The following is a 60,948-nucleotide window of genomic DNA, read 5'->3' as shown; positions in this document are numbered from 1 at the left end:
CAGGGCTCGAACCCGTGTCCCCTGCATTGGCAGGCAGACTCTCAACCGCTGCGCCACCAAGGAAGCCCAGATGTATTTTTTTTTTAATAAATTTATTTATTTATTTATTTTTGGCTGTGTTGGGTCTTCGTTGCTGTGCGAGGGCTTTCTTTAGTTGCAGCGAACGGGGGCTACTCTTCATTGCGGTGTGCGGGCTTCTCATTGTCGTGGCTTCTCTTGTTGTGGAGCACGGGCTCTAGGCAGGCTTCAGTAGTTGTGGCACGTGGGCTCAGTAGTTGTGGCTTGCAGGCTCTAGAGCTCAGGCTCAGTAGTTGTGGCTCACGGGGTTAGTTGCTCCGCAGCGTGTGGGATCTTCCCAGGCCAGGGCTCGAACCCGTGTCCCCTGCATTGGCAGGCAGATTCTTAACCACTGCGCCACCAGGGAAGCCCGTGTAGGTGTATTTTTGATGCGTTTATGGTGGGAGGCGACCTCCATGTCCTCCTACTCCACCATCTTGAGCGATCCCTGTACCGTATTTTAAAGTGTTGCTAAATATTTGGGGGAGTGAGAGGAGTTGTGAAAAATAAAATAAAATTGTGAGTGAGGCTTAAACTGGGTGGAGACCACATGTGGAGAGAGAGATTGAGTGAAGCTGGCTGAATACTGCTGAGTTGGTAGAACTGAGTAAACAGCTACCCATTTTTAGAGTGAAGTCACGGTACTGAGGCGTGGAGAAGAGGTGGGCTTGAGGAGAGGAACAACATTTCTACATGATAAATTGTAGAGAACAGTTTGGAGAGAGAAAGGCTTTGTTTGTTTTCATTACGAAATGAAGGGAGAAAGGCAGTAACAGCCAGTTTTAGGGAAATGCTGCTGTCTGAGACCTCTTCAGCCTGTGGGAATGAGGAGTCACTGGCGATATGGCCACGCTTGCCTGGCTTGCACCCCTTCCTGCCTAGGCACACCTCAGCTCTCTGCCCATCCCCACTTCCGAAGTATTTCTGGGAGTCCGCAGAATTTTCACATTGTTCTCTAGCACAGCAGGCCTCTGCTGAGCCTCTGCCGCGTGTGTGGGGCACCCGGTTTCCTTCTACATCTTAGCCTTCTTGGGCTTTGCAGCTGCTTCTCTGGGAGAAGGCCGCGTGACCCCAGGTGCTATCTCCCAGCTCTCCTCAAGCTCCGAGCCCTGGGGGTGTTCAGACAGCCTTGCATTTTCTTCGGTCCTCCTTACAGAGCAGGAACCTCGTTATAGTCCGGGCACAAATGCGGAGAATACACCTTTCTCCCAGGGGATCCAACCCATCACAGAGGCCAGGCTGGGAACTGGACCTCACTTCCTGGTCTTTCAGCTCAGGCTTCACGTACCTGAACTCACAGCTTGCTCCAGATCTTTCCCCTGATTCAAATCACTCCTGCACATAGATGCCTAGGGACTCCCTGCACGCCCCCCCCAATCACCCAAATTCAGGATAGGTTTGGCCAGCTCCATGGGAGAAGGGGACAATTGTGACTGATTGATTTTTAGTGGGATGTGACAAACGCAAAACACGCTCTGGGAAAAAGAGCTTCCTGAAATGTTGTGTGGGCCTGGTGTGAATCAATGATATGTATGTATCTAAGATACATTTATGGATTTTGGAAAGGTAATTCTTTTCTCTTTTTTTGGTTTCTGGCTTAAGTATTATTTTTTTAAAGTTTTAATTTTTATACAATTTTTAAAGGTCATTTTCCATTTACGGTTATTACAAAATTGTTGGCTATATTCTTCATGTTGCACAATACATCCTTGATCCTATCTTACACCCAATAGTTTGTACCTCTCACTCCTTCACCCCTATATTGCACACCCCCCTCCCCCCACTGGCAGCCACTAGTTCTCTATACCTGTGTTTGCTTTTTTTGGTTATATTTACTAGTTTTGTTATATTTTTTAGATTCCACATATAAGTGATATCATACAGTATTTATCTTTCACTGACTTATTTCACTTAGCGTAATACCCTCCAAGTCCAACCATGTTGCTGCAAATGGCAAAATATTGTTCTTTTTTATGGTTGAATAGTATATATATGTACCACATCTTCTTTATCCATTCATCTGTTGATGGACACTTCGGTTGTTTCCATGTCTTGGCAATTGCAAATAATGCTGCTGTGAACATTGGGGTGCATGTATCTTTTCGATTTAGTGTTTTGGGGGTTTTTTTTGGATATATACCCAGGAGTGGAATTGCTGGGTCATATGGTAGTTCTATTTTTAGTTTTTTGAGAAACCTCTATACTGTTTTCCACAGTGGCTGCACCAATTTACATTCCTACCAACAGTGTACAAGGGTGGAAAGATAATTCTTGAACCCATGTATTTCATGATGAATTATTAACCTTAGAGTTTAGAATTGGAAGACACCCTAGAGGTCTAATAATAACTTGTATTCTTCTGAGGAAGGAAGAGACTAAATATAGGATGCACTTTGGTTTTTCTCATACAGTTTAAATTATATTTTTGGGGTGAAGTCTTTGTACTTAAACCCAGCATTTGTTACTTGTACCTGAAAAAAAAACATGTGTACACTGGCATTTCAATAAAGCCCACTTTATCCCATTTTCTATTACCCCAAATAAAAAATATGTAAAATCTTAATTTTATGTAATTGAATAGCACAGGATTTGGTCACAAAGTAGTAGTGTAATACCTTTTTTTGAGCAAATGAATGAATTAATGAATACGTTTTTAGATATTCCAGAATGAAACTACCGTAAGGGCTTTAAATAGGATCATATTAATAATAGGCATATGACTTCTGTGGTAGGATATAACATTTCTACTTGGACACCCTGTAAATCATCATCAAAGAAATTTTATCAGTCTGCTTTGCAGTATTTTGTCAGATCTCCTACTTAACAACCAATAACAAACCAAATGAATAAAAAAATACCAAAAAAGGCTTATGTTCCTAGTAACATTTTATTGAGGAAAGGGTAACATTAACAGGAAATTTTCTAACTTTAAGAGAGTTGCAGTCATTTCCGGTCCTCTGGCCCTTCACCTTTGCCAGTGAGTGGTAGCGGCATGTAGGAAGAAACAGTGGCAGGGAGATCCATGCAGTTATCGTTCGTGATAAACTAAGAACAAATCTGAAACACAGTCTTTAAAATCAGCAATCATCGTGGAGAGTAGAGACCAGCTTCTTCAGAAGTTTCTGCAGGTAGTTTTTCCCCATGAGATTGCATGATCCTCCTTTTTCTTTTAATACCTAGTGGTATTAGGTGGTGTGAGCTTGGTGGCCATCATTTCTGGGAGGAACTGAGGACCACCCTGTGGTCAAGGGACTATTTGCATACACAATTGGAATAGCCAGGACAGACTGGAAAGAATGAATAAAGCAAACAATATTGTTGCTATAATCCTGTTCAGGAACCCCCCTGGTCCCATCGGAGAAGAGGACAAATAGCACGCTGGTAAGTCCACAGTGGGACTTAGCTGACACTGAAGTCTGTATTTCTTCAGCACATACTCAGATTATCTTCCAGGGAAGAGGCCCAACTCACCCCATTGGTGTTGGTGATTGCTTGGCTGGCAAAATGGGCTGTGACACAAGTTATGCAAAACTCCTAAAGAGAGAAGATGATCAGCATGGCTGAAATTCCTTTCCCAGCAAGCTGAAATCAGGAATAAACACACTGGAATGTTGACTAAATCAGGAGGGCTTCACCCAGGCTTCAAAGAGTTCTGATTCATCAAATGTACTATTGCTTGTACTCACCTAGCTCTGGGACCATTTCTCTGTCATCACGTGCTTATTTCAGGGGAATGTAAATTAACTTCGGAATTTCTTTAAAATGCCAGAAGACTTCCCTTTTTGCCAGTAGACTGTTTTATTTAGAAACATTAGAAAGGAAGTAGAGTTCTTTTCTTTGCAATGGCTTTCTTTTTTTTTCTAATAAAAATTTACTTACTCATTAAAATAAAAATATAAATCAAGCAACATAGGACACAGCCAATCATCCCAAATGCCACTGCCCAGAAATGAGCTAAATTAACACCTGAGACCTGTTATTCTAGAACTCTATGTATGGGCAAAAGGCAAATAGAAAAGTGGGTGCAGGGACTTCCCTGGCGGTCCAGTGGTTGGGACTCTGCGCTTCCACTGCAGGGGGCACAGGTTCAATTCCTGGCCGGGGAACTAAGATCTGGCATGCTGCGTAGGGCAGACAAAAAAATAGAAAAAAAAGAAAAGTGGATGCATGGAGAGACAGCAAGAGAGAGAAAAAAAGAGAGGAAGCAAGAGAGGGAATGAGAGAGCAATAGAGGGAAACACCATTTTTTAATAATGGAATCATTTTTACTTCCTATTTTGAAATAAAAGTCTTACCTGATTTTAAAAGAACAAAAAGAAGTCAAGTTTACGAAATCCATGAAGAGGTTGACATCATTTTAAACCTACAAGTTTCAGTTTGAGGCAGTATTAGATGATTGTTTATTATGAAAAATGAGAGATTAGCATACTTGTTTTACCTCTCATCTTCTCTCTTCAACTTCCAGTTTTTGTGCTTTTCACGAATCTCCTTACACAGCTTCTCTTTGCGTTTCTACATTCTTGATTTAATCTACCTCGTGTATGGTTGAATATTACTATCCTTTTTTTTTTTTTTTAGCAGCAGTGCCCATGTGTGTTATTGTTGTTTTACTGAGAGTATCTTCTTGTTGCTTTTATACTTTCACAAGGATTTTATTGGACTTGTTATTCTTTTTTTAATTTTTTAAAATTAAAAAAAATTTTATTTATTTATTTTTGGCTGCGTTGGGTCTTTGTTGCTGCGTGCGGTCTTTCTCTAGTTGTGGTGAGTGGGGGGCTACTCTTTGTTGCGGTGCATGGGCTTCTCATTGCGGTGGCTTCTCTTGTTGTGGAGCAGGGACTCTAGGCATGCAGGCTTCAGTAGTTGTGGCTCGTGGGCTCAGTAGTTGTGGATAGCAGGCTCTAGAGTGCAGGCTCAGTAGCTGTGGCGCACGGGGCTTAGTTGCTCCGTGGCTTGTGGGATCTTCCCGGACCAGGTCTCGAACCCATGTCCCCTGCATTGGCAGGCGGATTCTTAACCACTGTGCCACCAGGGAAGTCCCTGGACTTATTATTCTTGAGTCACATTTTCTTTTCATCAAAACTCTGTAGATATTGCTCCATGATTTTCCCTCACTGAATGTTTTTGTAGTAGAGACTGAGTCAAGCTGATTTTTTTTCCTGCTTGTAAGTAATTTGATTTTTCTTCCTAAAACCTCAAAGAATCCTTTTCTATATCTTATGCCTTAACAAGGATACATGTATTTCAATATGTATCAATATCAATACTTATATCTATGTATCTATATCTGTATCTCACTTATTTTGCATCTCTTTCTCCTAGTATAGGTTATTCTCATTCAGTGTGCAAGTTCAGTTACTCTTTTATTTCCGGGAGCTTTTTTTCCCAGTATTTCTGTATACCCTTTAGGAGTCTTCCCTATGTGACTACCTGTGAGATGGACCACTAAGGGGTGCCCTTTCTGCCGTAGTCCATCTACAGAGGTGACTCTCCCACTTTATTCTCTAGTCCTAGAGATCACATGACCAGGAGTAGGGCTGGAATAGAAAAGGGGATTTACTACTAGAGCTGCTGTACAGTAATAAGAAATAAAAAATAGATCCACTCTAAGTGAGTGGAAAGAGAGGAAGCACATGGTAGGTGATGGGATACTTACCACTGCCCAGTAGTCTTGATTAGGCAGCCCATTAATGCTCACATCCACCAGCAACAGAATCACCCCAATGAAGGCAAAGACAGAATTAACAATGTTCATTCCTAGGTTGCCTTTTATCTGATGGAGATGGCAGGAAAAATAAATCATATGTAAGATGAGTGAAATTAAATGAAATAAGAAGCAATTAAATCTAATGGTTCTTAATCTTTGAAATCTTGAAAAAAATTTTGAAGTTGAAATGATTTTTTTCCTCTGCCCTTCTGGATAGTTACCATGAAAACTATTCTATATGCCTCCTAAATGTAGGGTATTTCTAAAATCTGTAGAAAAATGTAGATAATACAATGCAGAAGCTCATTATTATATTTGTCTAAGCCTCATGCACAATAACAATTATATTCCCTTTTTAAAGCAATAAAATGACAAACTTATAATGAGCATTTTTTCTGTGACAGTCACTGTATTAAATCATGTAAATGCATTATTTCGTAGAACTCTTACAACCACTATATGAGGTAGTACTATATAGCATCCAATTTTATAGATGGAAAAGTATATACACAAAAAAATCTGTGCTGATAAATTTAGGAATTAATGAAACCCTTGTCTTTCTAAGGACTAGATAGATTTAGAATGAGGAACTTGGTCGGCTTTTGAGGGTAGGGGTAAATGGGCAGAGTATAAAATGTTCCCCAGTTTCTACAAGAAGACTTTGAAATTCAGCAGAATAATTGTGAAACCAAGTCCTCAGCTGACTTGTTAGGAGTTCTTTGGAATGTGCTACTGCTTCAGCATGCCTTAGATAGTCTTCTGAAGGCCTCTAAAGGGCTCCTAGAAAAATCGATTTAGGTATAATTTTAGCTCTCTTCTCCAAATGGACAGATTCTATGCTTGGACAAGCATAGTTAGAGGGAAGGATCTCTAAATCATGCAGTGAAAGGATGTTTTATTTTGTTTTTGTATTACAAGAGTCGTTAGTCAAGATTAGACTGATTTATTTTATTTTATTTTTAGTCTAGTGTAGTCTAGTCTGGGAAAGTATGAGCAACATGACTCTGTGTTCCTATTTTCCCGTTCTTCCCTCTTGTGCTGGATTAAATATAATCTTGAAACCACTTCTGTTCTAGTTGTCTCTAGTTCTTGGCAAACCATTTTCTTTCTCCTGTTTCAAAAGTGGACCAGGAGATTGCAAAAGGTGGAGTGCTGTGACAGAGAGAATTGAAAGGCCTGTCTCAGTGAGTTATGGACTCTTCTTAGGTACTGAGCTAGGTGTTTTTCATGATGATCTAAAGAACTATAAAACAAAAGTCAAATCTGAATAAGACTAAGAGATATGCACAAAGAAAAAATAACAATACAAGGCAAGGCAGAACTGAGAAATAGCAAATGCAGAGTAGAGTGTTTGATACCGAAGTGGCAAGAGGGTGTTCCCTGGCTTCTTTGTTTCCGCTTGGAGTTTCCCCGGTGCAGTGTGACCCCACTGAACCAGGGAGCCTTGGAAGTAAACAACCCCATCTTTACCAATTTCCACTCTTGTGAATTAAAGAGTCGGGATGTTGAGCTCTGCCATTTCTGAGTGGCAAATTGTGTAGACCATGTGAGGGCATACATACCACGGAGGCAACCCACAGATACTTTTGGGAAAAAAATGCTCCCCTTCTCATTTTCTGAATCTGCCTTCTCAATTTTCTTACCCAAATAAATTAATCTTTAAAGGGGTTTAAAAAGTAGAAACATTCTAACTTACCAGACAAGGGGAAAACTGCTTGGATGCCGAAATAGAGAGTGCTCCAGTAATAGTGAACTGTAGAAATAAACAAATTTATTTGTGAAATGATGGGTCCTTTGATTGTTCCTGGGAAATACTTCTCTTTATATGATGAAAGGTTGACCTATTTATATTTCCCTCTCAAAAATTCCTCTCGTACTTCTCAATTTTTTGGAGTAACTCTCGAAGTTACTACGTCATTTTGACATCCTTTTCTTTTTTCTCCTTAGCTTCTCGCATAAAAAGACCTCATTCCCTTGTAAGTTTTCCTTGTTCTGATGACTTCTGACCTCACTGCTCAGTCTCTTCTCATGATCAACTGCATATTTTTAATCATGTTCCCCATCACCTCTTTTTGCCACTGTCCACCCAGCACATACATTTCCATCTAAAATGTAATAGGGAAATAAAACTTTGGTTTGCTGGTTACTTGATCAGTGTAAACTTTAGGGTGTGAGTTTAGGCTGCAAGTTAAAATGGAGAACAAAAGCTCTTCTTTATTTAATTCTCTATCTAATTAATATCTAATATTAATATCTAGTATCTAAATTCTCCAGCTGGTCAGATGCAGGGCTTATTAAAAGATGAGTTGTACATAGACTGGGGACAGCTATACTTAATAAACTGCGAAGGACAGCTGTTGCAGCAGGCTACTCACAGAGAGGTCGCCCCAGAATGGATATCCGCCAGTAAAAGACAAGGAAGCAAAACCCAAAACTTGGTTATAAATGGAGGCCATTAAACCCAAAATAATTTCGAAGTCAGTGTGCATCAATCCAATCATGATCTGGATTGCCTGAAAAAAGGAAACAGACATTTAAAAATTGCTTCCTCTTCTTCAGGCACCACTGAAACATCACTATCATTGCTGCTGCTCCTTATTTATTGTCAACTCTGTCAAGATCCATGGGTGTCATTTAGCTATACCTATACAGGAGGTGGGCCATTAAGATTTTGACATACGCTAGGACCAGGGCCTCAGTATAAAGCCTTGTTTTTTTTTCCTTTTTTTTCTTCCCATCTTTATTGGAGTATAATTGCTTTACAGTGGTGTGTTAGTTTCTGCTTTATAACAAAGTGAATCAGCTATACATATACATATATCCCCATATCGCCTCCCTCTTGCATCTCCCTCCCACCCTCCCTATCCCACCCCTCTAGGTGGTCACAAAGCACTGAGCTGATCTCCCTGTGCTATGCGGCTGCTTCCCACTAGCTATCTATTTTACATTTGGTAGTGTATATATGTCTATGCCACTCTCTCTCACTTCGTCCCAGCTTACCCTTCCCCCTCCCCGTGTCCTCAAGTCCATTCTCTACGTATGTGTCTTTATTCCTGTCCTGCCCCTTGGTTCTTCAAAACCATTTTTTTTTTTTAGATTCCATATATATGTGTTAGCATACGGTATTTGTTTTTCTCTTTCTGACTAATTTCCCTCTGTATGACAGACTCTAGGTCCATCCACCTCACTACAAATAACTCAATTTCGTTTCTTTTTATGGCTGGTTAATATTCCATTGTATATATGTGCCACATATCTTTATCCATACATCTGTCGATGGACATTTAGGTTGCTTCCATCTCCAGGCTATTGTAAATAGAACTGCAACGAACGTTGTGGTACATGACTCTTTTTGAATTCTGGTTTTCTCAGGGTATATGCCCAGTAGTGGGATTGCTGGGTCGTATGGTAGTTCTATTTTTAGTTTTTTAAGGAACCTCCATAGTGTTCTCCATAGTGGCTGTATCAATTTACATTCCCACCTCTCCAGCATTTATTGTTTGTAGATTTTTTGATGATGGCCATTCTGACAAGTGTGAGGTGATACCTCATTGTAGTTTTGATTTGCATTTCTCTAATGATTAGTGATGTTGAGCATCCTTTCATGTGTTTGTTGGCCACTGTATGTCTTCTTTGGAGAAATGTGTATTTAGGTCTTCTGCCCATTTTTGGATTGGGTTGTTCGTTTTTTTGATATTGAGCTGCATGAGCTGCTTATAAATTTTGGAGATTAATCCTTTGTCAGTTGCTTCATTTGCAAAATATTTTCTCCCATTCTGAGGGTTGTCTTTTCAACTTGTTTATGTTTTCCTTTGCTGTGCAAAAGCTTTTAAGTTTCATTAGGTCTCATTTGTTTATTTTTGTTTTTATTTCCATTACTCTAGGAGGTGGGTCAAAAGATCTTGCTGTGATTTATGTCAAAGAGTGTTCTGTCTATGTTTTCCTCTAAGAGTTTTATAGTGTCTGGCCTTACATTTAGGTCTTTAATCCATTTTGAGTTTATTTTTGTGTATGGTGTTAGGGAGTGTTCTAATTTCATTCTTTTACATGTAGCTGTCCAGTTTTCCCAGCACCACTTATTGAAGAGGCTGTCTTTTCTCTATTGTATATTCTTGCCTCCTTTATCAAAAATAAGGTGACCATATGTGTGTGGGTTTATCTCTGGGCTTTCTATCCTGTTCCATTGATCTATATTTCTGTTTTTGTGCCAGTACCAAATTGTCTTGATTACTGTAGCTTTGTAGCATAGTCTGAAGTCAGGGAGTCTGATTCCTCCAGCTCCGTTTTTTTCCCTCAAGACTGCTTTGGCTATTCGGGGTCTTTTGTGCCTCCATACAAATTTTAAGATTTTTTTGTCCTAGTTCTGTAAAAAATGCCATTGGTAATTTGATAGGGATTGCATTGAATCTGTAGATTGCTTTGGATAGTATAGTCATTTTCACAATATTGATTCTTCCAATCCAAGAACATGGTATATCTCTCCATCTGTTGGTATCATCTTTAATTTCTTTCATCAGTGTCTTATAATTTTCTGCATACAGGTCTTTTGTCTCCCTAGGTAGGTTTTTCCTAGGTATTTTATTCTTTTTGTTGCAGTGGTAAATGGGAGTGTTTCCTTAATTTCTCTTTCAGATTCTTCATCATTAGTGTATAGGAATGCAAGAGATTTCTGTGCATTAATTTTGTAACCTGCTACTTTACCAAATTCATTGATTAGCTCTAGTAGTTTTCTGGTAGCATCTTTAGGATTCTCTATGTATAGTATCGTGTCACCTGCAGACAGTGACAGCTTCACTTCTTCTTTTCTGATTTGGATTCCTTTTATTTCTTTTTCTTCTCTGATTGCTGTGGCAAAACTATGTTGAATGATAGTGGTGAGAGTGGACAACCTTGTCTTGTTCCTGATCTTAGAGGAAATGGTTTCAGTTTTTCACCATTGAGAACGATGTTGGCTGTGGGTTTGTCATATATGGCCTTTATTATGTCGAGCTAAGTTCCCTCTATGCCTTCTTTCTGGAGGGTTTTTATCATAAATGGGTGCTGAATTTTGTCGCAAGCTTTTTCTGCATCTATTGAGATGATCATATGGTTTTTCTCCTTCAATTTGTTAATATGGTTTATCACATTGATTGATTTGCGTATATTGAAGAATCCTTGCATTCCTGGGATAAACCCCACTTGATCATGGTGTATGATCCTTTTGATGTGCTGTTGGATTCTGTTTGCTAGTATTTTGTTGGGGATTTTTGCATCTATGTTATTCAGTGATATTGGCCTGTAGTTTTCTTTCTTTGTGACATTTTTGTCTGGTTTTGGTATCAGGGTGATGGTGGCTTCATAGAATGAGTTTGGGAGTGTTCCTTCCTCTGCTATATTTTGGAAGAGTTTGAGAAGGACAGGTGTTAGCTTTTCTCTAAAAGTTTGATAGAATTCGCCTGTAAAGCCATCTGGTCCTGGGCTTTTGTTTGTTGGAAGATTTTTAATCACAGTCTCAATTTCAGTGCTTGTGATTGGTCTGTTTATATTTTCTATTTCTTCCTGGTTCAGTCTTGGGAGGTTGTGCTTCTCTAAGAATTTGTCCATTTTTTCCAGGTTGTCCATTTTATTGGCATAGACTCGCTTGTAGTAATCTCTCATGATCCTTTGTGTTTCTGTAGTGTCAGTTGTTACTTCTCCTTTTTCATTTCTAATTCTATTGATTCGAGTGTTCTCCTTTTTTTCTTGATGAGTCTGGCTAATGGTTTATCAATTTTGTTTATCTTCTCAAAGAACCAGCTTTTAGTTTTATTGATCTTTGCTATTGTTTCCTTCATTTCTTTTTCATTTACTTCTGATCTGATATTTATGATTTCTTTCCTTCTGCTAATTTTGGGGTTTTTTTGTTCTTCTTTCTCTATTGCTTTAGGTATAAGGTTAGGTTGTTTATTTGAGATGTTTGTTGTTTCTTGAGGTAGGATTATATTGCTATAAACTTCCCTCTTAGAACTGCTTTTGCTGCATCCATAGGTTTTGGGTTGTCATGTTTTCTTTGTCATTTGTTTCTGGGTATTTTTTTATTTCCTCTTTGATTTCTTCAGTGATCTCTTGGTTACTTAGTAGTGTATTGTTTAGCCTCCATGTGCTTGTATTTTTTATAGATTTTTTCCTGTAATTGATATCTAGTCTCATAGCGTGGTGATTGGAAAGATACTTGATACGATTTCAATTTTTGAAAATTTACCAAGGCTTGATTTGTGACCCAAGATATGATCTATCCTGGAGAATGTTCCATGAGCACTTGAGAAGAAAGTGTATTCTGTTATTTTTGGATGGAATGTCCTATAAATGTCAATTAAGTCCATCTTTTTTAATGTATCATTTAAAGCTTTTGTTTTCTTATTTATTTTCATTTTGGATGATCTGTCCATTGGTGAAAGTGGGGTGTTAAAGTCCCCTACTATGATTGTGTTACTGTCTATTTCCCCTTATATGGCTGTTAGCATTCGCCTTATGTATTGAGCTGCTTCTATGTTGGGTGCATAAATATTTACAATTGTTACATCTTTTTCTTGGATTAATCTCTTGATCATTATGTAGTGTCCTTCTTTGTTTCTTGTAATAGTATTTATTTGAAAGTCTACTTTGTCTGTTATGAGTATTGCTAACTCCAGCTTTCTTTTGGTTTCCATTTGCATGGAATATCTTTTTCCATCCCCTCACTTTCAGTCTGTATGTGTCCCTAGGTCCGAAGTGGGTCTCTTGTAGACAACATATATACGGGTCTTGTTTTTGTATCCATTCAGCCAGTCTATGTCTTTTGGTTGGAGCATTTAGTGCATTTACATTTAAGGCAATTATCGATATGTATGTTCCTATGACCATTTTCTTAATTGTTTTGGGTTTGTTATTGTAGGTCTTTTACTTCTGTTGTGTTTCCTGCATAGAGAAGTTCCTTTAGCATTTGTTGTAACGCTGGTTTGGTGGTGCTGAATTCTCTTAATTTTTGCTTCTCTGTAAAGGTTTTAATTTCTCCGTTGAATCTGAATGAGATCCTTGCTGGGTAATCTTGGTTGTAGTTTTTTCCCTTTCATCACTTTAAATATGTCCTGCCACACCCTTCTGGCTTGCAGAATTTCTGCTGAAAGATCAGCTGTTAACCTTACGGGGAATCCCTTGTATGTTATTTGTTGTTTTTCCCTTTCTGCTTTTAATATTTTTTCTTTGTATTTGATTTTTGATACTTTGATTAGTATGTGTCTTGCTTGGTATGTTTCTCCTTAGATTTATCCTGTCTGGGACTGTCTGCGCTTCCTGGCCTTGATTGACTATTTCCCTCCCATATTAGGGAAGTTTTCAGTAAAGCCTTGTTTGAGGTATTTGGGGAGACTTGTTCAGGTGTCCCAAGGATTCTTCAAAAAGTACTACTGCATAGGCTTGCATGAGCATCCCCTGAGAGCCTCCAAGACTCTTAGAGAAAAATGCTGTAACTGGGACTTCAATGACTGTGTTTTGCAAATGGACCAGTTCTCTGCTTGGGTAATCCGAGTTCTGGGGAAAGTATCAGTGAAGAAAAAACAAATATTAGGCATTAACAATATGCTTGATAATTTCTAAGCACTTTACACTTATTGTACATGTAATCCTCCCAAACAATGGGATGGAGACACAGAGATCTAAAGAAATTAGGTATCTGTCTTAGTCTGTTCAGGCTGCTGTAACAAAATACCACAGACTGAGTGGTTTATAAACAACAGAATTTTATTGTGCACAGTTCTGGAGGCTGGGAAGTCCAAGTTCAAGATTCCAGCACAGTCACCTTGTGGTGAGGGCCCTCTTCCTGTTCATAGCCCGTGCCTCTGTGTCCTCACATGGTGCAAAGGGCGAGGGATCTCTCAGGAGTCTCTTTTATGAGGCAATAATCTCATTCACGAGCACTCCACTCTCATGCCCTAATAAGCACCTCCCAAAGGCCTACCTCCTAATATTGTCATCTTTGAGAGTTAGGATTTCAACATATGAATTTTGGAGGGGGACAGAAACATTCAGACCATAGCAGTGCCCAAGGTCACACAGTTACTGAGGGGCAGACCTGGGAATTTAATGCAGCAAATTGACTCCAGAGCCCATGTCTTAACTATCCCGTCAGGCTCAGCTTCACTTCTTCCATGAACTCTTCTTGATTATACCAGTGAATTTAAGCTATCTTGTTTTTCTTTTTTAAATTCGGTTGTATCTTATGATATAAATGACACACCTTATTTCTTAGTTTTGTACTCATTTATATTGTTCTTTTTCAAATTGCAGGTATGCAAACATTTCCTTATTGGCCCATCATGTATTCTCAGACAGTGGATACATCTTAGTACCTCTTAGTATACCTTCCTTCATCCTTGATAAACAGATTTGTGAGAGATAACTGTTGCTAGATTGGACCGGAAGTTAATTGTTTCTTCCAAAGTTTACATCTTATCTGTCCAGGAATACTGCAAATACAGTGATTGCTGTGTTTATTTCTTCAACACATAGCTACCGAATACAATTAAATTGAATCAGGATTAGAAGAAAACCCCACAGCTTCCTAAACAATGCTAAGAGATTAATATTTTTTGAATAATGAAGTTGAGACTGATAAAAGCTGTGAGTCTTCTCCCCTAAAAAACTGTTCTTCCATATCCATCCATACACACACCACACATTTGCATACAACTTCAGAGGTGTCATGGGCTTCTTTTAGCCAGTTTTGGGTCTCAGTTGAAGAACTCCTGCATTAGACATTATTATTTGATTTTTAACTACCTCTTCTCCAGAGCAGCAATTCAAGCATCTGGCTATAAGCTTCCCACCCTCATCCTTGCCATCATTTTGATGAGGAGCAGTTAGATCTGGGTTAATACTGGCCTTCCTTTCTCCTGGTAGAACCCTGGATGTACCATTTACTGATCACAATTGCATATTGGCCAGACTTAGTAATTTGGTCATTTAGTTCATTCTGGATTTTTGGCCGCAGAACTATTTTAAGCTCTGAGTCAGTTGGAACAGGTGGTCCACTCACATCCTACGCCCCTGCCCCCACTGCCTCCGAGGCCCCTGCACCGTTGTGGTGACTGGAGGCTACTAACAGCACAGAAGGTCAGTCTTCAGGGAGAGGAAGTAGCTTCTGCCAACTGGAGCTTTTAAAAAACCCAAGGGTACTTTAAAGCATTTCTCTTGAGCACGTCTTTGGTACCGGTCAGACGGCTCCAGCGGCCGCCCACTCCACTCAGACTAAAAGCCAGAGTTTCCAGTCCTCCCAGCCTCAAAGGATCTGGCTCTACCGCCCCTCTGCCCTTTTTCCCACTACTCCCTCCGTCTGCCATTCTATTCTACTTTGTTTGCCTCCTCCCTGTTCTTCAAACATGCCACATTTTCCTCGAAAGACCTTCTGACTTTACCGGGAACCTCTTGCCTGACATCCACAAGGCTCACTCCTCACTTCATGTCTTTGCTCAAATGTCGTCTTCTAAGGAAAGCCTGCTCTGACCAGCTTGAAACTGCTACCCCCTCACTGCCTGGAACTGCTTATCCCTTTCACACTTCTTTATTCTTTCCATATCTTTTATCAACTTCCAACACACTGTGTACCTTAATTCTTTATTATGTGTGTAGTCTGATTCTGCCACTAGGTTCTGAGCTCCATGAGGGCAGAGATTATGCCTGGTTTGTTCTCTGCCATATTCCCAGCACCTGTATGGGGCCAGCTGTGTGGTGTGCTAGTTTGTGCCAGTGGCCCAATGGGAGCAGGGAACTTCCTCTGTCTGGCAGGAGGAAGATCTGAGAGGCCACCTCCCAGCTTACATCTGCCTGCTGCAGGGGGACCAATGCTCAGTTTTACTTTCCTGTGATGGCTAGAAGAGTTCTGGCATATAATGGGCACTCAATATAATTTATGGAAGCCTCTAGCAGAGAAGTTAGAGCTGCACACAGGGAGGGACAGTACCATTTGGAGGAGCTGTGTTAGTGGCGTGAAAGAGGTTCTTCAAAAGCACAGCAAAGGAACTAATAATGCCACCTATGCCAGTGGAGTCTTCTTGTACATGTAGGGCATATTTTATTGACAATGCCTCCATAAACTAGATTAGGAATGGTCAAAGTGCCCCTTATGGAATTGACATGCAGTTAAGTCATAACATCTCCATGGGCACTGGGTGAGGGGACAGCAGATGGAATGGCCCCTAGTTCTTTCACACCCAGTTTCCCCAGACAGCCCATTTGCAGTTCCTTCTGTTTTTAAGGCAACCCTCAATATGAGTTTGCCTCTATACAAATACCAGGCTTGAAACTAATCCAGAGACAGGATTGAGGGTACCCAAAATATCCTTTGCAAAAGTGAGATCAAGCTAGAAGTGGTGGCATTTCCAGAATGTCAGTGTTACTGAATCATCCTGCTACGAAGAATCCTTTGTCACCCATTAGATTTTTGCTTGAATCCAAAGTAACATGAATTTGGGGGTAAAATCTATATGCAGACTAATTATTTCTACCTAAAAGGGATACTGTTTCCAGGGTAGCATTCCAACCTTTCTAATGATTGGGCATATGTCATGAGATCATAAACTTCTCTCCACCTATAGCTTATAAGCACAATAAAACCTTACAAATGCAAAATAAAAATTCTAGTAGTAAGTAGACTTACCATTAGTGTCTTTGCTTCTCTTTAAAGTTGGTAGCTGCTTCTCCTCTAGCTGAATTTACCATTTGTATATTTCCTGGACCCTGCCGACTGTTGGTGAAGGTTCCTGGAGAAGTGATGAAGGCAGGCTGACCACTCTGCGCTTGGTTTCCTAGGCTGATGAAACTCAGAGGTTGTTGAGACCCAGGAGCCATAGAGTAGCTTGGTGGGTAAGGATTAGGTTTGGTTTCACATATTCTGAGGTAGGCTGTTGGCTTGGATGACATCATTATGTCCTAAGTATTACAAAACATAGCAAAATGATAAATTTACCCAGAAAGGAAACTAAAGAAAATCTTGTCAAATGTCCATTATCTATGCAAATGAAGGAAAGCAGTGAGCAGTTAATGGGCAATGACAACCAATATGAATGATACTTATTTGACTTTGGAATCCTATACATCCTACAGTTTGAAAGAAGAGAAGGAGGGGAAGATGAGGATACATTTACTTTCCAATTCCCATTTGATTTTGTAAAGTGTTTATATATATTGATCTTCTGTGAGTTCATTGCATCTGAAGGACAACAGAACAAGGGAAGAGATGGTGGTAGGCAGAATAATGCACCCTTCTCCTTTCCCCAAAGATGTCCACGTTCTAATCTAGGAAATTGTGAATATGTTAGGTTACGTGGCAGAGGTATTTAAGGTTGCAGATGGCATTGAGATTGATAATCAGCTGACTTTAAAACAGGGAGATTTTCCTGGATTATTTGGGTGGGCCCAGTGCCATCACAAGGGTCCTTAAAAGTGGAAGAGGGAGGTAGAAGAGAGTCAGAGAAAGAGATGTGATGATGGAAGTAGAGCTAGAGAGATGCTGTGCTGCTGGCTTTAAAGAGGAGGAAGTGAGCCATGAGCCAAGGGATATGGTGACCTCTAGAAGCTAGAGAAAACAAGGAAAACATTCTTTCCTAGAGATTTCAGAAAGGAATGCAGCTCTGCTGACACCTTGATCTTAGCTCAATGAAACTGGTGTTGGATTTGTGACCTACAGAACTGTCAGATGATGAAGGTGTGTTGTTTTAAGCCACTAAGTTTCTGATAATTTGTTATATCAATAAATAGAAAATGAATATAGGGGTCAAGAATATGATTGGATGGTAAGAAAGACAGTCCAAGATTTAAAATTATTTGTTAATACTTTTCCAGTAGATAATTCACATATGACCAATTAAGTTGATTCTCTCATTCTTTAAGAAAAGTACCCTTGAGATTCCCTATTCATTTTTGTCCTTCTGGAAGCATAGAGTATCTTTTGTTTTGTTTTGTTTTGTTTTTTATTTTTTCACACACACACACTGTATTTTATTTTTACAAGAGATAAATAGACTGACACCAAGCATTATACATGGATGACCACAACAAAAGCAACAATGATTGCAATTACCAAACATGAAACACACTCATACTATGTCATAATATTGACATTCAGTCCAGTAATCCTCCACTGTAACAGCTCCTTTACTTTGCAGTGAAAATTGATTTGTATATTCTTTGCCTCTGAGTCCTTGTGGGATTTTTTTTTTTTAATTCAGACAGAAAGTCACAAAAATTATACTCATCCTCATCAGTTTACTCAGTCCCATGTAATTAATTTTTTTTTTATCTTGATCTTTTGTTAGCACTTCTATGAGTTCATCAGTTTTTCATTAGAGTTCTGAAAATGCTTATTCATTCAGTTCAGCAGTACAGTCAGTTACCAGAAACCTGTACTTGTCAGAGTCTTTTCCATGAATTTGTTGAAGATGAAACCCTTTTACAGGAACATATTTGCAAAATCATCAGAGTACACCCAGAACTGTCTGTAAATGACAAAAGACTTAAAAATGACCACAGTTAAAGATTTGATGAAAGTTCATAATAATGCAGTTGACAAGAAAATTAGTTATTTCTGAGATATACATTTTAAAGTAATAACTAGGATTATTACTTATAACATTATACCAGAACATATAAGATTTTTAGAAATTTCATGTAATGTCTGAAACATTTATATTAACTTATTTCCATACATATTTCCATACAAATACAAATATAAGATTTTTAGAAATTTCATGTAATGTCTGAAACATTTATATTAACATATTTCCATACAAATAACCCAATGAAAGTTTAGTATTTGTTGTTTTGTTTGTTTGTTTTTTTTATACTGCAGGTTCTTATTAGGCATCAGTTTTATACACATCAGTTTATACATGTCAATCCCAATCGCCCAATTCAGCACACCACCATCCCCACCCCACCGCAGTTTTCCCCCCTTGGTGTCCATATGTCCATTCTCTACATCTGTGTCTCAACTTCTGCCCTGCAAACCGGCTCATCTGTACCATTTTTCTAGGTTCCACATACATGCATTAATACACGATATTTGTTTTTCTCTTTCTGACTTACTTCACTCTGTATGACAGTCTCTAGATCCATCCACTTCTCAACAAATGACTCAATTTCGTTCCTTTTTATGGCTGAGTAATATTCCATTGTATATATGTACCACATCTTCTTTATACATTCGTCTGTTGATGGGCATTTAGGTTGCTTCCATGACCTGGCTATTGTAAATATTGCTGCAATGAACATTCGGGTGCATGTGTCTTTTTGAATTACGGTTTTCTCTGGGTATATGCCCAGTAGTGGGATTGCTGGGTCATATGGTAATTCTATTTTTAGTTTTTTAAGGAACCTCCATATTGTTCTCCATAGTGGCTGTATCAATTTACATTCCCACCAACAGTGCGAGAGGGTTCCCTTTTCTCCACACCCTCTCCAGCATTTGTTATTTGTAGATTTTCTGATGATGCCCATTCTAACAGGAGTGAGGTGATACCTCATTGTAGTTTTGATTTGCATTTCTCTAATAATTAATGATGTTGAGCAGCTTTTCATGTGCTTCGTGGCCATCTGTACGTCTTCTTTGGAGAAATGTCTATTTAGGTCTTCTGCCCATTTTTGGATTGGGGTGTTTGTTTCTTTAATATTGAGCTGAATGAGCTGTTTATATATTTTGGAGATTAATCCTTTGTCCGTTGATTCGTTTGCAAATATTTTCTCCCATTCTGAGGGTTGTCTTTTCGTCTTGTTTATGGTTTCCTTTGCTGTGCAAAAGCTTTGAAGTTTCATTAGGTCCCATTTGTTTATTTTTGTTTTTATTTCCATTACTCTAGGAGGTGGATCAAAAAAGATCTTGCTGTGATTTATGTCAAAGAGTGTTCTTTCTATGTTTTCCTCTAAGAGTTTTATAGTGTCCAGTCTTATATTTAGGTCTCTAATCCATTTTGAGTTTATTTTTGTGTATGGTGTTAGGGAGTATTCTAATTTCATTCTTTTACATGTAGCTGTCCAGTTTTCCCAGCACCACTTATTGAAGAGACTTCTTTTCTCCATTGTATATCTTTGCCTCCTTTGTCATAGATTAGTTGACCATAGGTGCATGGGTTAATCTCTGGGCTTTCTATCTTGGTCCATTGATCTATGTTTCTGTTTTTGTGCCAGTACCATATTGTCTTGATTACTGTAGCTTTGTAGTATAGTCTGAAGTCAGGAAGTCTGATTCCTCCAGCTCCATTGTTTTCCCTCAAGACTGCTTTGGCTATTCGGGGTCTTTTGTGTCTCCATACAAATTTTAAGATGATTTGTTCTAGCTCCGTAAAAAAAAGCATAGAGTATCTTAAGTCCTTGGTGGGAATTTTGTTGGAAATAAATCAGCACAATTAGATATGGACAGAAATCATTATTAATCCTTGAAAAAAAAATCATGACACACAAAAAAATTGTCTTCTTTGTCCTTAGATTCCTTTTTTGAGACCTCCTCCCCAAACAATTTTCTTGTACATCATGAATCTCAGGAAGGTAGGTGTTCTGGATGCCCTCATCCCTGTTATGAAGTGTGATTAGCCTACTGGAGCTTTGCACCACTGGTGTTTTAACAGGGACACTTATTCAGACCTTGTCCTCATAGAATCCTGAAATTTCAGGGTAGGAAAGAACCTTTCCAATTACCCTGTCCCATTCCCCTTGGTTTACAGAGGAGACATTGAAGCCACGACAGGTGAAATGCATGGGTCAGGGTTACACAGGACATGTGTGGCAGAGTCAGGACTACAATATGGGCTCTTGAGTGCTGGTGGGGAGCCCCCTCCAGCCACTCTGCTCACCCAGGAGGCTTACAGAGCTTGTCTTCCAGGCCACCTAGTGACAGGGGATTGATGCTGCACCTGTAACTACCCAGCAAACAAAACTACTGGTTTCTGATGCTGTGGAGAGGACTTTATAAACCAGACTGACTTCTCAGTGATTCAGTAATTAAGTTAGCAAGGCCTCTGCCCAGCGAGCCTCGGGTAAGCTGTCCAGAGAGCTAGCATTTCATTAAGCGCTTACCGTAGGTACAGTGGGGGCTGTCTAGTGTCATGGTTATGAGCATGAACTTGGGGTTAGCATTCTGGCTCCAACACCAGCTCTGTCTTTGGCAGGTTTGTTAACCACTCTCTGCCTTAGTTTCTTGTCTGTACAATGAGGATAATACGAATATACTCCTTATAGGGTCACTTTGAGTATTAAAGAGTTATTCCATGTAAAGTTTTTAGAATTGGACCTGTTACAACTGCACGGGTTGGCTATATTATTATTGCTGTGTTAAATAGGTGAGATATATTATCTCTCTAAGTTTTTACAAACACCCATGAGGTAGGTACTAACATCATCCCCATTTACAGTGAGATAATTAAATCCAGAACCTATACTCATAACCCTTACCCTAAGCTGCTCAGATGCTGGATACAATTGAAAAAGGTTGAACACTCACTATAAAGGCAGAAAACACATTTTGGAAACATCTGATGCCAAAGGGACTACTTTTTCAAAGTGGAAACATTTTAATCTGCAGATGGTTATTTAAACATGGAAAAATAATCAGTTCCACAGCTGTGATTCTTGGAGTGACTCACTGTAGCTCTCAAGTGACATTTGAGAATATGAAGTTTTTATATCCCATGGATCTAGTTCCTGTGGCCAGTTAGTGTTCAAACTCTCCTAATCTGCTACTTCACTAACTCTGGGAACTTAATTTTTTAACTAGATCCCTGTTAGTCCCTGTGATGCAACTGTAAAGTGAGGTTAATGATGCCGTTCAAAGGGGCTAGTGGGAAAATCAGATAATCCTAATTCCTGTGAAGCTGTTGGAACAGTGCCCAGCACTGTTGGCAAGAGCTTGAGAAAAGGTAACTGTCATTCTATTATTAGAGCCAAAAGTCTTCTATCCCTCTTTAAACAATGGATGTGCCATATGGAAAGTTTATCATAGAAATTGAACTTCAAAAGGTCAATGCCAAGATCAAGGAGATAGGAGGTGGGGACTCACAGTACAATAATTAACCAGAAGAAGAATTTTCTTGAGTTTTTTTTAAAAGTATTAAAACAAACTGTTTCAGGAATTCCCTGGCGATCTAGTGGTTATGACTCCACGCTTCCACTGCAGGGGGCACAGGTTCCATCCCTCGTCGGGGAACTAAGATCCCACAAGCCACATGGTGTGGCCAAAAATAAAAGAAACAAACTATTTCTACATGTATGTGATCTCATTACCTCCTTTTTTGGTGATTGATCACTGTAATTTTTTTGTCTCATTGAATAATTTGATAAGAAAACTCTAGACTTGTCATCTATTTATCAGCATTTTTAAACTTCATATCTGCTGTTTAGTTCCTAGACCAAGGCCTATGAGTTCCATATAGAACCCAAATTATTAATAGTTTTATAAAGATTACACTGGTCTCAGATGCATTTTTTTCCTGGGTCAAGTTCTGGTTTTATAAAAAGGATTAAGGAGCTGAGCCAGTCTCAGTTCTTTTAGTTTATGCCAAAGTGACTTAAGGTGTAAACAGCCTTAATGGCTATATAGTTTGGTACAAAGGGAGGGAAAAATGCTTGGGGGAATAACTAAGCAATTATTCAGTTGAAATGAGGATAATCCTGTAAATGATAGAAGAGAAGGGAAACCATTGAATAAGCTCTTTTCTTAGATTCCACCTACTGGTTTAGTACAATTTTTCTCTTAAACTTTGGTAAAATATTTACTGTTGGTTGCCTTTTTTTCCACCTAAAAATTAGAGCAAATATATTTATTTTTAAGCACAAGGAACACAGCAAAAAACAGAAGGTCCAATGGTATAAAAAGGCAGGACTGTTAGCAATAAGACAAAAGCTCAGCAAGTTGCTCTGATTAGATAATTTCAAATAAAAATTGGAAAAATTTACTTTTTCTAGTTTCTTTCTACCTCCCTTCCACACTAATACCACTTTTAACATTACAGGGTGAAGATGACTACTATCTGTGAGAAGACATTGTAGCATATAGTGAAACATAATACCAAATCATTTCCACAGTATCACCCAGTATATCTGCAAATAACAATACTGACCTAGTCAAAATGAGTGATTTTCCCCACCTGTTTTTGTTTTTGCCATTAAAAAAAAGCACCTTAATTAAAATGTATTACAAAACGAAGTGCTGCAGTTTTTCTGCTGGTGTTGTGTCGTTGGGTGATCTGCACATCATCGTCACTTGCTCACAGCGGGACGTTGCTCCCTCCTTGATTAATCTTCGTGGAATGGCATACATTTGAACCTCCTGTCACCTTTTTTAGCATTAACTTTTGATTGTTTTTTCTTGAAGTATCTCTTACCTGTTTTATAGTAACTGCCATTCTCTTTCATTCCTCTCCTGGTTTTCTTTCCTCCCTTGTTTCATTTCTTTCCTGCTTCATCCCTCTTACGGTTTCTTATCTACTCGCCCAACAGAGAGTCACGAGTTGGCACCATTTCTCCAGCCTGGAAAGTGGAACGCTGCAGAGAACCCACGCAGGTAGACCAGCCCCACCGTTGATGCCCATTGATTTGAGTGAAGAAATAGGTAAAGATGCGTCAGTGGGCTCACTCCGTTCCTTTGGCACCTCTCTGCTTTCTGTCTTTCTGTTCTCCAAGCTCTGAGGTGGTCTGAGATACTTAACTTGGAAATTATTAGTACTTTTAAACTTCCTTGTTTCAAACCAACCTGTCTCCTATCTTTATTTAATTCCAAAGTCCTTTTACCATTGACTCTTCTACCCTAAGTGGATACATAGGCCCATTTGTAAACTTTGGAACATGCTGTGCTTTCACTCTTTCCTCTCCTTTGTACTGGGAAGCCTTTTCTGAAACCCCCAAACCCTTAAGTGCTCATTTTCTCCAACCTCTTTGCACTTTTTGATATTCATTAGTGCAGCATCATATTGCCTTTTAATGCCCTATATGTTAACTAAACAAAATTGGAAAATATAGATAATAAAAAAACAAGAGAAAGAAAAAAAAGCATCCATAGTGCCACAACTCAATGGTAATATTTTTATTTAGATTTTTTTTAAAAAATTAATTAATTAATTAATTTATTTATGGCTGTGTTGGGTCTTCGTTTCTGTGCGTGGGCTTTCTCTAGTTGCGGCGAGTGGGGGCCACTCTTCATCGTGGTGCGCGGGCCTCTCACTATCGCGGCCTCTCTTGTTGCGGAGCACAGGCTCCAGACGTGCAGGCTCAGTAATTGTGGCTCACGGGCCTAGTTGCTCCGCGGCATGTGGGATCTTCCCAGACCAGGGCTCGAACCCGTGTCCCCTGCATTGGCAGGCAGATTCTCAACCACTGCGCCACCAGGGAAGCCCTTTTATTTAGATTTTTAAACGTTTGTATGTCAATATGTATTTCACATAGAGACATATGATTTTGAAAATCACCAAATTAGGATCATGTTGTTTAGCTTAATGTCTTTTAAACACCTTTTTCATGTCAATAAATATTTATTATAATTCTTTTTTTAATTGACGTATAGTTGACTTACAATAGTATATTGGTTTCAGGTGTACAACATAGTAATTTGACATTTGTATAGATTTCACTCCATACAAACTTATTATAAAATATTGACTGGGTTCCCTGTGCTGTACATTACATTTTTAACAGTGGCATGCTATTCCATTTTTTGGAAGTGTCCTGTTACATTCCAGTTATTTATTTTCAGTCCTGTCTCACAGATACAAATAAATGTCTTGTGGGCAGAGATCCTTGGGGCAGGGCCGATGTCTGTCCCCACCCCCACCCTGTGTTCTGTAGTGTCTCAGATGTGGTAGACTCATTAAATGTATGTTGACCAAGTTATGGTGAATACAGATTCCTCTTCCATGTTTTTTTTCCCTTATGTAAAATGGACAAAAAAGATACTGAAGATAACGCTTTGAGCTTTAGAAAGTGACAATTTCAGGCAATAATACTGCTCAAAGGCTGAAGGTAATTTAGAAAACACAAACTCAGCTTTGTTTTAGAAAGACCACAGAATCATGGTGACTCATGATTGATATGATTCATGTTATCCAGGCAGCAGAAAGAGAATGGTAAAATGAATGGTGGTTTTTTTTTTTTTGCATTTAATTAAATTAATTAATTTATTTAACATCTTTATTGGGTATAATTACTTTACATTGTTGTGTTAGTTTTTGTTGTATAACAAAGTGAATCAGCTATACAAATACATATATCCCCATATCCCCTCCCTCTTGCGTCTCCCTCCCACACTCCCTATCCCACCCCTCTAGGTGGTCACAAAGCACAGAGCTGATCTCCCTGGGCTATGCGGCTGCTTCCCACTAGCTATCTATTTTACATTTGGTAGTGTATATATGTCCATGCCACTCTCTCACTTCGTCCCAGCTTACCCTTCCCCCTCCCTGTGTCCTCAGGTCCATTCTCTATGTCTGTGTATTTATTCCTGTCCTGCCCCTAGGTTCTTCAGAACCATTTTTTTTTTTAGACTCCATATATATGTGTTAGCCTACAGTATTTGTTTTTCTCTTTCTGACTAACTTCCCTTTGTATGGCAGACTCTAGGTCCATCCACCTCACTACAAATAACTCAATTTTGTTTCTTTTTATGGCTAGTAATATTCCATTGTATATATGTGACACATTTCCTTCTTCCATTCATCTGTCAATGGACACTTAGGTTGCTTCCATGTCCAGGCTATTGTAAATAGAACTGCAGTGAACATTGTGGTACATGACTCTTTTTGAATTATGGTTTTCTCAGGGTATATGCCCAGTAGTGGGATTGCTGGGTCATATGGTAGTTCTATTTTTAGTTTTTTAAGGAACCTCCATACTGTTCTCCATAGTGGCTGTATCAGTTTACATTCCCACCAACAGTGCAAGAGGGTTCCCTTTTCTCCACACCCTCTCCAGTATTTATTGTTTGTAGATTTTTTTGATGATGGCCATTTTGATTGATGTGAGGTGATACCTCATTGTAGTTTTGATTTGCATTTCTCTAATGTTTAATGATGTTGAGCGTCCTTTCATGTGTTTGTTGACAATCTATATATCTTCTTTGGAGAAATGTTTATTTAGGTCTTCTGCCCATTTTTGGATTGGGTTGTTTGTTTTTTTGCTATTGAGCTGGATGAGCTGCTTGTAAATTTTGGAAATTAATCCTTTGTCACTTGCTTCATTTGCAAATATTTTCTCCCATTCTGAGGGTTGTCTTTTTGTCTTGTTTATGGTTTCCTTTGCTGTGCAAAAGCTTTTAAGTTTCATTAGGTCCCATTTGTTTATGTTTCCATTTCTCTAGGAGGTGGGTCAAAAAGGATCTTGCTGTGATGGCACAAAAACAGAAATATAGATCAATGGAACAGGGTAGAAAGCCCAGAGATAAAACCCACACACCTATGGTCACCTTGTCTTTGATAAAGGAGGCAAGAGTATACAATGGAGAAAAGACAGCCTCTTCAATAAGTGGTGCTGGGAAAACTGGACAGCTACATGTAAAAGAATGAAATTAGAACACTGCCTAACACCATACACAAAAATAAACTCAAAATGGATTAAAGACCTAAATGTAAGGCCAGACACGATAAAACTCTTAGAGGAAAACATAGGCAGAACGCTCTATGAATGGTGTTTTTTTAAGCCCAGAATGATCTCTCTTCTGGTGACCTTCCAGACCCAGCTCCATGCAGTGAATCTTGCTAATAAGACTTCTGCATTGTTCTCTCTCCTTCCTGGTCTTATAACTGTGTGGTTGGCGCCAATAGTGATGTGATTGTACCATGTATTATTTTGATTCTTATTTCTTCAGCCACCCTATAGCTTGTAAGAAGGCAGGGGCTGGAGTATCATTTTATAATCTCTTTTGCATCATTAGTTTAGGAGCATGTTCGTAAAACTGAGCTTTACAGAAAAGTGACTAATGTTACTAATTAAACATTGATTTTTGAAATATAATGATTCATTTTTATAACGGAAGAGAGCTTCTTTCTTAAGCCACTATGGAGCTCATTATTCAGAGTTTAGAGTTTGGAAATAAGGGCTACCAGTAACTGTAAGTGTTCTAGAAAATTATGTTCCCCACCTTTTGTGATCCTCACAACTAGCTGAGAGAAAGTTATACCCATGGTGGTAAACTGCGGATTTGGGATTGCAATTATATGACCTGTGACTGGAAGGATCTGCAGAGAAAGTATGGACGTTTTATCAGTAGACAATGAACTTCCAATTAAACAAGGGGTATTTAATAGTAGTGACTATTATTATTATGATAATGTAGATAACAATTATTAAAAACTAGGAGATTGGTTCAAGGTGGTGGAGTACAAGGACATGTGCTCACTCCCTCTTGTGAGACCACCGGAATCACAACTAACTGCTGAACAATCGTCTACAGAAAGACACTGGAACTCACCAAAAAAGATACCCCACATCCAAAGACAAAGGAGAAGCTGCAATGAGATGGTAGGAGGGGCGCAATCACAATAAAATCAAATCCCATAACTGCTGGGTGGCTGATGCACAAACTGAAGAACACTTATACCACAGAAGTCCACCCACTGGAGTGAAGGTTCTGAGCTCCACATCAGGTTTCCCAACCTGGAGGTCCAGCAATGGGAGGGGCAGTTCCCAGAGAATCAGACTTTGAAGGCTAGCGGGATTTGATTGCAGGACTTTGACAGGACTGGGGGAAACAGAGACTCCACTCTTGGAGGACACACACAAAGTAGTGTTCACATCAGGACCCAGGGGGAAGGAGCAGTGACCCCATAGGAGACTGAACAAGACCTATTTGCTAGTGTTGGAGGGTCTCCTGCAGAGGCAGGGGGTGGCTGTGGCTCACCGTGGGGACAAGGACGCTGGCAGCAGAAGTTCTGGGAAGTACTCCTTGGTGTGAGCCCTCCCGGAGTCTGCCATTAGCTCCACCAAGGAGCCTGTGGGCTCCGGTGCTGGGTCGCCTCAGGCCAAACAACCAACAGGGAGGGAATTCAGCCCCACCCATCTGCAGACAAGCAGATTAAAGTTTTAGTGAGCTCTACCCACCAGAACAACAGCCAGCTCTACCCACCACCCGTCCCTCCCATCAGGAAGCTTGCACAAGCCTCTTAGGTAGCCTCACCCACCAGAGGGCAGACAGCAGAAGCAAGAGGAGCTACAGTCCTGCAGCCTGTGGAATGAAAACCACATTCACAGAGAGACAGACAAAATGAAAAGGCAGAGGGCTATGTACCAGATTAAGGAACAAGATAAAACCTCAGAAAAACAACAAAATGAAGTGGAGATAGGCAACCTTCCAAAAAAAGAATTCAGAATAATGATAGTGAAGATGATCCAGGACCTCAGAAAAAGAATGGAGGCAAAGATTGAGAAGATGCAAGCAATGTTTAACAAAGACCTAGAAGAATTAAAGAACAAACACTTAGAGAATTAAAGAACAAACAAACAGAGATGAACAATAAAATAACTGAAATGAAAAATACACTAGAAGGAATCAATAGCAGAATAACTGAAGCAGAAGAATGGATAAGTGACCTGGAAGACAGAATGGTACAATTCACTGCCACAGAACAGAATAAAGAAAAAACAATGAGAAGAAATGAATACTGCCTAAGAGACCTCTGGGACAACATTAAATGCACCAACATTCACATTATTGGGGTCCCCGAAGGAGAAGGGAGAGAGAAAGGACCCGAGAAAATATTTGAAGAGATTATAGTCAAAAACTTCCCTAACATGGGAAAGGAAATAGCCACCCAAGTTCAGGAAGCGCAGAGAGTCCCAGGCAGGATAAACCCAAGTAGAAACACACCGAGACACATAGTAATCAAATTAGCAAAAATTAAAGGCAAAGAAAAATTATTAAAAGCAACAAGGGAAAAAACGAAAAATAATATGCAAGGGAACTCCCATAAGGTTAACAGCTGATTTCTCAGCAGAAACTCTACAAGCCAGAAGGGAGTGTCACAATATATTTAAAGTGATGAAAGGGAAGAACCTACAATCAAGATTACTCTACCCAGCAAAGATTTCATTCAGATTCGACAGAGAAATCAAAAGCTTTACAGAAAAGCTAAAGCTAAGAGAATTCAGCAGCACCATACCAGCTCTACAGCAGATGCTAAACGAACTTCTCTAAGTGGGAAAAACAAGAGAAGAAAAGGACCTTCAAAAAGTAACTCAAAACAATTAAGAAACTGATAATAGGAACATACATATTGATAATTACCTTAAATGTGAATGGATTAAATGCTCCAAGCAAAAGACGCAGGTTTGCTCAATGGATACAAAAACAAGACCCGTCTATGTGCTGTCTACAAGAGACCCACTTCAGACCTAGGGACACATACAGACTGAAAGTGAGCGGATGGAAAAAGATATTCCATGCAAATAGAAATCAAAAGAAAGCTGGAGTAAGAATACTCATATCAGGTAAAACAGACTTAAAATAATGTTACAAGAGACAAGAAGGACACTGTATAATGATCATGAGATCAATCCAAGAAGAAGATATAACAATTATATATGCGCCCAACATAGGAACACCTCAATACATAAGGCAAATGCTAAGAGCTATAAAAGAGGAACTCGACAGTAACACAGTAAGAGTGGGGGACTTTAGCACCTCACTGACACCAATGGAGAGATCATCCAGACAGAAAATTAATAAGGAAACACAATAGATCAGATGGATTTAATTGACATTTATAGGACATTCCATCAGAAAACAGCAGATTACATTTTCTTCTCAAGTGCACAAGGAACAGTCTCCAGAGTATATCACATCTTGGGTCACAAATCAAGCCTTGGTAAATTTAAGACAATTGAAATCATATCAGGCAGCTTTTCTGACACAATGCTATGAGATAAATTACAAATAAATTACAGGGAAAACAACGTAAAAAACAGAAACACATGGAGGGTACACAATATGTTACTAAAATACCAAGAGATCACTGAAGAAGTCAAAGAGGAAGACAAAAAAACTTAGAGACAAATGACAATGAAAACACGATGATCCAAAGTCTATGGGATGCAGCAAAAGCAGTTCTAAGAGGGAAGTTTATAGCAATACAATCCTACCTCAAGAAACAAGAAAAATCTCAAATAAAAATCTAACCTTGCACCTAAAGGAACTAGAGAAAGAAGAACAAACAAAGTCCAAAGTTAGCAGAAGAAAAGAAATCATAAAGATCAGAGCAGAAATAAATGAAATAGAAACAAAGAAAACAGTAGTAAAGATCAATAAAACTAAAAGCTGATTCTTTGAGAATATAAACAACATTGATAAACCTTTAGCTAGACTCATCAAGAAAAAGAGGAAGAGGACTCAAATCAATAAAATTAGAAACGAAGGAGAAGTGACAATGGACACCGCAGTAATACAAAGCATCCTAAGAGACTACTACAAGCAACTCTATGCTAATAAAATGGACAACCTGGAAGAAATGGACAAATTCTTAGAAAGGTGTAACCTTCCAAGACTGAACCAGGAAGAAATAGAAAATATGAACAGACCAATCACAAGTAATAACATTGAAACTGTGATTAAACATATTCCAACAAACAAAAGTCCAGGATCAGATGGCTTCACAGGTGAATTCTATCAAACATTTAGAGAAAAGATAACACCATCCTTCTCAAACTCTTCCAAAAAATTGCAGAGGAAAGAATACTCCCAAACTCATTCTACAAGGCCACCATCACCCTGATACCAAAACCAACAAAAAAAATTATAGACCAGTATCACTGATGAATATAGATGCAAAAATCCTCAACAAAATACTAGCAAGCAGAATCCAACAACACATTAAAAGGATCATACACCATAATCAAGTGGGATTTATCCCAGGGATGCAAGGATTCTTCAATACATGCAAATCAATCAATGTGATACACCATATTAACAAATTGAAGAAGAAAAACCATATGATCATCTCAATAGATGCAGAAAAAGCTTTTGACAAAATTCAACACCCACTTATGGTAAAAACTCTCCAGAAAGTGGGCATAGACGGAACCTACCTCAACATAATAAAGGCCATATACGATAAACCCACAGCAAACATCATTCTCAATGGTGAAAAACTGAAAGCATTAACTCTAAGATCAGGAACAAGACAAGGATGTCCACTCTCACCACTCTTATTCAACATAGTTTTGGAAGTCCTAGCCATGGCAATCAGAGAAGAAAAAGAAATAAAAGGAATACAAATTGGAAAAGAAGAAGTAAAACTGTCACTCTTTGCAGATGACATGATACTATAAATAGAGAATCCTAAAAGTGCCACCAGAAAACTAGTAGAGTTAATCAATGAATTTGGTAAAGTTGCAGGATACAAAGTTAATGCACAGAAATCTCTTGCACTCCTATACACTAATGATGAAAAATCTGAAAGAGAAATTAAGGAAACACTCCCATTTACCATTGCAACAAAAAGAATAAAATACCTTGGAATAAAGCTACCTAGGGAGACAAAAGACCTGTATGCAGAAAATTATAAGACACTGATGAAAGAAATTAAAGATGATATAAATAGATGGAAAGATATACCATGTTCTTGAATTGGAAGAATCAACATTGTGAAAATGACTCTACTACCCAAAGCAATCTACAAATTCAATGCAATCCCTATCAAACTACCACTGGCATTTTTCACAGAACTAGAACAAAAAATTTCACAATTTGTATGGAAACACTAAAGACCCCGAATAGCCAAAGCAATCTTGAGAAAGAAAAACGGAGCTGGAGGAATCAGGCTCCCGGACTTCAGACTATACTACAAAGCTACAGTAATCAAGACAGTATGGTACTGGCACAGAAACAGAAATATAGATCAATGGAACAGGATAGAAAGCCCAGAGATAAGCCCACGCACAAATGGTCACCTTATCTTTGATCAAGGAGGCAAGAATGTACAGTGGAGAAAAGACAGCCTCTTCAATAAGTGGTGCTGGGAAAACTGGACAGCTACATGTAAAAGAATGAAATTAGAACACTCCCTAACACCATACACAAAAATAAACTCAAAATGGATTAAAGACCTAAATGTAAGGTCAGACAGTATAAAACTCTTAGAGGAAAACATAGGCAGAACACTCTATGACATAAATCACTGCAAGGTCCTTTTTGACCCACCTCCTAGAGAAATGGAAATAAAAACAAAAATAAACAAATGGGACCGAATGAAACTTCAAAGCTTTTCACAGCAAAGGAAACCATAAACGGGATGAAAAGACAACCCTCAGAATGGGAGGAAATATTTGCAAATGAAGCAACTGACAAAGGATTAATCTCCAAAATTTAAAAGCAGCTCATGCAGCTCAATATTAAAAAAACAGACAACCCAATCCAAAAATGGGCAGAAGACCTAAATAGACATTTCTCCAAAGAAGATATACAGATTGCCAACAGACGCATGAAAGAATGCTCAACATCATTAATCATTAGAGAAATGCAAATCAAAACTACAATGAAATATCATCTCACACCAGTCAGAATGGCCATCATCAAGAAATCTACAAACAATAATTGCTGGAGAGGGTGTGGAGAAAAGGGAACCCTCTTGCACTGTTGGTGGGAATGTAAACTGATACAGCCACTATGGAGAACAGTATGGAGGTTCCTTAAAAAACTAAAAATAGAACTACCATACGACCCAGCAATCCCACTACCGGTCATATACCCTGAGAAAACCATAATTCAAAAAGAGTCATGTACCCCAATGTTCATTGCAGCACTATTTACAATAACCAGGTCACGGAAGCAACCTAAATGCCCATGGACAAACAAATGGATAAAGAAGAAGTGGTACATATATACAATGGACTATTACTAAGCCATAAAAAGGAATGAAATTGAGTCATTTGTTGAGACGTGGATGGATCTAGAGACTGTCATACAGAGTGAAGTCAGTCAGAAAGAGAAAAACAAATATCGTATTTTAACGCATGTATGTGGATCCCAGCAAAATGGTACAGATGAACCAGTTTGCAGGGCAGAAGTTGAGACACAGATGTAGAGAACAAACGTATGGACACCAAGGGGGGAAAGCGGTGGGGGGTGGGGGTGGTGGTGTGATGAATTGGGAGATTGGGATTGACATGTATACACTGATGTGTATAAAATTGATGACTAATAAGAACCTGCTGTATAAAAAAATAAATAAAATTCAAAAACAAAACAAAACAAAACAAAATACTGTGTACTCATTCAATGGGATACTACACAACAATAAAAAGTAACAAACTGTTGATACATACGACACTGATGGATTGCAAGGGTATTATGTTGAATGAAAAAAGCCAATCTCAGAAGGCTACACACTGTATAATTTCATCTATTAACTATTCTTAAAATGACAAAATATATAATGCTTATTGCCAGAGGTCAGATGTGGGGGTGCAACTATGACGGGATAATACAAGGGAGTTTCTTTGTCGTTATGGAAGCGTTCTGTATTCTCAAGGGAGTATTTTTTGGGATAGTAGAATTGTTCTGAGTTCTGATTGTGGTGGTCATTACATGAATCTATACATGTGATAAATATACACACACTCAAGTGTATGTACTGTAAAAGCAGATAAAATCCAAATAATTTCTAAGGTTTAGTTAATTGTACAATACTATACAAATGTTAATTTCCTGGTTTTGGTAATTGTATTATGATTATGTAAGGTATGAACATCGGGGAAGCTGGGAGAAGGGTACCCAGGAGCTTTTGTACTATTTTAGCAACTTCTGTGTGAATCTAAATTCATTTCAAAATAAAAAGTAAAAATAACAACAAAACAAACCTAGGTGGATGTGAGGTTGTAAATGTAAGGATTAAAGATGGTGTTTGAAAAAGAGAAAGGGAAGTTAGAGCCTGTAGAGGTTAACAACATGATGGAATATAATGCAGACATGCTGGTTCAGATTCCTACTCTGCCTCTTGCTACACATGACCCTGGGCAGATTAGTTAACTTCTCCGTGCTTTAGTCAACTTGTGTTTGAAATGAGGAAATAGCAGTATCTATGCCAAAGAAAGGGTTATTGTGAAGGGGACATGCAAATATGTATGTAAAAAAGTATAGTGTTTGACACATGGGAAAGACTCAAAAAACTTTCCTTAGTTGCTTAGACGTGGGGAAAGTATCGTCAAGGCTCAGGTTAAGTGGCCGTGGGAAAAAGGGCAAGTGCAGGATCCCAGAGCAGTGGCAGAATCGTCATGGAGAGACTGGGTCAGGATTACTGTTCATTGGAGGAGGATGCTTGACATATAGAAGACACAAATGGGACTCAACCAGCTGGTGTGGGGGACAGGACATTAGAAGATACAGAGAAGAGGATTCCCTACAAATGGGGATTTGAACTACCTCTCCCTCTCAGAAAGTTTGAGCCAAAAGAATGAAAGCTGAAGGGCTGGGTACTGATCTCTGGAATATTTGGAGGAAAGTAAAGTTGTGTAGAAGATAAAGACATGTTTACTTTTGTTCTAATCCGAGTATGCGGATTAGATGCGAAGTCAGTGTTGCTGATGGAAATTGTGTCAGAGACAATTTCAAGAAGTTCTTAAAGAATAAAGTCTACCATAATTACTTAAAAAGCATATTTTTATTTTAAAATTTTTATTGGAGTATAGTTGATTTACAATGTTGCATTAGTTTCAGCTATACAGCAAAGTGAATCAGTTATACATATACATATATCCACTCTTTTTAAAATTCTTTTCCCATATAGGTCATTACAGAGTATTGAGTAGAGTTCCCTGTGCCATACAGTAAGTCCTTATTAGTTATCTATTTTATATATAGTAGTGTATATCTGTCAATCCCAATCTCCCAATTTATCTCCCTCCCTTCCCCCACGGTAAACATAAGTTGGTTTTTTTGCATGTGTGACTATACTTCTGTTTTGTAAATAAGTTCATTTGTATCATTTTTTTAGATTCCACATATAAGTGATATCATACGATATTTGTCTTTCTCTGTCTGACTTACTTCACACACTATAACAATCTCTAGGTCCATCCACATTGCTGCAAATGGCATTATTTTGTTCTTTTTTATGGTGAGTAATATTCCACTGTGTATATGTACCACATCTTCTTTATCCATTCCTCTGTTGATGGACATTTAAGTTGCTTCCATGTCCTGGCTATTGTAAATAGTGCTGCTATGAACATTGGGGAACATGTATCTTTATGAATTATAGTTTTGTCCAGATATATACCCAGGAGTGGGATTGCTGGATCATATGGTGGCTCTATTTTTAGTTTTTTAAGGAACCTCCATACTGTTCTCCTTAATGGTTGTTCCTATTAAAAAAATATATTAATTGAGCAGGAAACTGGGGATGTTGAGGTGAGTAAAAAATGTTTTTTACCTTCTAAAACCTCATATCCTGATGAAAGAATCAGTGAATGAAAGTCAAAGAAATACAAGTTATTACAATATTTAATCCATGAGATAAGAATTTAAAGTGCTTGATGGGGAAAGGCTTCATAGAAGATGCCATCCTTGAACCTGCCTTTGAGCAGGACTTCCTCTGAGATGACAGGGTCTGTGGGGTCTCTGGGGCTAAGAAACAACCTTCAGTTTAAAAGTAGCACCCTGCTGCACGAGAAGAGGAGATTCAGAGCACCGCCTAAACAAGCTCCAGAGACGGGCATGAGCTGTGGCTATCAGTGCGGGCACCAGAGACCAGAGTGAAACGCTAAGGCTGCTACTGCAGCCACCAAGAAACCTGTGTGCAAGCACAGGTCACTATCCACACCTCCCCTCCCGGGAGCCTGTGCAGCCCGCCACTGCCAGGGTCCTGTGATCCAGGGACAACTTCCCCAGGAGAACACACGGCGCACCTCAGGCTGTTGCAACGTCATGCCGGCCTCTACTGCCGGAGGCTCACCCCTCATTCCATACCCGGCCCTCCCCCCGGCCTGAGTGAGTGAGAGCCCCTAATTAGCTGCTACTTTAACCCTGCCCTGTCTGAGCAAAGAACAGATGCCCTCAGGTGACCTACACGCAGAGGCGGGGCCAAATCCAAAGCTGAACCCCAAGAGCTGTGCGAACAAAGAAAAGAAAGGGAAATTTCTCCCAGCAGCCTCAGGAGCAGGGGATTAAATCCCCACAGTCAACTTGATGTACCTGGCACCTGTGGAATACCTGAGTAAAATCATCCCAAAATTGAGGCAGTGGACTTCAGGAGCAACTGTGGACTTGGAGTTTGCTTTCTGCATCTAATTTGTTTCTGGTTTTATGTTTATCTTAGTTTAGTATTTAGAGTTTATTATCATTGGTAGACTTGTTTATTGATTTCATTGCTATCTTCCTTTATATATATATATTTTCCCCTTTCTCTTTTTCTGAGTGTGTATGTGTATGCTTCTTTGTGTGATTTTCTCTATATAGCTTTGCTTTTACCATTTGTCCTAGGATGCTGTCTGTCCGTTTTTGTTTCTGTTTTTAGTATAGTTTTTAGCACATGATATCATTGATGAATTGGTTTATTGGTTTGGTTGCTCTCTTCTTTCTTTCTTTTAATTATTACTTTTTATTTTTTTAATAATTTTTTTTATTTTAATAACTTTATTTTATTTATTTATTTATTTTTCTTTCTTTTCCTTTTTCCCTTTTCTTCCAAGCCATGTGGCTGACAGGGTCTTGGTGCTCCGGCCGGGTGTCAGCCCTGAGCCTCTTAGGTGGGAGAGCCGAGTTCAGGACACTGGTCCACCAGAGACTTCCCGGTACCACATAATATCAAATGGAGAAAGCTCTCCCAGAGATCTCCATCTCAACGCTAAGACCCAGCTCCACTCCACGACCAGCAAACTACAGTTCTGGACACCCCATGCCAAACAACTAGCAAGACAGGAACACAACCCACCCATTAGCAGAGAGGCTGCCTAAAATCAAAATAAGTTCACAGACACTCCAAAACACACCACTGGACGCAGTCCTGCCCACCAGAAAGACAAGATACAGTCTCATCCACCAGAACACAGGCAGCAGTCCCTTCCACCAGGAAACCTACACAACCCACTGAACCAACCTTACGCACTGGGGGCAGACACCAAAAACAATGGGAACTACGAACCTGCAGGCTGTGAAAAGGAGACCCCAAACACAGTAAGTTAAACAAAACGAGAAGACAGATAAATATGCAGCAGATGAAGGAGCAAGGTAAAAACCCACCAGACCAAACAAATGAAGAGGAAACAGGCATTCTACCTGAAAAAGAATTCAGAGTAATGATAGTAAACATGATCCAAAATCTTGGAAATAGAATGGAGAAAATACAAGAAACGTTTAACAAGGACCTAGAAGAAGTAAAGAGCAAACAAACAATGATGAACAACACAATAAATGAAATTAAACGTTCTCCAGAAGGAATCAATAGCAGAATAACTGAGGCCGAAGAACAGATAAGTGACCTGGAAGATAAAATAGTGGAAATAACTACCATAGAGCAGAATAAAGAAAAAAGAATGAAAAGAATTGAGGACAGTCTCAGAGACCTCTGGCACAACATTAAATAACCAACGTTCGAATTATAGGGGTCCCAGAAGAAGAAGAGAAAAAGAAAAGGACTGAGAAAATATTTGAAGAGATTATAGTTGAAAACTTCCCTAATATGGGAAAGGAAAGAGTCGATCAAGTCCAGGAAGCACAGAGAGTCCCATACAGGATAAATCCAAGGAGAAACACACCAAGACCCATATTAATCAAACTATCAATAATTAAATACAAAGAAAAAATATTAAAAGCAGAAAGAGAAAAGCAGCAAATAACACACAAGGGAATTCCCATAAGGTTAACAGCTGATCTTTCAGCAGAGACTCTGCAAGCCAGAACGGTGTGGCAGGACATATATAAACTGATGAAAGGGAGAAAACCCACAACCAAGATTACCCAGCAAGGATCTCATTCAGATTTGATGGAGAAATTAAAACCTTTACAGACAAGCAAAAGCTAAAATTCAGCACCACCAAACCAGCTTTACAACAAATGCTAAAGGAACTTCTCTAGGGAAAACACAAGAGAAGGAAAAGACCTACAATAACCCAAAACAATTTAAAAAATGGTAATAGAACATACATACCAATAATTACCTTAAATGTAAATGGATTAAATGCTACAACCAAAAGACATACACTGGCGGAATGGATACAAAAACAAGACCCATATATATGCTGTCTACAAGAGACCCACTTCAGACCTAGGGACACATACAGACTGAAAGTGAGGGGATGGAAAAAGATATTCCATGCAAATGGAAATCAAAAGAAAGCTGGAGTAGCAATTCTCATATCAGACAAAATACACTTTAAAACAAAGACTATTACAAGAGACAAAGAAGGACACTATATAATGATCAAAGGATCAATCCAAGAAGAAGATATAACAATTGTAAATATTTATGCACCTAACATAGGAGCACCTCAATACATAAGGCAAATGCAACAGCCATAAAAGGGGAAATCGACAGTAACACAATCATAGTAGGGGACTTTAACACCACACTTTCACCAATGGACAGATCATCCAAAATGAAAATAAATAAGGAAACACAAGCTTTAAATGACACATTAAACAAGATGGACTTAATTGATATTTATAGGACATTCCATCCAAAAACAACAGAATACACTTTCTTCTCAGGTGCTCATGGAACATTCTCCAGGATAGATTATATCTTGGGTCACAAATCAAGCCTTGGTAAATTTAAGAAAATTGAGATCATATCAAGTATCTTTTCCGACAACAGCACTATGAGACTAGATATCAATTACAGGAAAAAATCTGTAAAAAATACAAACACATGGAGGCTAAACAATACACTACTAAATGACCAAGAGATCACTGTAGAAATCAAAGAGGAAATCAAAAAATACCTAGAAATAAATGACAAAGAAAACACGATGACCCAAAACCTATGGGATGCAGCAAAAGCAGTTCTAAGAGGGAAATTTATAGTAATACAATCCTACCGCAAGAAACAAGAAACATCTCAAATAAACAACCTAACCTTACACCTAAAGCAATTAGAGAAAGAAGAACAAGAAAACCCCAAAGTTAGCAAAGGAAAGAAATCATAAAGGTCAGATCCAAAATAAATGAAAAAGAAATGAAGGAAACAATAGCAAAGATCAATAAAACTAAAAGCTGGTTCTTTGGGAAGATAAAATTGATAAACCATTAACCAGACTCATCAAAAAAAAAAAAGGGAGGCGACTCAGACCAACAGAATTAGAAATGAAAAAGAAGTAACAACTGACACTGCAGAAATACAAAGGATCATGAGAGATTACTACAACCAACTTTATGCCAATAAAGTGGACAACCTGGAAGAAATGGTCAAATTCTTAGAAATGCACAACCTCCTGAGACTGAACCAGGAAGAAATAGGAAATATAAACAGACCAATCACAAGCACTGAAAATTGAAGCTATGATTAACAATCTGGCAACAAACAAAAGCCCCGGACCACATGGCTTCACAGGTGAATTCTATCAAACATTTAGAGAAGAGCTAACACCTATCCTTCTCAAACTCTTCCAAAATATAGCAGAGGGAGGAACACTCCCAAAGTCATTCTATGAGGCCACCATCACCCTGATATCAAAACCAGAAAAAGATGGCACAAAAAAGGAAAACTACAGGACAATATCACTGATGAACATAGATGCGAAAGTCCTCAACAAAATACTAGCAAACAGAATCCAGCAGCACATTAAAAGGATCATACACGATAATCAAGTGGGGTTTATCCCAGGAATGCAAGCATTCTTCAGTATACGGAAATCAATCAATGTGATAAACCATATTATCAAATTGAAGGAGAAAAAACATGATCATCTATCTCAATAGATGCAGAAAAAGCTTTTGACAGAATTCAACACCAATTTATGATAAAAACCCTCCAGAAAGTAGGCATAGAGGAAACTTACCTCAACATAATAAAGGCCACGTATGAAAAACACACAGGCAACATCGTTCTCAATGGTGAAAAACTGAAACCATTTCCACTAAGATCAGGAACAAGACAAGGTTGCCACTCTCACCACTATTATTCAACACAGTTTTGTAAGTTTTAGCCACAGCAGTCAGAGACGAGAAAGAAATAAAAGAAATCCAAATCGGAAAAGAAGAAGTAAAACTGTCACTGTTTGCAGATGACATGATACTATACATTGAGAATCCTAAAGATGCAACCAGAAAACTACTAGAGCTAATCAATGGATTTGGTAAAGTAGCAGGTTACAAAATTAATGCACAGAAATCTCTTGCATTCCTAAACACTAATGATGAAAAATCTGAAGGAGAAATTAAAGAAACACTCCCATTTACCATTGCAACAAAAAGAATAAAATACCTAGGAATAAACCTACCTAAGGAGGTAAAAGACCTATTCTCAGAAAACTATAAGACACTGATGAAAGAAATTAAAGATGATACCAACAGGTGGAGAGATATACCATGGTCTTGGATTGGAGGAATCAACATTGTGAAAATAGCTATATGACCCAAAGCACTCTGCAGATTCAATGCAATCCCTATCAAACTACCACTGGCATTTTTCACAGAACTAGAACAAAAAATTTCACAATTTGTATGGAAACACAAAAGACCCCAAATAGCAAAAGCAATCTTGAGAAAGAAAGATTGAGCTAGAGGAATCAGGCTCCCAGACTTCAGACTATACTACAAAGCTACAGTAATCAAGACAGTATGGTACTGGCACAAAAACAGAAATATAGATCAATAGAACAGGGTAGAAAGCCCAGAGATAAACCCACGCACATGTGGTCACCTTGTCTTTTTTTTTTTTTTTTTTAAATCCCTGATGCCTGGGCCCTACCCCAGTGATCTGATTTCAACTGGTCTGCAGTGGGGGAGCAGGATTTTTTTTTTTTTAAGAAATTCACATTCTTTTATTTATTTATTTATTTATTTATTTATGACTGTGTTGAGTCTTTGCCTCCGTGTGAGGGCTATCTCCAGTCGCGGCAAGTGGGGACCACTCTTCATCGCGGTGCGCGGGCCTCTCACCATCGCGGCCTCTCTTGTTGCGGAGCACAGGCTCCAGACGCGCAGGCTCAGCAATTGTGGCTCACGGGCCCAGTTGCTCCGCGGCGTGTGGGATCTTCCCAGACCAGGGCTCGAACCCGTGTCCCCCGCATTGGCAGGCAGACTCTCAACCACTGCACCACCAGGGAAGCCCAGGTCACCTTGTCTTTGATAAAGGAGACGAGTATACAATGGAGAAAAGACAGCCTCTTTAATAAGTGGTGCTGGGAAAACTGGACAGCTACATGTAAAAGAATGAAATTAGAACACTTCTTAACACCATACACAAAAATAAACTCAAAACGGATTAAAAACCTAAATATAAGACCAGACACTATAAAACTCTTAGAGGAAAACATCGAAAGAACACTCCATGACATAAATCACAGTAAGATCCTTTTTGACCCACCTCCTAGAGTAAGGGAAATAAAAACAAAAATAAACAAATGGGACCCAATGAAACTTAAAAGCTTTTGCACAGCAAAGGAAACCATAAAGAAGATGAAAAGACAACCCTTAGAGTGGGAGAAAATATTTGCAAGTGAAGAAAAGACAAAGGATTAATCTCCAAAATATACAAGCAGCTCATGCAGCTCAATATCAATAAAACAAACAACCCAATCCAAAAACGGGCAGAAGACCTAAATAGACATTTCTCCAAAGAACATATACAGTTTGCCAGCAAACACATGAAAGGATGCTCAACATCCCTAATCATTAGAGAAATGCAAATCAAAACTACAATGAGGTATCACCTTACACCAGTCAAAATGGCCATCATCAAAAAATCTACAAACAATAAATGGTGGAGAGGGTGTGGAGAAAAGGGAACCCTCTTGCACTGTTAGTGGGAATGTAAATTGATATAGCCACTATGGAGAACAGTATGGAGGTTCCTTAAAAAACTAAAAACAGAACTACCATACGATCCTGCAATCCCACTACCGGGCATGTACCCTGAGAAAACCATAATTCAAGAAGAGTCATGTACCACAGTGTTCACTGCAGCTTTATTTACAATAGCCAGGACATGGAAGCAACCTAAATGTCCATCGACAGATTAGTAGGTAAAGAAGATGTGGTACATATATACAATGGAATGTTGCTCAGCCATAAAAAGAAATGAAACTGAGTTATTTGTAGTGAGGTGGATGGACCTAGAGACTGTCATACAGATTGAAGTAAGTCAGAGAGAGAAAAACAAATACCGTATGCTAATACATATATATGGAATCGAAAATAAAAGTTCTGAAGAACCTAGGGGCAGGACAGGAATAAAGATGCAGACGTAGAGAATGCAGTTGAGGACACAGGGAGGGGGAAGGGTAAGCTAGGACAACGTGAGAGTGGCATGGACATATATACACTACCTAGTGCAAAACAGATAGCTAGTGGGAAGGAGCCTCATCCACAGGGAGATCAGCTCGGTGCTTTGTGTCCAGCTAGAGGGGTGGGATAGGGAGGGTGTGACGGAGACACAAGAGGGAGGAGACATGGGGATATATGTATACCTATAGCTGATTCACTTTGTTATACAGCAGAAACTAATACGCCATTGTAGAGCAATTATGCTCCAATAAAGATGTTAAAAAAAGTAAAAAAAAAAAAAGTAGCATCCTGAATCCCTATCAAAATACCAATGGCATTTTTTACAGAGCTAGAGCAAATAATTCTAAAATTTGTATGGATACACAAAATACCCTGAATAGCCAAAACGATCTTGAGAAAGAACAAAGCAGGATGTATCATGCTCCCTAACTTTAACCTATACCTCAAAGCTACAGTAATCCAAGCAGTATGGTACTGGCACAAAGCCAGACACATAGATCAGTGGAGCAGAATAGAGAGCTCAGAAATAAACCCACACATTTATGGTCAATTAATCTACAACAAGGGAGGCAAGAATAAATAATACAGTGGGGAAAAGACTGCCCCTTCAGTAAATGGTGTTGGGAAGCTGTACAGCTACCTGCAAAAGAATCAAATTACCTTTTCACACCATATTCAAAAATAAACTCAAAATGGATTAGACTTAAATGTAAGATCTGAAACCATAAAACTCCTAGAAGAAAATAGGCAGTATATTCTTTGACATGGTCTTAGCAATATTTTTTTGAGTATGTCTCCTCAGGCAAGAAAGATAAAAGCAAAAATAAACAAATGGTACTACATCAGACTAAAAAGCTTTTGCACAGTGAAGGAAACTATCAACAAAATACAAAGGCAGCCTACGAAATGGGAGAACAGATTTGCACACAATGTATCTGATAAGGGGTTAATACCCCAAATATACAAAAACTCTTACAACTCAACATCAGAAAACAAACAACCCGATTAAAAAATGAGCCGAGGACTTAAAGAGACATTTTCCCAAAGAAGACATACAGAATGCGAACAGACACAGGAAAAGATGCTTAATGTCACTAATCATCAAGGAAATACAAGTAAAAACTACAATGAGATATCTCAGACCTCTGAGAATGGCTCTTCTCAAAACTACAAGTTATGAGTGTTAGTGAGGATGTGGAGAAAAGGGAATCTTCATGCTTTGTTGATGGGGATGTAAATTGGTACAGCCAGTATGGAAAACAGTATGTAGATTCCTCAAAAAATTAAAAGTAGAACTACCATATGATCCAGCAATTCCACCTCTGGATATTTTTCCAAAGAAAACAAAAACACTAATTTGAAAAGATCTGTGCACCCTATGTTCATTGCAGCATTAGCTAAAATAGCCAAGAGATGGAAGGAACCTAAGTGTTGACTGATGCATGAATGGATAAAGAAGATGTGGCATGTATACACAATGGAATATTAGCCATAAAACAGAATGAAATCTTGCCATTTGAGACAACATGGATGGACCTAAAGGGTATTATTCCAAGTGAAATAAGTCAAGCAGAGAAAGACAAATACCATATGATTTTGCTTATATGTGGAATCTAAAAAACAAAACAAATGAACAAACATAACAAAACAGAAATTGAATCATAGATATAGAGAACAAACAGGTGGTTGCCAGAGGGGAGTTGGGTGGGGGGATGAGTAAAATAGGTGAGAGAGATTAAGAGTTACAAACTTCCAGTTACGAAATAAATGAGTCATGGGGATGAAATGTACAGCATGGGGAATATAGTCAATAATACTGTAATAACCTTGTAAAGTGACAGATGGTAACTAGACTTATTGTGTGATCATTCTGTAATGTATAAAAATATTGAATTATTATGTTGTACACCTGGAACTAATATAGTGTTGTAGGTCAGTTATACTTAAATTTTTCAAAAAAAGTAGCAGCATGAGAATTTAATTTTGGCCAATACTGTGGGCCACTAAAACATGGGCCATTCATTAATGGTGTCTTCGTGGTCACCCATTGACTCTTCCCCAGATCTGGGTCCCACATATTAGAAAGGATGAGCACCCTGGTCATGTTTGGTGGTTACCTTTTATATGCACACTGGGGGTTGTGTGTGGGAAAACTGGAGCCTGATCCCATCCTGACATTAGCAAGCAGAGGTGGGGGAGTGGGGAACATAGGACTGGCCTGCCCCAGTCTCCATCACCAGATGGACATCCTGTTCTCCTCCTCTTCTCCCCGAAAGTTATTGCTTTCTGGAGTAAGAGGTGAAGGAGGTGCATTATGGGCCTAATCTCTCGGAGTCCCTGAGTTTTTTTTCTCCATGATCCTTCTCTAATTTTACAAGACACCCCCAAACACACCTTAGCTTTTGCATTATTAATGAGAAATTCTTTTTGTGGGTACAGTATGTCATATAATGTTCATATTTTTCAGACAAGCAAAGCAAAAGTGCTTCCTTAGAAAATGATTTTTGTCGTGTTGGAAGGTAGAATATTTCTGACACACAGCCATCATTTATTTAAGCTAAACAAAGAAGCCACCTCTTGGAAATTTTATATTCCAGATGCCTGCTGTCCGTCCAAGAGTGAATATTCAAATCTAAAAACTTTATTATTTTAAAAAATATCTCTGCCAGAACTTCTATCAAGAGCCAGTCATATGTCTAAGTGTTTCACTGAATCTGTCACATCTTTGTTGGTAGGATGCACCACTATTTTCTGTAACACTAAGGAAGAAGAACGCTGCCACTTAACCTATGATACCATGAGATTTCAGAGATGTTATAATGTGAAAAAAAATGAATTATAGAATTGATATAAAATGGTGTATCTTTAGATGGAAGACAGAGATTTTCCTTTTTAGTCTTAAAAGATTCAATAGGAGAAAGGATGAGGAATTCGGGGTTAGGCTGAAGTTTGATCCCATCCCGCTCTTACGAGCCATGTGACTCTGGGAAGTGATGTTTCTTTAAACTCCGTTTTCTTCTCTTTTTTTTTTCATCTGTAAAATGGAATCACACCCACCTCAACTAGGTTGAGGTGAAGAATAAACAATTTACTGAGTATAATGCTTCTACCCTAATGCCTGTCAGATGGTGTATATTTAACAAAAATTAGTTTCTCTTCCCCTTATTTAAACCAATCTGTTTTTAGTATTAATATCGATCAGTTTCCTCTTGTTTCAGTCCTCTGACATGTAGGCATGGTTCCACATGGAGATGCCTTATACTGAGGAGTTTTGGTTAGAGCAGAGCATTGCTCTTTCTTACCGTTGCTGTCTCCTTGTTCTTTGTCCTCGTTTCCACCCTGCTGGTGGAAATGTAGACTTCAGTGATTAATTACTCGGACTGCTTTGCACCAAGACCTATGCAGGGTGGGGTCATTTGCCTCTGGATATCTCATCTAGTCTTTGATTTTACCTCCTTTTGACCAGGGATCAAACCCGTGTCCCCTGCAGTGGAAGCATGGAGCCTTAACCACTGAACCGCCAGGGAAGCCCCCCTTTTGTTTCCATCTTAGCCTCGGATTGCCTGTAAATCTCTTATGGGCCCCTAATTTTATGCTTGGTTGAATATCCACATATGATCACAAAAAGAGCACCTCTCATTTCTCCTGTTATGGAAAGTAGCTTGGCTCAACAAGGTTATTCCCCATATTCGGTGTCTTCCTCTTACATAATGCTGTAGACTGTTGTTGAATATTGCCTGTTCATCTTCTTGTTTTTCTCCAATAATACTATAATCATATTCTCTTTAACTCATTTTATCTTCTCTGACTTCATCTAACTTCATTGTGTCTTCACCAACTCTACTGTCTTTATGAAATTACCTCTTCAAAGGGATTCACTTTATTTCATTGCTTCAGAAATTACAGCATCCACCTTCTCTAAAGGTGCCCCCTCCAAAAAATAAAACCAAAGAAAAGCAAAGAAAGAAAGAAATGAAGGAAGGAAGGGAGGGAGGAAGGAAGGAAGAAAGGAAAGCAACTTTTTTCCACTCTGTCTGGGTTTTGTGGTTTGGTATGTCTTGCATTTCTACTGTTTTGAATATTTGATATTATTAATTTAGTAAAAGTGTAAACAAAGGTAAATCATATTTTAGAGGGCAGCAAATATGAACAGAAAATAAAAAGAAATTCATTTATTGTATGAGAATGCTATTCTATTCACTAGCAATAAGAACTTATCAAGATGACACAATTTTGTGTTTAATGAATTGAGGAGGGTGTGAAAGAGAAAGTGGTAATTTATTTAAATTATTCGAAATTTAGTGAACAGGGCACACCTGTCTTTTTAGGGGGACTGTATATCTTAACTAAAAACTATATAGAAAAAACTGTCACACATGAAAATAAATTGTTGGAATCCCTTTGATTCAGTATATTTCACTGACTTCTAATGTAAACTTTAATAAAGGGATAGAAAGAATAAAACTGAATGTTCATATTTTAATTGATAAATGAAAAGACAGACAGATATGCAGATAGGTAGGTAGGTATATACAGTCAGAATCAAATAGGTAGAGATAGTTCACCAACAGGGTAAATGGGTAATTTTGGTATTTCTTATGATGGACTATTATGCAATCATGAAAATGAGAATATGGAAAGCTAAAAATACATACACAAAACCCATTATAAATGTTATGTAGAGAAAAGAATATGTCTGTTGATTAGTATGAATGTAAGTAACCATAAACAGAACTGATTTTTAACCATCATCATTTAATAAGTGTTGTTTGAGGATCTACTATGTGTCATAGTCTTTTAGGTGCTGCAGTCTTAGTGGTAAGCACAATAGACAAGTACCAGCTCTCAGGAACTTGTATTCTAAGCAGGAGAAGCAAACAATCAAATAAATGATAGAAACATCAGATTGTGATAAGTGAGTGCCAGGCAGAGAATTAAGATGAAGTGGGAGGGAGTGTCCAGAGAACAAGGTGAAGTTGGGCAGTCAGAAAAGGCCATTTGAAGGAGTTTTTTGTCGTTTCTTTTTCTCTGTCTTGTCTTCAAAATTCTTCAGTGTTTTTACAATTCAAAAGTATATTTCAGAAGGTATTTATTTTTTATTTTATTTTTTTTGAATTTTATTTTATTTATTTTTTTATACAGCAGGTTCTTATTAGTTATCCATTTTATACATGTTAATGTATATATGTCAATCCCAATCTCCTAATTTATCATACCATCATCCCCCCACCACTTTCCCCCCTTGGTGTCCATACGTTTGTTCTCTACATCTGTGTCTCAATTTCTGCCCTGCAAACTGGTTCATCTGTACCATTTTTCTAGGTTCTACATATATGCGTTAATATATGATATTTGTTTTTCTCTTTCTGACTTATGTCACTCTGTATGACACTCTCTAGATTAAGTAAATTTCTCCATTTCTTCCAGGTTGTCCATTTTATTGGCATAGAGTTGCTTGTAGTAGTCTCTTAGGATACTTTGTATTTCTGCGGTGTCTGTTGTAACTTCTCCTTTTTCATTTCTAATTTTATTGATTTGAGTCCTCTCCCTCTTTTGCTTGATGAGTCTGGCTGATGGTTTATCAATTTTGTTTATCTTCTCAAAGAACCAGCTTTTAGTTTTATTGATCTTTGCCATTGTTTTCTTTGCTTCTATTTCATTTATTTCTTCTCTGATCTTTATGATTCCTTTCCTTCTACTAACTTTGGGTTTAGTTTGTTCTTCTTCCTCTAGTTCCTTTAGGTGTAAGGTTAGATTGTTTATTTGAGATGTTTGTTGTTTCTTGAGGTAGGATTGTATTGCTATAAACTTCCCTCTTAGAACTGCTTTTGCTGCATCCCATAGGTTTTGGGTCGTCGTGTTTTCATTGTCATTTGTTTCTAGGTATTTTTTGATTTCCTCTTTGATTTCTTCAGTGATCTCTTGGTTATTTAGTAACGTATTGTTTAGCCTCCATGTGTTTGTGTTTTTTACGGTTTTTTCCCTGTAATTGATTTCTAATCTCATAACGTTGTGGTCAGAAAAGATGCTTGATATTTCAGTTTTCCTAAATTTACTGAGGCTTGATTTGTGACCCAAGATGTGATCTAGCCTGGAGAATGTTCCATGCGAACTTGAGAAGAAAGTGTAATCTGCTGTTTTTGGATGGAATGTCCTATAAATATCAATTAAATCTATCTGGTCTATTGCGTCATTTAAAGCTTGTGTTTCCTTATTTTCTATTTGGATGATCTGTCCATTGGTGTAAGTGAGGTGTTAAAGTCCCCCACTATTATTGTGTTACTGTCGATTTCCTCTTTTATAGCTGTTAGCAGTCGCCTTATGTATTGAGGTACTCCTCTGTTGGGTGCATATATATTTATAATTGTTATATCTTCTTCTTGGATTGATCCCTTGATCATTATGTAGTGTCCTTCCTTGTCTCATGTAACATTCTTTATTTTAAAGTCTATTTTATCTGATACAAGTATTGCTACTCCAGCTTTCTTTTGATTTCCATTTGCATGGAATATCTTTTTCCATCCCCTCACTTTCAGTCTGTGTCCCTAGGTCTGAAGTGGGTCTCTTGTGGACAGCATATACATGGGTCTTGTTTTTGTATCCATTCAGTGAGCCTGTGTCTTCTGATTGGAGCATTTGATCCATTCACATTTAAGGTAATTATCGATATGTATGTTCCTATGACCATTTTCTTAATTGTTTTGGGTTTGTTTTTGTAGGTCCTTTTCTTCTCTTGTGTTTCCCACTTAGAGAAGTTCCGTTAGCATTTGTTGTAGAGCTGGTTTGGTGGTGCTGAATTCTCTCAGCTTTTGCTTGTCTGTAAAGCTTTTGATTTCTCCATCAAATCTGAATGAGATCCTTGCCGGGCAGAGTAATCTTGGTTGTAGGTTCTTCCCTTTCATCACTTGAAATATGTCGTGCCACTCCCTTCTGGCTTGTAGAGTTTCTGCTGAGAAATCAGCTGTTAACCTTATGGGAGTTCCCTTGTATGTTATTTGTCGTTTTTCCCTTGCTGCTTTCAATAATTTTTCTTTGTCTTTAATTTTTGCCAATTTGATTACTATGTGTCTTGGCGTGTTTCTCCTTGGGTTTATCCTGTATGGGACTCTCTGCGCTTCCTGGACTTGGGTGGCTATTTCCTTTCCCATGTTAGGGAAGTTTTCGACTATAATCTCTTCAAATATTTCCTCTGGTCCTTTCTCTCTCTCTTCTCCTTCTGGGACCCCTATAATGCAAATGTTGTTGTGTTTAATGTTGTCCCAGAGGTCTCTTAGGCTGTCTTCATTTCTTTTCATTCTTTTTTCTTTTTTTTTTTTTTTGTTCTTTTATTTATTTATTTATGACTGTGTTGGGTCTTCGTTTCTGTGCAAGGGCTTTCTCTAGTTGTGGCAAGTGGGGACCACTCTTCATCGTGGTGCACGGGCCTCTCACCATCGTGGCCTCTCTTGTTGCGGAGCACAGGCTCCAGACGCGCAGGCTCAGTAATTGTGGCTCACGGGCCCAGTTGCTCCGCGGCATGTGGGATCTTCCCAGACCAGGGCTCGAACCCGTGTCCCCTGCATTGGCAGGCAGACTCTCAACCACTGTGCCACCAGGGAAGCCCCATTCTTTTTTCTTTATTCTGTTCCACAGCAGTGAATTCCACCATTCTGTCTTCCAGGTCACCTGTTCTTCTGCCTCAGTTATTCTGCTATTGATTCCTTCTAGTGTATTTTTCATTTCGGTTATTGTATTGTTCATCTCTGTTTGTTTGTTCTGTAATTCTTCTAGGTCTTTGTTAAACATTTCTTGCATCTTCTCGATCTTTGCCTCCATTCTTTTTCCGAGATCCTGGATATCTTCACTATCAGTATTCTGAATTCTTTTTCTGGAGTGTTGCCTATCTCCACTTCATTTAGTTGTTTTCTTGGGGCTTTATCTTGTTACTTCATGTGGTACATAGCCCTCTGCCTTTTCATCTTGTCTATCTTTCTGTGAATGTGGTTTTTGTTCCACAGGCTGCAAGATTGTAGTTCTTGCTTCTGCTGTCTGCCCTCTAGTGGATGACGCTATCTAAGAGGCTTGTGCAAGCTTCCTGATGGGAGGGACTGGTGGTGGGTAGAGCTGGCTGTTGCTGTGGTGGGCAGAGCTCAGTAAATCTTTAATCTGCTTGTCTGCTGATGGGTGGGGCTGAGTTCCCTCCCTGTTGGTTGTTTGGCCTGAGGTGACCCAACACTGGAGCCTACCCGGGCTCTTTGGTGGGGCTAATGGTGGACTCTGGGAGGGCTCACGCCAAGGCGTACTTCCCAGAACTTCTGCTGCCAGTGTCCTTGTCCTCACGGTGAGCCACAGCCACCCCCTGCCTCTGCAGGAGACCCTCCAACACTAGTAGGTAGGTCTGGTTCAGTCTCCCCTGGGGTCACTGCTCCTTCCCCTTGGTCCTGATGTGCACACTACTTTGTGTGTGCCTTCCAAGAGTGGAGTCTCTGTTTCCCCCAGTCTTGTCGATGTCCTGCAATCAAATCCCGCTAGCCTTCAAAGTCTGATTCTCTAGGAATTGCTCCTCCTGTTGCCGGACCCCCGGGTTGGGAAGCCTGACGTGGGGCTCAGAACCTTCCCTCCAGTGGGTGCACTTCTGTGGTATAAGTGTTCTCCAGTTTGTGAGTCACCCACCCAGCAGTTTTGGGGTTTGATTTTATTGTTATTGCGCCCCTCTTACCATCTCATTGTGGCTTCTCCTTTGTCTTTGGATGTGGGGTATTTTTTTTGGTGAGTTCCAGTGTCTTCCTGTCAATGATTGTTCAGCAGTTAGTTGTGATTCCGGCACTCCCGCAAGAGGGAGTGAGAGCATGTCCGTCTACTCCGCCATCTTGAACCAATCTCTCAGAAGTTATTTAAAGTGATAACTAGTTACCTATTTTCTTAAAATCTTATTTGGATTCCATAGAAGGAATTTAGAATAGTGGGCCTCAAACTGCTTCACATTCGAATCACATGAGAGTTTTTAAAAATGCATGTTTTCTTAAAAGAAAGAAAAATTATGTGTCTGCTTCATTGAATAAGTTTTAATGATGTTTTTTACCATCTTATGACTTGGATTGTTCCTGTCATAAACGTAGATTCACTCCAGCTGTTTCCTGAAAAATGCAAAAGTGTAACTTTAAGTTTCATTTCCTGCACAGATAAAAGCACAGAGAGTTGTTGATAGATCCCTGGGCAGCCCTTTCCCTGCAGAAGCTGATGAAAAATGGTGCCCAATAGTTATGCTATGAGTGCTTTTTGACATTTTAGGGGGCCAGTTACTTCTCCCTTCCTTGATCTCACCTGGTTCCTGGAGTAATACTACTCCTGTTTGATGCTGCAGCCCACAAATTTGTTTCTACCATATTGGCTGTTCTAGTTGTTCCTATCAAAGCTGAGGAAATACTGTTTTGAAGATCAAAAACACTGTAAAAGCCACACACAGTTGTCAGTAAGTTGTTAGAATGCCAATAAGTTGGCAGTGAAACACCTGAACCCTAGCTCTTCAGTGAAAAGAAGAGTCCAAACTTTCCAATATCCTCTTGACTGCTCACCAGTGACAGCAGATTAATGCATTAATTAAATTTAATGATGTAAATTCGATAAAGGCAGGAATTTTTGTCTGTGTTGTTCACTGCTTATATCCTCATCACTTAGAACCAGTTCCAAGTGCAATAGATATTTGAATTTGTTAAATGAAAGTACCCTGTGCCTATCTGTGCCTGCAGGTTTTAGACCACCCTCTGTTCTAGGTTATTTCTTGCCCTGTTTCTCAAACCATCGGTCATCTCTCTACCATCTTTTACAACCAAACATTCCCAAAGCAGAATCTTCTCTCACAGCTTAAATGTTTTCATGTCACATTCAATTTTCAGTGAATTGCAGTCTTTCTTCTTGTCTTAATACCTTTCTAAAATTGTTTCCCCTAATACCGCTAGTGACAACCTGATAGCTGTATCCAGTGAGCTCTATTCAATCCCTGTTCTTTCGGATTTCTCAACAACACTGCTCTGCTTCCTCCTGGCCCTTTGAGATGCTTGTCCTTCCTTAGCTTCCAAAACAGGATGTTCTCTTAAATCCCTTTCCTACTTTCTTTGACATCCTCAATTTCATCTTCACTAATTTCACTTTCTCAGACAGCCAGATGTGAGCATTCCTTACAAGGTGTCACTCTCCCCTGGGAACTCTCATTCATTCCCATAACTTAACCAATTTTAGGTGAATTCCTCATGCAGTGCCATGTTCTTTCAATCCTGTTCTCTCATCTGATTTTCAAGCTTGCATTTCCAACGATTTGCAATGCATATCATAATGAATCTTCAATCTATGATGTGAAATCATAGAACTGCTCCATTCTGAGCTCATGATCCAATTCCCATGCTTCTCCTTTCTCAGCTTCCTATCTCTCTCTTTTAGCATCGTCACCATCTAATGCCCTTCCTACTTCCCATCATCCAAACCCAAAGCTGAGAGATGTTTTGATTTCTTTCTCTTTTTCACTCCTTATATCTAATAAATTCCTTCACATTTATTAAGTCCTTTCTACCCCCAAATGTCTAAAATATAGCCCCCCACCTTTATTTCTAGTCTTTAATTCAGGTCTAGTTCCTTGTTTACTCCTACTGTCTCACTTGTTTTCTAAACTATTAATTGTAATTTCTTTCTTCCCTACTCAGTTCACCTCCAGTGATTCTCTAATGCTTATGGATTAAAGTCCAGATGCCATGGGCATTTAAGACCCTGCATAGTGTGGTTCCAGCCTTTGTCTGTTGCCTTAAGTTAATTACACCCTGATTTAACCATGATCCATCTAGGCTATTCTGATTGGCTGTGAACACAACTAGAATGTTTCTGTTTCATCCTGTATAGGTATTGTTCCTCCTACCTGGAATGTTCTTTTTCTCTTATTATATAATTTCTACTTATTCTCTAAGATTCAACTCAAATCCCTTCTATTCCATGAGATTTCCTTGTAATATCCTAGCCTTCATTGACCTTGTTCCTATAATATTATGGAGCAATTATTTTGTGCTAGGCATTAGAGCCTTTTACTGATATTTAGTCCTTCCTGGCTATCTTATGTCACTTATCATCTCTTTTTAAATTATTTTTATTGGAATATAATTCACACATCTTTTAAAGTTTTTTTTTAAAGACACCAATTGTACTTGAACATTTGTTACTTTTTTAAAAAATTAATTAATTAATTAATTAATTTTTGGCTGTGTTGGGTCTTCGTTTCTGTGCATGGGCTTTCTCTAGTTGTGACAAGTGGGGGCCACTCTTCATCGTGGTGCGCGGGCCTCTCACTATTGCTGCCTCTCTTGTTGCGGAGCACAGGCTCCAGACGCGCAGGCTCAGTAGTTGTGGCTTACGGGCCTAGTTGCTCCGCGGTATGTGGGATCTTCCCAGACCAGGGCTCGAACCTGTGTCCCCTGCATTAGCAGGCAGATTCTCAACCACTGTGCCACCAGGGAAGCCCTTAAAGTTTTTTTAATATAGTCACAAAATTATGCAACCATCATTGCACCATTATATAATTACAGAATATTTTCATCATGCCAAAGGAAACCTAATTAACAGTCACTTTCTGTTTCTCCTGCCCCCCCTGTCTCCTGCCTATATCTGTTTTTTGTTTTTATGGATTTACCTATTATGGGCATTTCATATAAATGGAATCATATAATATACAGTTTCTTATATCTGACTTCTTGTACTTAAAATGATATTTTTAAGGCTCATGTATGTTATGACATGTACCGGTACATCATTCCTTTCATGGCTGAAGAATGTTTCATTATATAGATATACCACATTTTCTTTATCTATTCATCAGTTGATAGACTTCTGGATTGTTTCCACTTTTTGCCTATTATGAATAACGCTCCTATGAACATTTGTATAAAAGTTTGTGTGTGATCCTGTGTTTTCACTTTTCATAGGTATATACCTAGTAGTGGACTACTGAGCCTTACCTTTTGTTTGTTTGTTTGTTTATAGCAGCTTTATTCATAATTGCTAAAACTTGGTTACAACCAAGATGGCCTTCAGTAGGTGAATGGATACATAAACAGTGGTACATCCAGACAATGGAATACTATTCAGCACTGAAAAGAAATCCTGTATGATTTCAATTATATGACAGTTCTGGAAAAGACAAAACTATGGAGACAGGAAAAAGATCAGTGGTGGCCAGGGGTTGAGGGAAGGAAGGATGAGTAGGCAGAACATAGAGGATTTTTAGTGCGGTGAACTATTTATTCTGTGTGATATTATAATTGGTGGGTGCGTGTCATTATGCATTTATACATTTGTCAAAACCCAAAGAATGTACAACACCAAGAGTAAACCCTAATGTAATCTATGGACTTTGGGTGATTATGATGTGTCAGTTTAGGTTCATCAATTGTAACAAATGTTCCACTCTGGCAGGGGATGTTGATAATGGTGTGTGTGTGTGGGCACAGGGGGTTAATGGAAAATCTGTGTACCTTCTGTTCGATTTTGCTATGAAACTAAAACTGCTCTGAAAAATAAAGCCCACTGAAAAATAAATAAATAAAAGAGAAAATAGAGATGGGTACAACCCCTGCCCTAATGAAGTATAGTTGCTAGCATGTATTACATTTGAAGAGAAGAAAAAAAAATCATAAGTACTTTTAAGACATTTTTTAAAAAGTTGATTCTAGAATGAGCCTTACCTTATAGTAACTCTATGTTTAGCTTTTTGAGGAACTGCCAAACAGTTTTTCAAAGCAGCTACACCATTTTACATTACCACTAGCAATGTATGAGGGTTCTAATTTTTCCAAATCCTCACCAAGCTTGTTACTTTCGTTTTGATTATAAGCATCCCCATGGGTGTGAAGTCATATCTCATTGTGGTTTTGATTTGCATTTCCCTAGTGACCAGTGATGAGCGTCTTTTCATATGCTTATTGACCATTTGTATATTTTCTTTGGACAAATATATATTCAAATCCTTTGCCCAAGTTTAAATGTGTTATTTGTCTTTTTATTGCTGAGCTGTAAGCTTTCTTTATACTTTCTGGATACTAGACCCTTATCAGATATATAATTTGCAGATATTTTCTCCCCTTTTGTAGGTTGTTTTCACTTTCTTTACAGTGCCCTTTGAAGCACAAAAGTTTTTAATTTTGATGATGTTCACTTTTTAATTTGTTTATGCTTTTGTTGTCATACCTAAGAAACCATTGCCTAACCCCAGGTTATGAAGTTTATACCTATGTTTTCTTCTAAGAGTTTTGTAGTTTTAGCTCTTATATTTAGGCCTCTGATCCATTTTGAGTTAACTTTTGTATGTGATATGAGGTAAGTGTCCAATTTCATTCTTTTTTGCATGTGGCTACCCAGTTTTCCCACCACAGTTTTTTGAAAGATTATTCTTTTCCCATTGAATTTTCTTGGATCCCTACTGCTTATCTTTTAACACATATGGTTTTTATCACCTCTAGTTAGGCAGTAAGATTTTTGAGGGCAGAGGTGTTTTCTTATATTTAGGTATACCCTCTGTACTTAACAGGATGCCATACCCATAGTAGGTGCCTGATGGATATATTACTAATGTCTGTCTTTCCAACCAGATAGTAAGCTCTAAAATGAGAGGACTTTGCTTATTTTTGCTTACCGGTAGGCTGGGATCAGTAAGTACTTTTGGATGATTGAATTAATGATTTCCCAATGATGAGTTTGTGTCTTACTTTAGGATTTTTGTTCTCCCTTGCAGCAGGATGCATACTAGGTAAGAGTAATTTTCTTACAATAAGTCACCAAGGGAAGAGGTGAGCAAGGGGCAAACGTGACTCCATGGGAAAATCCTAGCTTAGCTTTGATTTTGCCACCATATGATTCTTCCATATTCATTTTATATTGCTTGGTCCTCTTTAGCTCAGAACATATAACCAGGTTTTGAATGAAAGGAAACCCCTTTAAAGTTTACAGACTTAGGAAAATTTCCGATTTGTGTTTTAGGTTATGTACCAAGAATTTAAAACAAATCAAATCCAAGCTACCATTTCTGTGTATTGGATTTTGCTCTTCTCAAAGTGTAATAAAAATGAATTCCCTGGTTTTTAACAAGTGCCAGTACTTCCTATTGGTGGACTTCGACAAGGCCTAATGTGTGAAACCACATTTTGAATAATGAGAACAGGAAATATGTTTCTTTCTTGCTCATGGTTTCTGCAGCTATAAAAGTGATTTGCAAAAAAAAAGAAAAGAAAAAAAGGAAATACGCTAAGTATCCAATTATAGAGGAAGGGTGAATTATTCTATATTGATTCAGTGAAGTGCTAAGTTGCAACTAAAAATAATACTTAAGAAAATTATATACCAGTAAAGAAACATATTTATGATATAAATTTAAGTCTAAAAAGATTACATTGTGCAGTGATTGCAACTGGATAAAATTATGTACTGTTGTGAACTAAGGTGATCAACCATCCTGGTTTGCCTCGGACTATATGGTTTTTAGCACTAAAAGTCCTGTATCCCAGGAAATCTCCCAGTCCTGAGCAGAGTGGGGTGGTCTGTCACCCTACTATGAACAAATTGCCAAAGAGATAATTGGGAAGAAGGTCATAGCAAGGATTTTCATTCTTTTTCAAGAGTAGACATCAGCGGGGTCTCATTATAAGGAGTTAATGTGAGGTCAGAAAAAACTAATTATTTGAGATCATAAAAATGAATAAAATAAACTAAAATTCTTAAGGAAACCATGGGTTTGGAGAAGGATCCTCATATATATTTCAGAAGTGGAGAAAATGAGATAGAAATAAGATCGTCTCTTTTGAAGGTTTTTCTCACTGAATTTTGCCTTGAGTCTGCCATTGCCACAACCTCTTCCCTTTCCCCTAGTCCAAGGCAGGCACTGGTCCTAGTCTACCACCATATATTCCAGTCACATTCTGGACCGCAGACAGCAAGGAGTGTGTTATTAATGACCTGTTCCAGGAAAATTTTCCACGGGAATATGCGTGTGTGTTAGAATATATTGACGTGAATAGTCGATGTCTTGACATCTTACAGTTCAAACCCAGATTGGAATTATGTGAATATGAGCTTAAGGCTGCTGGAGCCTCCCATGGTCAAAATGATACAAGAGTAAAGAAGATTAGGGAAACACCATGTTGGAATCATCTGCTGCAGACGAGAACACACATATAGTTTTATTCATTTAAAGCCATTTTCGAGGACATAAACAGAAATGCCCCACCTCCTTTATTTTTTTTCCTAATCACAGGAAATATCTTCCATTGGTGGTCAAAGTGGAAATAGCACTGAGAGTGGAAATTACATTGTCTATGTACCTGCCAGAGTCTGGCAGCACTCAGCATGTAGCAAATGCTCAAATGTAGTTGATAGATTATAGTGACGTCTTCCTAGTTTAACATTCTTTCTATGTAGGATAGTAACGTCTCTGAATATGAAAAAGAATCGCGAAATAGGGTAAATATTCCCTGAGGTTTGGCATCGTAAGTAATTATGTTATTTTCAAGCATGATCTTCTTTCTCAGAATGTCTATAGCACTTAGTGTCTGCATTCTATAATCTGACAGCTAATTGTATATTAATGATTTTTCAAACGTTGTGAATGTCTAAGTCTTTTTGTTCCCAAGGGGTAAAACCTGATTTCTGACTCTTTTGTGTCTTTCTCAACTCCTGTTTCATGCTGGTTAGAGAGCAGGTGCTGATAAAACCTGTTGACTTGGCTCTAGTAGTTTATGCAGACATTGGATAGGCAATTTGGTTATTTCAAGCATTATAGCATTTGAATAAGAAGATCTAGGTATGAAACAGGCTCTCAAAATTACTTGCTGTGACCATTGACAAATTACCTTTACTTATTTATTTGCTTATTTTCTCTTTGAACATTTGTAAAATAGGGATAGGGATTTTTTTTCCCTTGATCATGGAAGCTCAATTGCAATTATTTGATAAAATACTTTGTGAACTGGAAAATATTCTACAAATACAAATATTGATTATCCTTTGTAATTTGGGTACTCCTCGTGGCACTTTTTCTATCATTCTTTCTTGCTTTGCCTAAAGGCTAAAAGTAGGTAGGCAGTGCAGCCAAGAGCCTAGAAGAGGAGTTAGGGGAAGTTAAGACAGACGGAGATGTGTACGCGGTGCTGCTTGTACAAAGACAGGGCTGAGGACTGGCCACTTAGAGCTGCCCCAGTGGGGTGTGGAGGCCACAGTGTCAGCCCCATAGAAAGATAGATGGAATGGGTTCTTTATTGTACCTCATTATTATTTTTTGCTTTCCTGAAAACAGTGGTGCAAAAGAGACTCCAAGAAAAATGTAGATGTGGAAGAAATTAAAGATAGCTTAGGGACGGCATGGAGCAGTCACTTACATTTTTCATCTGGTGCGGATTCTCCCTATTGCAGAGGGAAAAAATGAAAAAACAAATGAACTTCTACTGCTGTGACTACTACTACACCTTATCCAAGGAACAGGCCAGTGAGAAACCGCATTCTGCAGCCCTTATTCAGCCTATTTTTTTAACGTAAGAAAGCTGTCCTAAACAAGAAACATGATGATACAGTCTACTACAATGGCCTATGTTCATCCTCTGAATGAAGACGGGGCGAAGGGAGCTGTGGTCACTCCATGCAAAGACCAGAGAGACATGGAGGCTGCATGCAGAGTGCCTTCAGAAATGGGGGTAAATAAGTCTCTTGGAAGCTGTGAACGTTAATGTCTAAAAAAAAAGAAAACAGAAAACAGAAAAAAAATAGTTTAAGGGACACTATCATTTTCTATTGGTGAGGCTTCCTGATCTTGGGGAGGTTCTGGAAAGTTTATTTCTGTTTCTTCTTCTTCTTCTTCTTGGACTGGAATAATTTCAATGTCCTCTTCGTTCTTTGGCTGGGAAGATATTTCAATCTGCTCAACCACTTCTTCTTTTATTTCAATTGTCTGTTCCTTTTTTTCTTCTGCTGACAGGAGAACTACATTCTGGAATACAAAATTGAACCAACTTTTCTTGACCTTTATCACTGGCACATTTCTCAACAATCTGTATGAATATCAAATGCCTCCTGGTTTTTATGCTATTTATGTTATTTTCTATATGCTTCCCAATACCAGGATTGATTTCCCAGGTGCTCAAATCCTTATCAGATCACTTATCAAGGCTCGTCCTCAAGGCCAGCAGATACTTGCCACTTTGCCTGGAATGATCACACAGTGTTTGGGAGATAACACTGCAATAATAGGGGAATTTAGATTTTAGTTTTGATTGGCCTTTACTGGAGATAACCTTGGGAAAGTTAACTTTCTCTCTCCAATCCTGTCTTCCTCATCTGCAAAATGAAGGAATTGATGATGATTTCTAAATTCTCTTCCAAAGCTAACATCCTATGGTTCTGAAGCAGTTGATAATAGATCTGTCACTGGGATATTCATATCTCCCAATTGTGGAGCCTCTTTGAACCTACTGTTTTGGAAGAGGGATTAGAAGGAAAGAGGGGAGGAGAAGGGAATACTGAGAAATGAGGTGGAAGAAATAGTGGCTTTAATCAGCCTTCAGCCATCCTGTTTTTATGCATTAAGTATGGAATTCTGAAGTCAAGAGGGATGACTTGAAGTCCAGCAAGGTTACTAAGAGGATGCACATAGCATAGGACTGTATCCTCTGTCTAACCTTTAAACTTATTTCAGATTTCAAGACATTTTTCTCCATTACTGGTATTTTCTGCTTTCCAGAAATATGCTAGGATCACTTTTCATGATGTTCCCAGGCTTATCAGATTACACTCTCCATAAATGACTCTTTGTAGATGTGATTTTCCTACAGGGAGTTTGTGAACAGCATGGCTTCTACTTACAGCTTTGGGTCTGGAGCATATTTTTTTCCATTCATTCTCAACAGTGCCAGCTGTCACAAGTTTTTGGAGGAAGGCAAAGAGGAGCATCACTGCAAAAATGCCCTGAAGAACAGAAAAATGAGGGTGAAAATGTAATAATGAAAATATAAGAATATGGTTGGTGCTCAGTAAATGACTGTTGACTAAAAGTAAATGATTAAAAGATCAATTCTTTAGGGAAATAATGACTGACTGTGAGAACTGCTAGTATCTGCATAACCCTAGCCCTTAGCACAACTCCTGGCACATAACAGATAGTGCATGTTGCTGACAGAAAGTAAAGCAGTAGGGCTTCCCTGGTGGCGCAGTGGTTGAGAATCTGCCTGCCAATGCAGGGGACTCGGGTTCGAGCCCTGGTCTGGGAAGATCCCACATGCCGCGGAGCAACTGGGCCCGTGAGCCACAACTACTGAGCCTGTGCGTCTGGAGCTTGTGGTCCACAACAAGAGAGGCTGCGATAGTGAGAGGCCCGCGCACCGCGATGAAGAGTGGCCCCTGCTTGCCACAACTGGAGAAAGCCCTTGCACAGAAACGAAGACCCAACACAGCCAAAAATAAATAAATAAATAAATAAAAATAAAGGAATTCCTTTAAAAAAAAAAAAAGAAAGTAAAGCAGTAATAATTAGTTGAATCAATTCTGTGTAGGCAAGAACAATTATTGAGTCCCAAATTGAACTGTATCCAGCTTTAGGTGGTATGGTATCGCACTAAGGAAATCTCTCCACACCTGGGAGATGCATTTTTTTCCCCTTCAAACTCTACACTAAAAACTCCTTGAGGCAAATGATGTTTATTACAACTTAGGTTCTTCAATGTTCATCTTAATCAATAATAATGATAATAATAAATATTCTGTTAATAATATAATAATAATAAATATTAAA

General features: G+C 38.7%; 2 protein-coding genes across 2 annotated transcripts in view; both read right to left on the bottom strand.

Moving 5' to 3' along the window:
• Window positions 1-3,242: 3,242 nt before the first annotated feature.
• On the bottom strand, window positions 3,243-16,681 carry LOC132370235 (membrane-spanning 4-domains subfamily A member 12-like). Its single transcript, XM_059929961.1, is given in 7 exon segments — window positions 3,243-3,344; window positions 3,529-3,639; window positions 5,714-5,830; window positions 7,461-7,517; window positions 8,140-8,277; window positions 14,540-14,663; window positions 16,431-16,681. Coding segments are annotated over 7 exon segments (900 nt in total).
• Window positions 16,682-58,932: 42,251 nt separating this feature from the next.
• LOC132370017 (B-lymphocyte antigen CD20-like) overlaps window positions 58,933-60,948 on the bottom strand; it is a 6,000-nt gene continuing 3,984 nt past the window's right edge. The window contains exons 5-6 of the mRNA XM_059929738.1: window positions 60,024-60,125; window positions 58,933-59,151 (exon numbers count right to left, since the gene is read on the bottom strand). Coding sequence (XP_059785721.1) covers window positions 58,933-59,151; window positions 60,024-60,125 — 321 coding nt within the window. The remainder of the gene's footprint in view (window positions 59,152-60,023; window positions 60,126-60,948) is intronic.

Source organism: Balaenoptera ricei, chromosome 8 (genome assembly GCF_028023285.1).
Source record: "Balaenoptera ricei isolate mBalRic1 chromosome 8, mBalRic1.hap2, whole genome shotgun sequence".
Lineage (NCBI taxonomy): Eukaryota > Metazoa > Chordata > Mammalia > Artiodactyla > Balaenopteridae > Balaenoptera > Balaenoptera ricei.
Note: the sequence above shows the minus strand (reverse complement) of the source record. Positions and strands in the feature narration are given on the sequence as shown.